At 46.1% G+C, this 61855-nt stretch overlaps 1 protein-coding gene and 1 long non-coding RNA gene across 2 annotated transcripts; one reads left to right on the forward strand and one right to left on the reverse strand.

Moving 5' to 3' along the window:
- The first annotated feature begins 23417 nt into the window (after positions 1 to 23417).
- Positions 23418 to 60703, forward strand: EDDM13 (epididymal protein 13). Its single transcript, XM_033223597.1, has 7 exons — positions 23418 to 23502; positions 45570 to 45686; positions 46053 to 46079; positions 47125 to 47151; positions 52657 to 52784; positions 55528 to 55565; positions 59988 to 60703. Exons 1-7 carry the CDS (start codon positions 23418 to 23420, stop codon positions 60010 to 60012), a joined length of 447 nt encoding a protein of 148 aa, XP_033079488.1. The 3' UTR covers positions 60013 to 60703.
- Positions 31152 to 35026, reverse strand: LOC117091782. The gene is made up of 2 exons (XR_004440520.1): positions 34313 to 35026; positions 31152 to 31253 (listed from the first exon to the last, which is right to left on the reverse strand). It is a non-coding gene; the product is annotated as an uncharacterized LOC117091782 (long non-coding RNA).
- Positions 60704 to 61855: the final 1152 nt, after the last annotated feature.

Here is a 61855-nt window from a genome sequence, read left to right on the forward strand (position 1 = left end):
TGCACTGAGAAACTGTATCAGTCAGGGTCCAATCAAGAGAAAAAACTCACAGCAATTTGCACAAGCAGCATTTAATATAAAGCAGGGGCTGGCACACAATGGCCTGCTACCTAGTTTTTCAACAGCCCACAAGCTAGAAAGTAGCTTTTTTTTTTTCATCATAAAATTTGAATATACCATTCCAGCAGAGTACAAGAAAAAGATGCCAGATCATGTGAACCATCATATGAACCACCAAATATAGCTTCACACTAACAGGATTTCTGAAGAGGGCAGAGTGGGCTTTCCCAAGCTGGTCTGAACGTGGCTTGAGAGGGCAGAGAAAGCAGGTTGGTTTGGGGTTGGGGTTTTATGGTGCTTAGGGTATGGGCCACAGCCAGGGGTACTGCACAGGGTTTGAACTCCCCACTGGCACTAGAAGAGGGAGTACCCAGGTTTTCTTATCAACTTGTCCAGCTGTGGGGTGATAAGAAACAAACATCAAACACGGTCAAACTTTTAATAATCCCAAGGAAAGAGCAAGTCAACAGTGGAGGTATGAACCTCAGTGGAGGAGTCTGGGTGAGTCCTCTGGTTGGGCAAGGGTGGGACCATGATCACCAGGGAAATAGGAGGCAGCCCTCTGGGGTCCAGGAGCCAAGGCTGGTGGCTGGAGTATGGAGAGGCCTGTGGTGAGGCAGTCATAGGCAGGAGCTAGGGCCGTGAACAGGCCAGGGGGCTCCATTCCTGTAGGGCTGACAAGGCCATAACAGGAGCAAGAAGATGGTGGTGCAGTGGCGCCTCTTCCTCCTGGGATATCCCTCCCGCCCCCTCTAGTGGCAGAGCTTAGCACTGCGCTCGCTGCAAAGGAGCCAGGACAGCTCTGTCATTGCAGGGCCAGCACTGAACCTGTGGACTTAGAAGCTGGGAGCCAATTGACTGGTAACTGACACAGAAGCCCTGTTCCTTTCCCTGGCAGAGGTGTGAGCCTATAGGTTCAGTTACTGCGGAGGCTGAGGTGGGAGGATCACTTGAGCCTGGGAATTTGAGGCTGCAGTGAACTGTGATTGTGCCACTGCACTCCAGCTTAGGTGACAGAGCAAGATCCTGTCAAAAAAAAAAAAAAAAAGCCTCTGGATGGTCAGGAGAGGACAGAGGAAGGGAGAGCAACAGAAGGTGGGCGGGATGGGGGGTTGGGGGGAGAGAAAAAAAGATGGAAAGAGAAATTTGTGGACCCCAAGAATACAGCTCACCTAGAAAGGTTGGAACACCTGAAATGGAAATAGTGGCTTGGTACTTTCTTGTCCACAGGATCATAGAACCTGTCAAAGAATCCCATGCACCAAATAAAGCATGCACATAACAGGAAAATTCCAGAAAGCTGAACACCTGGGTGGCAGTCTGTGCACCCCCCTGAAGGAACGTGAACAAGTGGCTCCCATCGGTGTGTTGGCAAGACACACGCTGGTTGGAGGTGAGGGTTGTGATATTAACAAGGACTGAGTGAACAGTTTTGAATGCTGGGATGTCAACAGAATGAGGACGCGTGGGGAGAAGTTATCCTGTGTTATAGACACTAAATACATTTTTTTCTCTTACAATAAGAAGTTGAAGATCTGCGTGGATGAGAACTGGAGAAAGTAGGGATGCAGTGTCGCTTTTGTCAATTCAGGTTTTGCATGGGGCAAGGTGGCTGTGTCTAAGCCGGTGCCACTAGCATCATACGCATCCAGCTTATGTTAAAAATGTAAGGTTAGAATGATTTTTTTTTTTTTTTTTTTTTTTTGAGACGGAGTCTTGCTCTGCCACCCAGGCTGGAGTGCAGTGGCCGGATCTCAGCTCACTGCAAGCTCCGCCTCCCGGGTTTACGCCATTCTCCTGCCTCAGCCTCCCGAGTAGCTGGGACTACAGGCGCCCGCCTCGTCGCCCGGCTAGTTTTTTGTATTTTTAAGTAGAGACAGGGTTTCACCGTATTAGCCAGGATGGTCTCGATCTCCTGACCTCGTGATCCGCCCGTCTTGGCCTCCCAAAGTGCTGGGATTACAGGCTTGAGCCACCGCGCCCGGCCGGTTAGAATGATTTTGCAGTTAATTTGTATAGTTATGACAGATGTCCAGCGGATGGCAGAAAAGATCTTGTTCTAACAGATACAGCTAGGTGGTTCTGCTTCTGTCTGACATTAAACATAACCAAAGCGTCAAACAACAAAAAAAGGTTATTCTAACTGATATACCAGTGAATAAGCATCTTTTTTTTTTTTTTTTTTAAAATAAGGCTTCCTCTCCTGTTAGTGTGAAGCTAAATTTGGTGGTTCCTATGATGGTTCACATGATCTGGCATCTTTTTCTTGTACTCTGCTGGAATGGTATATTCAAATTTTATAATGAAATATTTTATTGTTATACAAATCATTGTTGTTAGTCCCAAAGTATTACATAAAGATAAACTGTGGTCGCTATATATAATTATATTCTAATTAGTGTATAGCCTATTTTATTTATGACACAATTTTAGGAGACCAATGTTTTCATCAACTTACCTATTAGTTGTAACAAAGTCTAGGATAAACTGCTAACATTATATTATTTTTTCTGGTGTCAAACGAGGTCTTTGTAGCACGTGTCACAATGTCCTTCCTTTGGAAAGGGGAATAACATTCCATTGTACAGACGGACCATATTTTGTTTATCTATTCCTTCTTCAATGAACGCCTGGGTAGCTCCTACGTTTGAGCTATTGTGAATAACATTGCAATGAACACAGGAGTGTGAGTTCCTGCTTCTAATTTTTTTAGGTACCTACGCAGAAGTGGCATTCCTAGATTATATCGTAATTCTATGTTTAATTTTTTGGGAGGCTGCCATGCTGTTTTCCTTGTGTATTAACAGCGCACAAGGGTTCCAGTTTCCCCACATCCTTGCCAAAATTTATTTTCTGTTTTTTGATAGCGATAGTGTGTTTTTGATTTACATTTCCCTAATTATTAGTGATGTGGAGTGCCTTTTCCTGTGACTGTTGGCCATGTGTAGACCTTCTTCGGAGAAATGTCTAAGTTCTTTGCCCATTTTAAAACCATGTTGTTAGTGTTTTGTCATTGAGTTAGGCATTCTTTTTTTTTTTTTTTTTGAGACTGAGTCTCACTCTGTCGCCGGGGCTGGAGTGCAGTGGCCCGATCTCAGCTCACTGCAAGCTCCGCCTCCCGGGTTCACGCCATTCTCCTGCCTCAGCCTCCCCAGTAGCTGGGACTACAGGCGTCCGCCACCTCGCCCGGCTAGTTTTTTGTATTTTTTAGTGGAGACGGGGTTTCACCATGTTAGCCAGGATGGTCTCGATCACCTGATCTCGTGATCCGCCCGTCTCGGCCTCCCAAAGTGCTAGGATTACAGGCTTGGGCCACCGCGCCCAGCCAAGTTAGGCATTCTTAATATACTCTGGCTATGAACCCCTTTTCAGATATGTGAAGCGCAAATACGGTATCCTATTCCATTGGTTGCTTTCACTCTGTTGATTGTGACCTTTGATGCAACTGTGAGTTTTAGAACATATATTTCCTTATTACAATGTTATGTAGGTATAATTGCGGTACAATAAATGGCACATGTTATCAGTTTGTGATTTATCGTGTGCTGATATCTATGTGGACCTGTGAAACCAGCTGTCACAGTGAACATAACAAGTCCCATCCATCCCAAACGTTTCCACGTGGGTCCGTGCAACCCACCCCTTCCTCACGTCCCGGCGGGCACTGATCTGCTTTCAGCTGCTATAGGTTAGTTTGCATTGTTCAGAATGTTAAATAAATCTCATTGTGCACTCTGTGCGTCCTCTCTTAGTGTGGTTTCTTTCACTGGGAATTCCAATTTGGAGATTCACCCCTAGTATCGTCTGCTTCAAGAATTCATTTGTTTTCTTGTTGAGGATTATTCAGTTGGATAAATCTGACACACCGTTTATCTCTTTATCTGTTAATGGACACGAGCTGTAAAATGTGACTTTTTATTATGTGCAATATCTTCCTGTATATGTGGGTGTGTTTTCAGAATTTTTTTTCCTGTTTTATTGATCTACTTATGTCTCCTTGCTCAAGTAAAACATTGTTTCAATCACTGCAGTTTTAAAGCATTTTTCTCCTCACTGTTTTTCTTTTTATTTCAGTTTTTTTTTTTTTTTTGGTGTGTGTGCACTTTCTTTTCTGAACTTTAGAAGCTACTTAACAAATTCTATTCAAATACCCCATTAAAAGTTCCAGTGGAATATATCTTTTCTCTTTCTTTTATTTTTACCAAATACCCAGATTTTGAGATGAACTATATTTTGTAACACTTTTTCTTTACAACCATATCTCCAGGAATGTATTTTTTACTTTTTCTTCACGATTGTATTGCACAGTACTTAGCATATGTTACATGCCCCTTAAGTATTTGCTGAGTGAGTGAATACATGCGTGGTGTATTCATAGAATGGAAGAGTATACGGCCATGGAGAAAGAATACAGTAGATCTTCATTTGCTGCTCTGGAAAAATGCCCACAACTAATTGATAATGAAGTAACAGAAAAACCAGGTTACCTAACCATAAGCATGACGTGGTCCCATTTGCAAATCAGGTACACGTGATGCAGGTGTGTGAGTGCACCACGCGTGAGTGCAGGTGTGTGCGTGCAGGCACGTGAGTGCAGGCGTGTGAGCATCGGCGTGCCTGTCCATGCAAGCATGTAAAAATCGACACCAGGCTGCAGAGAAGGTTACAGTGAGGAGAAGAGAATTGGGGGAGAGGAATCTTCAGGGAGACTTAAGCTTTCTGCATTTTTAAAGCTGCTCCCATTGGAAACAGGAAAGGAACTTCCATTTTAGTTAGGAAAGCTTTTGAATAATATTTGGATAGTCCAAAAAATACACAAAGTGATATCTAATCTCCAATTCCAAGAACGTCAATATTGAGCAAAGCGTGGACAGTAGCCGGCTGAGCGCCCAAGGCGGGGAGTGGGGAGGGAAGTTATGGATTTGCCTGTGGTGGGAAGACTTTGCCCAGTTGGCCACAGGATTAGAAAGTCTGCCGCCCACTGCTGCCAACGAGCAAACAGAAAAACAGAAAACAAAAAACCAAACCTGCCTCAGTGCCCAAGGCCGACTCTGTGCCGCAGCCCAGAGCAGCTCTCCACCTGCCATTTCCCTGTTTCACTCCCTCCAACGGGTCCACGTTGATTAATTCCCAAACCCCCCTCGCCTGTGACCCAAGGCGGTTTTCCCCTGTGGCTTTTTTTTTTCTCCCTGAAAGAAGCTATTTTTCTTGCCAGCCCTGAGATGGGTTGAATAAATTGATCGTAACTACACAGCCTGCCTGGATGGATGAAAAACACGGCGTCATCTACTCTCAGGGTCTCTAGGAGGGTTGTTAGGGTGGTTTTAATGAGTCCCAAAGCACCTGGCTCTATTTCTGCCCGTTGAGCTGCTAAATTGGCATCAAAAAGTTAACTCGGAGGAGGCAGAAGACATGATTTGTTAATTGCTGGGAATTGAACAACGAGATCACTTGGACACAGGAAAGGGAGCATCACACAACGGGACCTGTCGTGGGGTGGGGAGGGGGGAGGGATAGCATTAGGAGATATACCCAATGTAAATGACGAGTTGATGGGTGCAGCACACCAACATGGCACATGTATACATATGTAACAAACTTGCACGTTGTGCACATGTACCCTAGAACTTAAAGTATATATATATATACACACACACACATATATATAAAGTAATTATTGTTTCTGATCCTGAAGATAACATACATGCCTGTAGTGAATACATTTGGAAATTGCATTCCCATGAAACTTTTAATGAGATATTTGAATAGAACTTGTTAAGCAGCTGGTAAAGTTCAGAAGAGAAAATGCACACACACTAAAAAACTAGAAACACAATACAAAGAACAGTCAGGAGGAAATGCTTTACAATACAGAGAAAAGGACAATGGAGAATATATGTCATCCATAATCCCACCACCTAGAGATGATTTTATATTTTTTGGTTTTTTTGTTTGAGACAGGGTCTTACTCTGTTGCCCAGGCTGGAGTGCAGTGGTGCCATCACAGCTCACTACAACCTTGACCTCCTGGGCTCAAGCAGTCCTCCCGTCTGAGCTTCCTGAGAAGCTGGGATTATAGGTGCACACTACATGCGGCTAATTTTTTGTGGTTTTTGTAGAGATGGAGTTTTGTCATGTTGCCCAGGCTGGTCTTGAACTCCTGAGCTCAAGTGATCCTCTCACCTTAGCCTCCCAACCAAAGTGCTGGGATTACAGGTGTGAGTCACTGTGCTCAGCCTGTATTTTTAATATGTAGTGCACGTCCTTATATTTTTCAGGTGTGTGCATGTATACATATATACATACACGCATTATATATGTATGCGCACATATGCACAGACACGTAATTTAAGATGCAGAAAAACTGGGGGAGACGCTGAGGAGATTTAAACACGGGTGTGGCATGATCCAGATTTCATATCATTCTGGCAGTTAGTGTGGAGACAGATACAGGGGCAGCCTCTAGTGGCAGGGACCAGTGGGCAGGTCACCTAGGGCTTGATCCCAAACATCCAGGCATGTGACGATTGTGTCCTGAGTTCAGGCAAGGGCTGTTGATGAAGCAGAGGAAATGTTTGGGAAGCACTGGAAAAATCAGGAGGCACCTGTTTTGCGATGGATTATCTGTTGCAGATAGTGGTGAAAAAAAAAAGCAAACAGGTGGTTTTGGGGCCTCCCCAAAAGGGGAATCCAAGATGAGGATCTGGTGGGAAGGGGAAATTAAATGTTCGTTTAACTTAACATGCAGAACGTCCAGAGGTATATTTGCCGTCAGGGGAATACCTGGATAAAGGTTCTGGAATAGACACCTGACTTGGCCATCGCTTCTAGAGGGGTTAGATAGCCCTTCAAAAGAGAGAGTGTGGACAGAAGAGCCGCATGTCAGGCTTAGGTCCGAGACGGGTGAGTTTGCAGGAGGAGTGATGGCAGGAGAGTGGGGAACCAGGGGCATCCCGAGTTTGGACAGAGGCAATGTGAACGGACACAAAAGGAGAGATTCGAGTGAGATTTAGACATTAGAATCCCTGGAACCGGGTGACTATCAGGGCTGGGAGGAGAACAAAGGGAGGCAGGTGGAGATGAACCCAAGGGTTGATCTTCACGTTCCCAAGAGATGTCACGGGAGGATACCGAACATTTGTCCCTGGGATATGGACTGCAGCATCCCTGCAGTACTAAACAGATCACTGGCATGTGGGAGCGAGATGCCCACCATTGTTACCTGGTTGAAGAGCTGGTCTCCTTTCACACCTGGCTCCTGCCTCCCACCACTTCCCAATCTTCTTAGACACGGGTGCAGGGAGACTCTACAAGCTTTTCACACCTGGCTCCTGCCTCCCACCGCTGCCCAATCTTCTTAGACACAGGCGCAGGGAGCCTCTACAAGACTCACACCTGGTTCCTGCCTCCCACCACTGCCCAATCTTCTTAGACACAGGCGCAGAGAGACTCTGCAAGACTCACACCTGCCTCCTGCCTCCCACCACTTCCCGATCTTAGACACGGGCGCAGGGAGACTCTACAAGACTCACACCTGGTTCCTGCTTCTCACCACTGCCAAATCTTCTTAGACACGGGCACAGGGAGAGTCTACAAGACTCACATCTGGTTCCTGCCTCCCACCACTTCCCAATCTTCTTAGACACGGGCACAGGGAGAGTCTACAAGACTTTCACACCTGGCTCCTGCCTCTCACCACTTCCCAATCTTCTTAGACACCGGCGCAGGGAGACTCCAAGACTCACACCTGCCTCCTGCCTCCCACCACTGCGCAATCTTCTTAGACACAGGCGCAGGGAGACTCTACAAGCTTTTCACACCTGGCTCCTGCCTCCCACCACTGCCTGATCTTCTTAGACACAGGCGCAGGGAGACTCTGCAAGCCTTTTGCAGGTTTCCAGAACTCAGCTCCCACCTGCCTCTTGGTGCTATCCCAGGGTAGTGAGGGGGTGTGGTTTCAGCACAATCAACCTTATCTTTTCTGCGAGCCTTTTCCGGGCCACCAATAGAGTCTTCCATAAACACTGAGCACTGACTACATACTAGGTCTTGTGTGGGCAAAAGGGACACCGAGAGGAAATGGAGTCTTTGTCCTTGAAGGTCTCGCTTTCCAGTGTGGGGGTGACAGAGACGCCCTCCAGTGTGGGGGTGACAGAGATGCCCTCCAGTTTGGGGGTGACAGACATGCCTTCCAGTGTGGGGGTGACATGTTTTCCAGTGTGGGGTGACAGACAGGCCTTCCAGTGTGGGGGGGTGACACACACACAAACACACTTGCTGTGGTTTCTGAAGACGATCACACAGTCTCCCACCTGATCTGTTCAAACGTGTCACATCCTCATTAAGGGGTGGAGTTGGATTTCTGTCCCCTTGCATCTGGGCAGGGCTGTGACTCGCTTGTCTCCAACAGAAAGTGGCAGAAGGGACATTGCGTGACTCCTGAGGCTACGTCAGAAAAGACGATACAACCCACCCCTTATTTGCACGAAGGCCTCAGTTCCCCTCAGCTGTCCCATTGTCCAGAGGCTGCCATGTTGTGAGGGCGCCCCACCTAGCCCACGACACATGGAGAGGGCCTGAGACAGCATGAAAAGAGAGAGGTGGTGGGTGGGCTCCAGCTGCTTCAGTCACCTGCAGATCCAGCTCTAGTCAGCACAGAAGAGACCCTGAGCCATAACCACCCAGCTGAGCCCACCACCAATTTCCTGACCCACAGAGACACTAAAAGCACTACTGTTGTTCTGAGTTTCTGACTCACTGAGTTTTGTTGTGATGTGTCATACAGCCACAAATAACTGGAACTGCATTGTGTCTTCCCACTCTGTACTTATTTTATTATTTTTTTTTAAATAGAGATGAGGTCTTACCATGGTACCCAGGCTGGTCTGAGCAACATGGTAGAACCGTGAACTTCTAAGGTCAAGCAATCCACCAGCCTCGGCCTCCCGAAGTGCTGGGATTATCGGTGTGAGCCACCGCACCCGGCCCCACCCTGTAATTCTGATCTTACCCTCTTCTTACCTGGACCCTCGTATGATTTCCCTGGGATCTCAGTCTCTAGAATTCAATCAGCCTTTTCTTTGGGATTTGGTTCCTGTTCATGCCTCTGATTTGCCTTTTCTGTCCTCTCTGCCCCTTTTGTTTGTGAGAGGCACTTGTGAAATCTATGGAGGTATGCTTGTGGCATGTGTACTCAAACTTCTAGTGGCAGAAAACTCATGTGTCTGAGTAGCTAAAAATGGATTTTAAGGGAGGACTTCTGTGCGTGCCAAGCAGCTTATCTGAATGTAAATGAAAAAGTTGGCCAGGCACGGTGGCCCACGCCTGTCATCCCAGCACTTTGGGAGGCCAAGGCAGGTGAACTGCTTGAGCTCGGGAGTTTAAGACTAGCCTGGGCAATGTAACAAAACCCCATCTCTACAAAAAATATAAAAATGAGCCAGGCATCTGGTACATGACTGTGGTCCCAGCTACTCAGGAGGCTGAAGTGGAAGGCTAGCTGAAGCCAGGGAAGTCAAGGCTGCAAGTGAGCTGCGATCGCACCCTTGCACGCCAGCCTGGGTGACAGAGCGAGACCTTGTTTTAAAAAAATAAAAATTAAAAAATTGTTAAATGCTGTAAAAAATGTTTTTAAAAAGAAAAAAGTTAATAAAAATAACAATGAAACAATATCGACAAGGAGAACACCACTAACTTCAGGTTTGAGCCTCTGCTCTCAACCAGCAAAACTTTTCTAAGTTCTGTAATATCCACCAGCCACGGACATATTAGAGATAATTTTAGGCAATATATATATTTTGTTTTAGTAATTACATATATTTTTAAATCTTTGGAATTTCTTCTTTTTTTCCCCTCTGGTGTTGAAACTAATATAATTACATATTTTAATGTGCAGTAAAATATCAGTAGGACAAAAATCTGCAATTTTATTGTATGTAGGTATTGCTTAGGATAAAGCTACAGTGATCATCTAAGTAAACAATTTAATATGTTTGAGGAAAATCAATCAATAAAAAGTAATACTAATAATACACATGGAATTGACAAAAAACTATGAGGTAGTACTTTCTTGAGAGAAGCTTGGGAAGCCCTGAGCTAGGAGATATTTTTCTTTTAATTTATAAACATTTGGAGAGCACTCTTCTTTTGTAAAAATTACCTCACTTAAACTCCACAACCAACTCCAAGAAACTGTTACACTCATTTTATAGAAATGGAAAATGTGGCCGGGCACGGTGGCTCACGTCTGTAATCCCAGCACTTTGAGAGGCTGAGGTGGGTGGATTACCTGAGGTCAGGAGTTCAAGACCAGCCTGGCCAATATGGTAAAACCCCATCTCTACTAAAAATACAAAAATTAGCCAGCTGTGGTGGCGGGCACCTGTAGTCCCAGCTACTCAGGAGGCTGAGGCAGGAGAATTGCTTGAACTCGGGAGGCAGAGGTTGCAGTGAGCTGAGATTGTGCCACTGCACTCCAGCCTGGGTGACAGAGCAAGACTCTGTCTCAAAAAAAAAAAAAAAGAAAATGTAGGGAGCTTAAGTGACAGAGACAGGAATGAAGTTCAAAGCCTGGCTGATGGCCAAGTTGATGTTGTCTACAGTATATGGTACTGATCTCCCCCTGGTAGCTCAGGGGCTGTGACATTCCTAGAACAGGCATCTAATCTGCCTCCATCAATCATGGAGGACTTCCTGAAGGAAGTGACATCACAGCTGGGACCTTCCCTTAGCTCAGGCACATCCTTCTCCTAAGAATGGCCCCCACTGGTGAATGAAACCTAATTTTCTTTAGAGACAACCCTGTTATCTGTCCAGTATTCCCCAGAAGAGGCTGGATAAAGCACAGACAAGCTGACTGACTTCAAAGTGTCTTTCAGGACTGGATCAGATCCATGAGCAAATTCAGAGAGAGAAAGAAGAGAGAGAGAGAGAGAGAGAGAAAATCAAAATAAAACTGAAAAGTGTCAGGGGGAGAAAAAGAGATTATTTCTTCAGACTAATATCCTGTTTGGAAACACCAAAAAACTGGTATTATTGAAAATTTCATATGTACAATAAAGAGTTTAAATAACAATTCAAGTCTTAAAGTTTGGCTATCACAATTTTTCTTTATTTTTGTTTGTTATTGAGGTGTAACTTACATATAGTGAAGTGTACAATTCTTAAGGTTACAGTTTAATAAATTTTTACATAAGGATAGACGGATAGATTCACATAACTATGACCCAGATAAGGAGACAGAATATTTCCAGTAACTCAGAAGTCTCCCTCTTGCCCCTCCAATCTGTGCCTACCTACAAGTAACCACTTTTCTAACTTTTTTTTTTTTTTTTTGGAGATGGAGTCTCACTCTGTTGCCCAGGCTGGAGTGCAATCTCAGCTCTCTGCAACCTGTGCCTCCCTCCTGGGTTCAAGTGGTTCTCCTGACTCAGCCTCCTGAGTAGCTGGGGTTACCGGCACCTGCCACCATGATCAGCTAATTTTTGTATTTTTTAGTAGAGACAGGGTTTCACCATGTTGGCCAGGTTGGTCTTGAACTCCTGACCTCAAGTGATCCATCCGCCTCAGCCTCCCAAAGTGCTAGGATTACAGGCATGAGCCACCGTGCCCGGCCCACTTGTCTAACTTCTATCACCATAGATTAATTTTGCCTATTTTAGAGTTTCATAAAAGCGGTATGTTACAGTATGCAGTCTCGTTTCTAATTTTTTTTTCTTTTTTTTGAGATGGAGTTTTGCTCTTGTTGCCCAGGCTGGAGTGCAACGGCATGATCTTGGCTCACTGCAACCTCCGCCTCCTGGGTTCAAGCAATTCTCCTGCCTCAGCCTCCCAGCCTCTCAAGTAACTGGGATTACAGGCGCCCACCACCATGTCTGGCTAATTTTTTTTTGTATCTTTAGTAGAGACGGGGTTTCACCATTTTGGCCAGGCTGGTCTCGAACTCCTGATCTCAGGTAATTCACCCGCCTCGGCCTCCCGAAATGCTGAGATTACAGGCATGAGCCACTGCACCCAGCCCGATTTTCATTCAACATTATATTGATAAAAGTCATCCTTGTTGTTGTATGTATTGACAGTTCATCCTTTTTATTGCTGTGCAATATTATTTATCCGTTCCTTGATTTATTTATCCATTCTATTGTTGACTTACACTTGGATTATTTCCAATGTTTATCTATATGCACAATTATGCTATAAGTCTTTTTGCATATGTCTTTTGGTAGAAACAATATTTAAAAAAAATAAATCTAGTAGATTATAAATTCTTTTTTTTTTTTTTTTGAGACGAGTCTTGCTCTGTCACCCAGCCTGGAGTGCAGTGGCCGGATCTCAGCTCACTGCAAGCTCTGCCTCCTGGGTTTACGCCATTCTCCTGCCTCAGCCTCCCGAGTAGCTGGGACTACAGGCGCCCGCCACCTCGCCCGGCTAGTTTTTTGTATTTTTTAGTAGAGACGGGGTTTCACCGTGTTAGCCAGGATGGTCTCGATCTCCTGACCTCGCGATCCGCCCGTCTCGGCCTCCCAAAGTGCTGGGATTACAGGCTTGAGCCACCGCGCCCGGCCGATTATAAATTCTTTACTGATGTGCAAGGTAGGAGTATGTATTACTAAACACAGAGAAACTTGGTAGAGACTCCTCACATGCCCATCTGATTGATGCCTTGGGACTAGTCAGTGATCCTTTTCCCTTCTTAGGGCCAGGCATACCTCCAATGACTTGATAACAGCTTCAACCCTTCTTCCAAGAAGAATGCCCACACACTCAACATTTAGCATAGCGCCGCTGGAATGTGGTGATACCTAAGGCTGTTCCAGCTTTGGCCTTCATGAGACGGTGAGCTAGGTGAAGTGCATTTTAAGGGTAAGCGCTGACCTCCTGCTTATGAGCGATAGCCCTTCATTGGGCCACGAACATGTTATGTGCCCTCTGGAGCAAAGAATATTTCACTTTTCCGAAAGCCAGAGCTTTGGGATCCCAGATCTAGTAAGAATCATCTTATTCATCTTCCTTTCATCTCCAAGCCAGAAGGAGGCTCGCTGAATTCACAGGGATGGGGTTCCAATAAGGGCATGAAGGAACCCTGCATCTGTGCGCTCAGGACCTACCAGTCCCAAGTGGCTTTATTTGAGAGATAAAATGTTCTGAGAGCTTCAGCAGTGACTTAACCCAGAAAAATTGCAACTCTAGACCCTGGAAGTTCTAAACGAGGCAACCAGAACATCTTCCCATGTCCTTTGGAAGAAACTCTTAACACTTTCCTCTTTCTACTTCTACCTAAAGCATCTGAAAGAAGGGAGGCGACAGAGAATGATGCATTTAAACAAAGACCAGGAATTGCTAAGATCACCATTTTTAAATAAGTATAGATTTCACAAGAACCTCTGAGATGATAATGCATAATAAAATGTAATAATAATTATAATAGTATTATTACGCTTCTATGAGCCATATAAATATTATGTGCTACACACATCGCTAAGTGTTTTACAACCTTCACCTCATTTATTTCCCCCTAAAAGCCTATGATTTTATGTAAGAGGAAAATGAAGCTCCAAGAAAAACTTTTTTTTTTGGAGATGGAGTCTCATTCTGTCACCCACGCTGGAGGGCAATGGCACGATCTCGACTCACTGCAATCTCCGCCTCCCAGGTTCAAGCAGTTCTCCTGCCTCAGTCTTTTGAGTAGCTGGGATTGCAGGCACCTGCCACCAGGCCCAGATATTTTTTGTATTTTTAGTAGAGATGGGGTTTCACCACGTTGGCCAGGGTAGTCTCAAACTCCTGACCTCAAGTGATCTGCCTGCCTTGGCCTGCCAAAGTGCTGGGATTGCAGGCGAGAGACGCCATGCCCAGCCCAAGAAAGACTTTTTGGACAATATTTCAAGGCAAGTGAATAGCAGGGTTGGGATTTCGACTTAGATCTGACTCTCAAGTTCATGCTCATTCCACTGTAGAAGATGACTTGTTTGTTCAGGTCTTCCTATTAACTGAGACCTTCCACCTCCCAGGAATGATGCAGTACATTCCAAGAAAGACGTGGTATGGAAGTGACACCAGATCTGAATCCTGAAGTCAAAGTTTCATTTAGTAGAAAAACAAGGGAAGATGAGGACATGTTGGGAGACTGGACTAAAGAAGGACGAAGAGTCTGTATCAGGGGTTGGCAAACTAGAGTTCGCCATTTGTTTTTATGAATAAAGTTTTATTGAGACATAGCTAGCTCCCCTTGTTTATTTATTGTCTCTGGTGGCTTTCTCACTACAATGGCAAGGTTGAGTAACTGCAACAGGGACCATATGGCTAACAAAGACAAAAATAGTTACCATCTTGCTCCGGACAGTAAGTTTTCCTATCCTTGATCTAGGTCACACTAAAGCTTTTACTTATAAATGCTATCCTAGGGCCGGGCATGGTGGCTCATGCCTGTAGTCCCAGCACTTTGGGAGGCTGAGGCGGGCGGATCACTTGAGGTCAAGAGTTCAAGGCCAGCCTGGCCGACATGGTGAAACCCCATCTTTACTAAAAATACAAAAAAATTAGCCAGGTGTGGTGGTGGGCGCCTGTAATCCCAGCTACTCGGGAGGCTGAGGCAGGTGAATCACTTGAACCTGGGAGGCAGAGGTCGCAGTGCGCAGAGATCGCACCACTGCACTCCAGCCCCGGTGACAGAGTGAGACTCCCATCTCAAAAATAAATAAATAAATTAAACAAATGCTTATCCTGTATGTGGTGTTGAGCTGTGGAAGGATTAGGAGTAGGGGAGACATACAGGTTTATTTCAGAATTACAAAAAAATCATTCTCAGATCCATCCCAGCACAGGGCACTCCCACAATAAAGGCATCAACAACAACAAAATCCCAAACCATCTTCACTTCTCAATCTTTTACCTTGAATACCATTTCAACAGATATTAACTGAGCATCTAGCATGCACCTACACTCTATGTAAGTGGTTAAAGCAGTAAGCAAGCAGTAAGGCTTGAAACTTAAAGCTGGTGGAAAGTAGACCGAGGAAGCGAGCATTCGCTTTGAGAGATACAAAGCAAGGAAGACTATATACAGAAGGACAGCAGCCAGAGGTTGCCTCAGAACACAAACAGAGCTGAACTTCTTGAATCAAGTGGGTTTTTTTGGGGCTTCCAGGGGCAGGAATGGACTTTGGCTAGCCTAAAAGAGAAATCACTGGAAGGAACTGGCAAAGGGGTGGAGTTCAGAGGATTCAAGTAAAGGCTGGAGAGTGGGTTTGGGACAGAGTGAAGCCTGGGAAACCAAGAGATTTCTGTATCATGAGCCACTCAACACTGTCACCTGAAAAGCATTCCATCTGCTTCTTCCACTCTTGTTTTCCTCAATTCAAGATTTAAAGTGCCAGGTAAGCAGTCTAATTAGGTTGGCTGAGGACATAGGTTGGTTGGCTTTAGTGTAAAAACAAGGATCTGGTGCAAGGAGCTTTGAGGGACCCTGCTTGCCTTTCATTATGAGAAAATGGGCACGTGCATTAACTATCCCACCAGGACCACACACAGTGGAGCAGAGGTAATTCTTCCAAAGGAAATCAGGATATAGAGACTTAGCAGCTAAACAAGTTCACAAATGTCAATCATACCTGTATAGATTCAAATCCTACCTCTTCCAATTATTGGCTTTGTTGACTTTGGGCGAAGTTATCTCATTTGCAAAGAGAAATTATAATACTACCCAACTCTTAAAATGATGAGTTAATAGATACGAAGGGCTTAGGGCCGGAAGCAGTAGCTCAAGCCTGTAATCCCAGCACTTTGGGAGGCCGAGATGGGTGGATCACGAGGTCAGGAGATTGAGACCATCCTGGCTAACATGGTGAAACCCTGTCTCTACTAAAAAATACAAAAAAAAAAAAAAAAAAAAAACTAGCCAGGCATGGTGGCGGGCGCCTGTAGTCCCAGCTACTCGGGAGGCTGAGGCAGGAGAATGGCATAAACCTGGGAGGCAGAGCTTGCAGTGAGCTGAGATCCGGCCACTGCACTCCAGCCTAGGTGACAGAGTGAGACTCCGTCTCAAAAAAAAATTAAAAAAAAAAAAAAGATATGAAGGGCTTAGAACCACGTCTGGCACATCATAAGCACCTGATGAAGCTTACCTGCTGAGAGTATTATGATTATTACTGCCTGCTTGCTAAAAATAGCACCAAGTGGTAGAGCCATGGTGAGATCTAGGCCTTCATTCCAAAGCTCCCACTCTTTCTGCCAAACCAAGCTGCCTTTGCAGATCCAACCTCAGTTAAATGAGATGATAATCTGTGTGAAGTTGTTGGGGCAGGTGTCCAAAGAGGATGCTCAATTTGTGCCCAAGATTTTCTTCCTCTCTCCCCAAAGAAGTGAGTAGACTTTGCTTTCTGCTTGGGAGATGCCTTTCTTTCTTTCTTTCTTTTTTTGTTTGTTTTTGAGACAGAGTCTCACTCTGTCACTGAGGCTGGAGAGCAGGAGCGCGATCTTGGCTCATGGCAACCTCCGCCTCCCTGGTTCAAGCAAGTCTCCTGCCTCAGCCTCCCGAGTAGCCAGGACTACAGGCGCCTACCACCACGCCCGACTAATTTTTTGTAATTTTAGTAGAGACGGGGTTTTACCGTGTTAGCCAGGATGGTCTCGATTTCCTGACCTCGTGATCCGCCCATCTCGGCCTCCCAAAGTGCTGGGATTACAGGCGTGAGCCACTGCGCCCAGCTGGAGATGCCCATATTTAATAGAGGACCAAGTGGGTGTAAGAGGGCCCAGGGAAAACAGACAAAGAGGAACGTTCCTGGTTTGTGCTTACTACCATTCTCATGGAGGAGCTCTCTCAGGTTTGTTGACAATCTGTCCCCTGCCTACCTCTCCAACCTCTCCTCCCTCCACGTTCCCATGAGCTTATCCTGCTCCATCCACAATGATCTTCTGTCTGCCTGTCAAATTCCTTCTGCTTTTGTCTGCCTCAGGGTCTCTGCACAGGCTGTCCCCTCTGTCTAAGCTACTCTTACCCCAGATCCTCATTCAGATCTAAACTCAAGTGTGACCATCTCAGTGAGGTCTCTCCTGACAGCCCGAGCTATGGCAGCATCTCAACCCCACCACTCTCTAACACATGGCCCTATTTTAGTTTCTTTGCAGCAATGACCAGTACATGAAATTATATAGGTGTTTGTCAATATTGTTGCTTGTCTTCCTATATCAGACTATAAACCTCACAGGGTCAGAGAAAGCGTATCCCCAACACCAAGACTGCTTGGTTCATAGAGGGTGCTTTTTTTTTTTTTTTTTTTTTTTGTTGAGACGGAGTCTTGCTCTGTCACCCAGGCTGGAGTGCAGTGGCCGGATCTCAGCTCACTGCAAGCTCCGCCTCCTGGGTTTATGCCATTCTCCTGCCTCAGCCTCCCAAGTAGCTGGGACTACAGGCACCCGCCACCTCGCCCGGCTAGTTTTTTGCACTTTTTTAGTAGAGACGGGGTTTCACCGTGTTAGCCAGGATGGTCTCCATCTCCTGACCTCGTGATCCGCCCGTCTCGGCCTCCCAAAGTGCTGGGATGACAGGCTTGAGCCACCGCGCCCGGCCCATAGAGGGTGCTTTTACGTATACGGCTCTGTCAGAAGTCTCATGGCAACCCTGTTAGGTACATAGTCTGATAAGGCTGAAAGGGAGCTTAGTATCATGATTTAGAGCAGTGCTGTCCAGTATGGTAACCACCAGCACATGGAGCTATGTCGATTTACATGCATTATAATTAAATAAAATTAAAACTTCATTGCCTTAGTTGCATTAGCGTCACCTCAAGTGCTCAGCGCCACATGTGGCTAGTGGCTACCATTCTGGGTAGCACGGATATAGTACATTCCTATCACTGCAGAAAGTTCTATTCGACAGGGCTGGTTTACAGCATGCACTGCAGATTCAAATACTTAGCTTAGAATCCCGATCCTGCCCATTACTAGTGGTGTGATTTTGAGCTGACCTTATGCTTTTAGATCTCACTTTTTTCATCTATAAAATGAAGCTAGTAACAGTTGCCATCTCATAGCGTTGTACGAGTTATTACAAGCAAAGGCCCTTGGAAGAGCATCTGGGATGTAGTCAATGCTAGGAAAAGTATCAGCTGTTGCTGTCACACCTCCATTTTTACTCCTTGAGAAATTGAGGTCCGAAGAAAAGAAATCCTTGTCCTAGTGCACAGAGCCCGGAGGTGGAGGGAGCTGAGCTTTGATCCCACACCTTTATGATTTCAGAGCCTGGCTAAATCTGATGACACTTTTCAGGTCCCTCCTGGGAAAATCCCTTACACTTCTGACTCATTGCTCCCTTATCTGTTCAGTGGGGGACAGAAGACTCCAAGGGGTCCTCAATCCAGGATAGACATGAAAGAGCTGACTGGACAGCCAGCCAGAGCCCAGGACATGGGTTGCCTATTCTAGGGCCTAGCCAGTGGCTTGGGACTCCTTGGAGGTTGGGAAGCCAGGCTGCGTAGGACACAGAAGCATTGGCGTGGCTGAGCAGGTCATGCCAGCTGCAGCTGACACCCCTTGTGTGGGCGCTGCCTTGTGGGTGTAATGGCCACTGCGGCAGGGACAGAATGCTCATCCCTCCCACCTGATCAAGCTCTGGAGTTGCCTCAGGAACTGCACAGAGGGGTTGATCTATTTCCATTAATTTCTTGGTAGAAGCCTCAGATGCTGCTGCTGCTGCTGGTTTAGTTTTTAAATGTAGTTACTTTTAATATGCGCAGTCCCTATGCTTGTACTGTTTTGTTTTGTTTTGGTAACATGGGATTTTTTAATTGCTATTTTTAGAGCTTTTAACACATTTTTCTACATTTAAAAATCTTTTAATTGAGGTAAAATTCCTATGATGTAAAATTAACCATTTTAAGTGTACAATTCAGCGGCCTTTAGTGCATTCTCAAAATTGTTCAATGGTTACCCATATCTAGTTCTAGAACATTTTCCTTACTCCTTACTCCTCACTCCATCTTAGTAAGCAGCCATTCCTCTTTCCCTCCCCATTCCTAGTCCCCGGCAACCACTATCTACTTTCTGTCTCTAAGGGTTTACCTATTCTGGATATTACATATCAATGGAATCATAGACTAGGTGGTCTTTTATGTCTGGCTGCTTTTACTTAGCATAACGTTTTCAAGGTTCACCCATGTTCTAGCATGTATCAGTACTTGATTTCTTTTTACAGTTGAATAATATCCTATTATATGGCTATACCACACTTCACCTATTCATCTGTTGATGGACATTCCAATCATTTCCATATTTTGACTCCAGTGGATACTGTTGCTGTGAACATTCATGTGTAAATATTTGTTTAATTACCTGTTTTGAATTCTTTTGGGTATATTACCTAGGAGCGGACTTTCAGGGTTATATGGTAGCCTATATTTAACTTTTTGAGAAACTGCCAAACTATTTTCCTTTTTTTTTTTTTTTTTTGAGACGAAGTCTTGCTCTGTCGCCCAGGCTGGAGTGCAGTGGCCGGATCTCAGCTCACTGCAAGCTCCGCCTCCCGGGTTTACGCCATTCTCCTGCCTCAGCCTCCCGAGTAGCTGGGACTACAGGCGCCCACCACCTTGCCCGGCTAGTTTTTTGTATTTTTTAGTCGAGACGGGGTTTCACCGTGTTAGCCAGGATGGTCTCGATCTCCTGACCCCGTGATCCGCCCATCTCGGCCTCCCAAAGTGCTGGGATTACAGGCTTGAGCCACCGCGCCCGGCCCAGCCAAACTATTTTCCACAGTGGCTATACCAATTTACATTTCTACTAGCAATGGATAAGAGCTCTAATTGCTCCACATCTTCTCAATATACCTTAAAAAATTCACAATGATACGGCATAATAATATAATAATTAATAAATGTTGCTATCATTAATAGGAGGAAACCGAGGCTCAGGGATATACTCAATTGAGCAAGTTCATGCATCTGTGTGGCAGGCAGAACAACTGTCCCTGAAGATACCCACACCTAACTTCTGGAACCTGGGAGTGTGTTACTCTCAGACGTGATAAAAATAAGATTGTTAATCAGCTGACCTTGTGGGGAGATGATCCTGGATTACTGGGGCAGGTCCAACGTAATCACAAAGGATGTTGTAAGTGAAAGAGGGAGGGAAATGGGTAACAGAGGGAGACGGAATGATGAAAGCAGGGAATCAGAGCAATGTACGGTGAGAAAGGCTTGACCGGCCATCGCTGGCCTGAAAATGGGAGAAGGCTGGAGAGAGATTTGAAGATGCCGTGATGTTGGTTTGGAAGATAAAAGAAGCTGACCAGGCGTCAGGAATGCGGGCAGCCTGTGGAAGCTGCAGAAGGCAAGGAAACAAATTCCTCCTAGAGCCTGCAGAAAGAATGTAGCTTTACCAACGCTTTGCGCTCAGTCACCCCACTTCAGACTTCTGAATGCCAGAGCTGTATGATAATAAATTTATGTCGTTTTAAGTCACAAAATTTATGGTAATTCATTATGGTAGCAAGAAGAAACTCATGCTGGCTGTCGTGTGGTGGGGCAGGGGACTGGCATCACACTGGACTGACTCAGTGTCTGTGATTCTAACTGACTGACTGACTGTGACTATGAAGACCAGGTTTTTTGCCGTCTCCAGGTCCAGCACCACTTCCCGCTCCACATAGACATAAGTGGATCTCACAAACATCATGCTGGGCAAAAAAAAAAAAAAAAAAAAAAAAAAAAAGATCCCAGCACTATGGGAGGCCGAGGTGGGCGGATCACGAGGACAGGATTCGAGACCAGCCTGGCCAACATGGTGAAACCCCGTCTCTACTAAAAATACAAAAATTAGCCGGGTGTGGTGGTGCATACCTGTAATCCCAGCTACTCGGGAGGCTGAGGCAGGAGAATCGTTTGAACTCGGGAGGTGGAGGGTTGCAGTGAGTTGAAATCGTGCCATTGCACTCCAGCCTGGGCAACAGGGTGAGACCCCTCTCAATACATACATAAATAAATGGCAAGTTGTGCAAGAAAGATTCAGTGAAACACCAGTTAGAATAAACGTAAAAACACAAAAAATGGTATTATACAGGTGTATTGGAGCCAGCTTATCATGAGGGTCAATTGTTACGTTTTCAGTTTTCTACATTTAAAACATTTTTAGATTGAGGTAAAATTCCTCAATTTAGCTGTTTGCCTAACATAGCCCAATACTCAAAACTAAATTGTATAAACTTGAACATAAATAAGTTATAATAAAAACAAAGTAATGAGCACTAAAAGCTCATCACTTCCTACTTGTGGCTCCCAAAACATGGTGGCAGTGGTGGTTGGTGTGCAGTGGGTGGGGCAGGTGCTACTGTGTAATGGATAGGGACCAGAGATGTTGCTAAACATCCCACAAAGCGTAAGACAGCCCCCACCACAAAAACGATCTGGTCCTAAATGTCAGCTGTGCCAACACTGAGACATCCTGATCTTTCCCAAAGCATGAATTCCTCATGAGTGAGGCCAGTATCTGACTCATCTCTGTCCCCAAATCACAGTCTGGCAGAGAGGATATTGCTAAAGAATATTAATGATGCTCTGCATCCCAGGCATTTGTTGCATTTAAACCCTAGTGTTATGAGTTAGGGACTATGATTATATTTGATAAAGGAAAGAAACAGCTGTGCTGGTAATGAGGCCGCTAAGGAAGGATGGAAAATCGAAACGTAGGACTAATCAGAAAAATCCAAATATGCTCCCCCAACCAATCACAATAGCCTCTAGTTAGCCACTGCCAGCTTCCTTATGTCAACGGCCTCCAATCAGGCACTCTTGAAGCCGTCCCTTTCTCTCACTATAAGCTTTCCCACTACCCTGCCTGCCTTTGAGTCTGTGGCAAACACAAATGGTGTCAGTTGACTCCCTTATTCTAGCAAGCTCTGAATTAATAGCCTTTGCTTGTTTTCATTGGGTGGTCTTTATTTCCACACAGCACAGGATGTGAAAAGCCTTCTGCATGTTACACGCCTTGTTTCTTCTCCTCGTTATAACAAATCCTGTGGTGTCACGTTTTCCCAATGATGAGTTGCCAGGACCACGTGCTCACAAAGGAGGGGAGCTCTGGAATATGGCAAACGGCCAACAAGAACTCTCCCCTCCAGCCTACTCTGAAGGATCGCTGAGGTGTCCCCTGATGTACATGAGATGGTCCAGCTTGTACTAGGGACTGAAACATAGATGGTACAGAGATCGCAGCAGGACAGAGACCCCGGCAAGAGTGGTCATCCCTCCACACCTAGAACTCTTTCCTTCCAGGAGACCACACACAATTCTCCATTTCTATCAGGCTTGACGGAAGTACCATAGAAGGCTTCAGAGCTGAGATAGACCAGCAGTCTCTACACTCTACCTTTATTCTAGAAGTCCAGAAGGATTCTGGATCAAGTTCATATCCCTGCCAACAGCCAAAGCTCTTGACTGTCCAAGCAATTTCTAAGAATTACCAGTGGAAACAGTTCCCTGTGGCTGTTATGAAAAATTATTACAAACTTAACGGCTACAACAATACAAATTGACTATCATACAGCCGTGATATGATAGTACCCCATGAGATTAGAAATACCATGATTCCAATTTTATAGATGAAGAAAATGAAGCACACGGTGGTTAAGTAACTTGCTTAGGGTACATAAGCTAGTAAGTGCTAGAGATAAGTATAAATGTAGACATCTTTGGAAAGGAATGTACACAAAAACGTAAAAACAATACTTATGTCTGAGTAGAAATACGATAGATGTTGTTCGCTTGCTTTGTTGTTTTTCTGAAATTTACAGTATGTCTAGGACTGGGGTCCACAAACTTTTTCTATAAAGAGCCAGACAGTAAATATTTTAGGCTTTTCAGCCCAGATGGTCTCTGTCACAACTACAAAACTCAGCCTTGTAGCCTGAAAGCAGCCGTAGACAATATATAGTGAAATGGCATGGTTGTGTTCCAATAACACTTTATTCGTGGACACTGGAATTCACATTCTATGTAATTTTCATGTCATGAAATATTTTCTTTTGTCTTTCCCCTCCAACCATTAAAAAATGTAACAACTACTCTTAGCTCATAGACCCTACAAAAACAGGAAGAAGGCAGATCTGGCCAGCAGATCATAGGATGACAAGCATCACACTCAGTACGAATCTGTTCTAAAATATTGCTTTAAGATGAAAAAGCAGATACAGTTCTTTGGTCAGCAGTTGGTGGCGTGGGCACAGGTCTGGAGACCTGCCAGCCTCCAGGGAGCCTAGAGGGCAGGTGTGGGCAGTTCGTTTTGTCCCTGGAGCCCGGGAAGACGGTGGGTGACCAGACAGTCTTGTCTATCCTGAGAGGAGAACATTCAGCCCAAATCCTAGCCCCGCTATGCACAGATCAGAGCCATTTCTGAAAATGTCGCTGCTGATTCTGCTTTTCCTGGGATTGGCAGAAGCCTGTATTCCTCGTGAAGGTAATGCTTCCAGCCACGCCTTGTGTCCCCTGTGTACTTTCTTACAACTGGGGAGGTTCTTGTGGGCTGGATTCAGAGAGAAGCTCCTGAAGTCTAACGGACTTCTTGCTTCCCATTTAGACATTCACATTTCCCTTGATGGACACGGTGGGGTGAATGAGTCTAGGTTGCTAGCCCCGGCCCTTGGAGATACGCTTGTGTCTGCATCCTGGTTTCTATCGCTGATTCTTTGTGCCTTTGGGGAGACATTGCTTCTGCAAGCCTTGCTGTCCTCATCTGACCAACAGGGCTCACAAGAATCCCCAGTTCATGGGACAGTTGTATGTCACTGATGAGCTTATGTTGTGCAGTGCCTGGAAGTCAACATTACTGTAGTTAGATAATTCTAGTGAGACTCCAGACCTTTGCAACGTAAAGACACCAAAGAGTATACTGGGAAGAGGACTTGGGTCTTGCCACAACTCTGAGTTCCCGTTTCCTCATTTGATCCACAAATGTTAATTCCTGGTTCTTTCCACGGGCTTGATGCTGGGAATACAGTGATGAAAAAGACAGAAATAGTTCTGTCTTCATGGAATTCTCATGCTAAACAAATACATTCTAGTGTGAGGATTCGGAGATGGCCTCTCTAGAAGAGTCACATTTGAGGTAAGGAATAGGAGATGGCCAGCTGAAGAGTCAGGAGGGACTATTCCAGGCAGAGACCTGAATATGCAAAGGTCCTGGGGCAGAAGGCGCGGAGTCCCTTCCTCAGAGAGAGGCCGGTGTGTCAGGAACTTGGTAGACAGAAGGAGGGGCATGGCGGTGGGACTGTTACAAGTAAGAAGAGAGAGGAGGCAGGAAACAGAATAGACAGAGGCAGGTGGGTCACAGGAAGAATTCTGGAGGGTATCCTAAGTGAAAAGGGAGCTGTTAAAGGGTTTTCAGCAAAGGAGCATCATATTTAGGAGTGTGTGTGTATGTGTATGTGTCTGTGTGTGTGTGTGTTTAAACAATCTGTCTTTCCCCTCAGGAAAGCATGGATTAGGTGGGAATCAGAGTAGGGGCAAACACACAAGTTAGAACAAGTTGGTCATCAGGGTGAAGATGGGGATATGCAGAAGGTTATGAGACACTGAGGAAAGAGCTCATAGGATTGAGTGATGGGTCAGATGCTGATGGCTGGGGAAAGAGAAGTGTGCAGAAAGGTTCTTTTTATACATACATGTATTTGCAACTGGGTAGTTGAGGCTGCCCTTAACTGAGATGAGAAAACTCTGTAAAGGCCGGGCACGGTGGCTCACACCTGTAATCCCAGCACTTTGGGAAGCCAAGGCGGCTGGATTATTTGAGATCAGAAGCTCAAGACCAGCCTGGCCAACATGGCGAAACCCTATCTCCGTTAAAAATACAAAAATTAGCCGGGCATGGTAGTGGAGGCCTGTAATCCCAGCTACTCAGGAAGCTGAGGCAGGAGAATCGCTTGAACTCAGGAGGTGGAGGTTGCAGTGAGCTGAGATCCTGCCATTGTACTCCAGCCTGGGCAACAGAGCAAGACTCTGTATGTTTCAAAAAGAAAAAAGAAGAAGAAGAAGAAAAAAGTAGAGGAACATGTTTTTTAAAAAATTTATTTTGAAGTTATAGAAAAGTCACAAAAATTGAGTTTCTGAATATTCTTTGCCCAGTTACCTCCGCTATTAACATCTTACCTAACCATAGCACAAGGATCAGAAGCAAGACCCAACACCAGAACAAAACTGTTGAAGAAATTACAGACTTCATTCAAATTTTACTAATTTTTCTACTAATAGAAAAACTATTCTATTTGAGGATCCAATCCAGGATTCCACCTTACATTTTACATTTAAAAAAAATGTTTTTTTGGCCTAAAATCTAGTTCGTGCTCAACCATGCTGCATTTCGTTATCCCATCTCCTTTAGTCTTGTGATTTGTCCTTAGAACAAATGTGACTGAACCTCCTCAATCTTTCTTTGTCTTTTCATGACCCTGAAACATTTGAAGAGCTCTGATCAGTTGTTTTGCAGAATGTCTCTCAATTTGGGTTCGTCTGAAGCTTTCTCATGACTGGATTGAGACTATGCCTTTGGGGCAGGAATACGGCAGAAGTGGCCTCATACCCTTCCCAGAGAACTATATCAGGGATCCCGTGGTGTTGATGTGCCTTATTACCCACGGTGTTAACTTTAGTCACTCGGCTGAGGTGATGTCTGCCAGGTTTCTCCACTGTTAAGTTACTATTTTCCCCCTTTGTAATTAATAAATATGCTGGGGGAGAAACGTTGAGGCTATGCAAATACCGTTTCTCCACCAGTGTTTGCCCATTAATTTTAGCCTCCATCTGTGGCTCTTGCTTGCAGAAATGACTGCTACGGTGTTTCTCCAATGGTGATTTTCTATTCCCCTTATTCCTTCTACATATATTCAATGGGATTTCTCTGTAAGGAAAAGCTGACTTTTCTTCCCTGTTTATTTATTCAAGTACTGTATTAATTTATATCAGTGTGAACTCAGAGAGACTGATCGTATTGGGTGGGTGCAGTGGCTCAAGCCTTTAATCCCAGCACTTTGGGAGGCCAAGGTAAGAGGATCACTTGAGGCCAGGAGTTTGAGACCAGCCTGGGCAACATAGTGAGACTCATCTCTACAAAAAATAGTAAGAATAACAAGTATTGCATCAGCAGATTATTTTTTGATGGATAGGAGTGTGATGACCACAGATTCTTTTTTGAACAGGCTAAGCCTGAAGTACCTGTAAGACGTTTGGGACATCCATAGATAGCAAGTTCTGTGAGAACAGAGTTTGGGATGTCTAGTGTACTCTTATACCAGAATTTCTCTTTCCAATCAGCCTTACAAACACCTACGGAACAGGAGCTGAATCTGATTTATCTTTGTCTCCAGCACTAAACATAGGCCAATGCCCAGAGCATGTACCATGTACACGCTGATTGGATGGATGATGAATGAATGGATGTATCGATGGATGGATGGGCTGATAGATGGGCCCGAGTAGCTTTATTGAGAGCAGTGAGTGGGTCAGCTGGTCTCCAGGAACACTTCTATCTCTGGTCTTCTTGGTTATTGCACTGATCTGAGTCTAACGCCGATTTCTCTCTCTGCTCCCTGCTCCCTGATCCTGTTGTGAACTGGCCGGTTGATGCTTTTGTCTCCAGTTGCAACTAAAGAAAAAAGTAAGAACTGTGGAACCCCCAAGTCTGTATTTTCATAGCTACCTCCCCTAAAATTCTTCTGGATCTTGCGACCTCCCTGGCAATTCTGGGGAAGGGTGGGACTTGGATCTGGTGCACAGACTTGCCGTGGGGTCTGGGCATGACTCGGAAAAGCAAACCACCTTTCTGTTGTTGTCTACAGTGATGCTCACAACTAAAAGAGCAGCCCTCCTTCATTCCTTTGTCTGGGGAAGAGAGGCTCACTGGGAAAATGAAGAGCATTTATCAGGGAAGAGAGATGTCAGGCAGATCTCCATTAGAATAACACCTTGACTTATGTTTAACGCCAGCTGGTGGTTTGGAAACTTCATGGTCCTAGGGCCTCTGAACACGCTAAAAAAATTACTGAGGATCTAAAGAGCTTTTTTTTTTTTTTTTCCCCAGTGAAGGTTTTATTTATTTATTTTTGAGACGAGCCTCGTTCTGTCACCCAGGCTGGAGTGCAACGGCGCGATCTGGGTTCACTGCAACCTCCACCTCCCGGGTTCAAGTGATTCTCCTCCCTCAGCCTCCCGAGTAGCTGGGACTACAGGCTGCGTGCCACCATGCCCAGCTAATTTTGTATTTTTAGTAGAGACAGGGTTTCACCATGTTGGTCAGGCTGGTCTCAAACTCCTGACCTCAGGTGATCCACCCGCCTTTGCCTCCCAAAGTGCTGGGATTACAGGCGTGAGCCACCGTGCCTGGCCAAAGGTGTCAATAAAATATCTTTATTGATATTTACCTTATTATAAATCAAGGATTTTTAACTTAAAATATTTATATTTACAAATATTATAAATATTTACAAAAAATATTTATATTCACAAATAAGCACATAAAAAGATGCTCAAGCTTATTAGCCATTAGGAAAATGGAAGGCAAAGCCACAATGAGGTGCCACTTCACACTAACTAGGGTAGAGAAATGAGATCCCTCATATGCTGCTGCTGGGAATGTGAAATGATACAGCTGCTTTGGAAAACCGCCTGGGTGTTCCTCAAAATGTTAAACGCTGAGTTACTCGGCAATTCCACTCTAGGTATGTGCCCAAGATAAATGAAACGTAAGTCCACACAAAAACCTGTGCACAAATGTTCACAGCAGCACTATTCCTAAGAGTCAGCAAAGTGGAGGTAATCCTGGCGTGCATCAATTAATGAACGGAGAAACAGAATGTGGTCTATGCATACAACGGAATAGTATTCACCCACAAAAAGAAACAAAGTTCTGATGCATTCAACAACGTGTGTGGGCCTTGAAAACATTATTCTCAGTGAAAGACGCCAGTGATAAAAGATCACATATGACCTCATTCCGTTTACTGCATATGAAATATTCAGGATAGGCAAAGCCATAGAGACACAATCGACGTTAGTGACTTCCAGGGGGTGAGGGGTGGGGGAATTTATGGACAATGACTAAGGGGTTCAGGGTTTATTTTGGGGTGATTAGAGGCTCTAAAATTGGTGTAGTGATGGTTGCACGAGTCTGAGTATCACACAAACCATTGAAATGGGTGAATTGCACGGTATGCGAATTATATCTCAGTAAAGCTATTATTAAAATATCTATTACTGCATTTAAAAATAAGGATAATACACTCAGAAGGAAGGAGGATGGCAGCGAGGTAAGGGATGAAAACTACCTATTGGGTACAACGTACATTATACAGGTGCTGGGCACTAAAATCCTAGACTTCACCACTACACAACTCTTCCATGTCATCAAAAACCACTTGTACCCCTAAAGCTACTGAAATTAAAAATATTTTAAAAATAAGGATAATAAATACACATATTGACATAAATATTTTAGTGAAATGGCTGTAGGCTGTTTCCCAACCAAAAAAGTTTAGTGAGAAGAAAGGTATTATTTTACATTTTTGTAAATCTCTTTGACATCTAGTTTAACAGAAAACAGCTGAATTCTCATTTCTGCTTCAGTCTGTCACAATGCGCTATTTTTTTTAGTTTTATGTATTTATTTATTTTGGAGACATAGTCTTGCTCTGTTGCCCAGGCTGGAGTGCAGTGGCATGGTCTTGGCTCACCACATCTGCCTCCCGGGTTCAAGCAATTATCTTGCCTCAGCCTCCCAAGTAGCTGGGATTACAGGTGCATGCCACCGTGCCTGGCTAATTTTTGTATATTTAGGAGAGACAAGGTTTCACCATGTTGGCCAGGCTGGTTTTGAACTCCTGACCTCAAGTGATCTACCCACCTCGGCCTCCCAAAATGCTGGGACTACAGGTGTGAGCCGCCCCGCCCAGCCACAATGTGCTATTTTGGTTGAAGCAAATGAAAATCTAATCTCACACAGATAAGGAGTTGGAAAAGGGAAGATCACGCAGACCAGTTTGAGGCAGAGTTCTCCAGAGAGACAGAACCATGAAGATATATATATAGATATAGATATATAGATATATTGATAGAGATACTTGAGAATGAATTTGTTAGGGGAATTAGCTCACTCTGTTGTGGGGTCTGCAAGCTGGAGAACCAGGAGAGCCAGTAGTGTGGCTCAGTCCAAGTCTGAGGGCTTCAGAACCAAGGAAGTTGATGGATGGTTCTAACTAACTCTTAGTCTGAGGCCAATGGCCTGCAAGCTCAGAGGACTGCTGGTTCAAGTCCTAGAATCCCAAAAGCTGGAGTACCTGGAGTTCTGACATCCAAGGCCAGGAGAAGGGCATCCCGGCTGCAGAAGGGAGAGCAAGAATTGACCCTTACTCCACCTCTTGGCTTCAGCTGGGCCTCCATCCAGTTGGATGGTGCTCACCCACCACGAGGGAGGGTGGATCTTCCCCACCTAGTCTTCCAACTCACACACCAATATCCTCCAGAAACAGCGTCACAGACACACGTGGGGCAGCCCAAACATTCTCATCAAACGTCAAACCACTCAGGCTTCCCTTTCAGCAGAAGATGGACGGACTCAGTGCCTACCAAAGCAATGAGAATACGTATGTCTTACTGCTATATGGGTACCTCAGTCAAGCTGACACCCCAAGTCAACCATCACATCCCCTGAAAGGGTCTCAGGGACCACCTCCCACCCCGCCAAGTGGTCTTTGGATGATACTTTGAGAATTTCTGCTCCAAGTCACATGGAAGGGAAAAAGATCTCTTTTTTTTCCACCCCTACTAGAACGCAAGACTGTAAGTTCCTAGAGGGCAGCGACTGTAGCTTACTCATCTGTTTATTCCTGTAGCCTAGCAAGATTCCTAGTGCTCAGTAGGACTAAATAAATGGAAAGAGGCTTGCAGAATGGAACGCACTGTGAAAACTTGTTAATATTATTATTTCAGATTGAAAGGACATAAAAGGAACCAATATTAATTAAGCATTTAGCGTGTACTGAGAATTTATAATATGTCATGCAATTTAATTTTCAAAAGAGTAAGCGTCCCATATAGGGTCTGAGATTTCCAAAGCTCTGGATCCTCACACTGGACCATCATCATGAGAATCACATGGGAAACTTGAAAAATATTTAATCCCCACACCAGACCCGGTGAGCTCAAAAGCCTGCAGAGAAGATTTGGGGTTTTTTATACCTAAAAAGCTAGCCTATGCTAGTTCCTTCCTGTCTTCAAAAGCTGAACCTTCTAAGCCTAAACAAATGCAAACATCTCATGATCCACAGTTTTTGTTTCAATTTAAAATATTATGCTGTTTTAATTAAAATGTTTTGGTTTATGTTACTATTTTATTAACATTTCAATGAACAATTAAAATAGTATTTACATAAACTTTAATTACATTTAAATTACTAATTAAATATTCAATTTAAAACACCATGTTATTTTCATTTAAAACAACATTTCCAGGGTTCAGAATTCAAGAAGTTCTCAAGGTTATACCAGAAAAAATTCCTTTCCAACCTTTTCACTCATTTCTCTTCCCCAGAAGAATCTGATATTAACTATTTCTTCCAGATCCTTCCAGAGATATTTTATTCAAGTAGAAACAAATGTGTATTTATATATTCAGTCTTGTTGTTTCTATTTTTACAAAAAAGACAGCGTATTATACACACTGTTCTGTATGCACCTTACTTTTTTCAGCTAATAATACTTCCTGAAGATGACTCTGTGTCATTTCATAAGGAGCATCCTCAACCTCCTATTTATACGTTTTTGGCTGAATAATATTTCTTGTATGGAAGTCCACAATTTGTTTGACCAGTCATATACTAATGGCCACTCAGGTTGTTTTCAGCAGTTTGCTCTTTTAAACAATGCTTTAAAGAAAAATTCAGCTTACATGAAATTAGACATATAGGATATCTATCAGTGTAGATCTATATATTTATATCTGTAGGATTATGCATGGAAATGTGTAGAATTATATCTACAAACAGATATATATTTACCATCCAGATATAACTACTGTCTTAGTCTGTTTTGGGCTGCCATAACAGAATACCTGAGACTGGATAATTTATAATGAATAGAAATTTATTGGCTCATGTTTCTGGAGACTAGGAAGTCCAAGATTGAGGGGTTGGCATCTTGTGAGAACCTTCTTGTTGTGTCATCCTATGATGGAAGGACAGAGAGAGAGAGAGAGAGACAGAAACAGAGACAGAGAGCTTAACGCTTCAAGCCCTTTTATAAACAGCATTAATCTATTCATGAAAGTTGAGCCCTTGTGACCTAAATACCTCCCAGTAGGCCCCACCTCTCAACACTGTTGCATTTGGGATTAAGTTTCCAACACATGCTATTTGGGAGACACTCAAACCTTTACACATACACATTTGACTCTTGAACAAAGTGAGAGTTAGGGACACCAACCTCCAGTGCAGTTGAAAATTCACATATCACTTTTGACTTCCCCAGAACTTAACTACAAATAGCCTACTTTTGACCAGAAGACTTACCAACCACATAAACAGTAGATTAACACATATTTTGTATGTTACATATATTACTATGCTGATTCTAGCATAGTATATATACTATGCTAGAGAAAAGAAAATGTTATTAAGAAAGAGAAAATATGTTTACCCTTCATTAAGGGGAAGTGGGTCACTATCAAGGTCTTCATCCTTGTCATCTTCACAATGAGTAGGCTGAGCAGAAGGAGGAAGGGGAGGGGTTGGTCTTTCTGTCTCGGGTGGCAGAGGCAGAAGAAAATCCACATCTAAGTGGATAAGTATAGGTGTAACCATATAGTTCAAACCTGTATTGTTCAAGGGTCCATGGTGTGTGTGCGTATGTACACATACACATTTATGTATTTATGTAAATACATATATGTAAGACCAATTTCTGAAACTGCAAAGTTAACGAAGTGTTTCCAACACTCGTGCCACTACAGTGCTACCGCTGTACTGATCTTTGTCAAATGGATGTGACAAACTACATAAAAATAGTGTTCCATATAAAGATCGCACTCCATATAACAACAGGCAAATAAATGTTCCATGAAGGACTAAAGAAATGTATGTAAAAATTAACAGAGATGGATTATGTTAATATTAATTCTACTCTCTTCCTTGCATTTTCCATGTTGATTCACCGGCTCCTGGCTCTGCTGCCCCTTCCAGTCAACTGTAAGTCATGTCTCTTTCTCCCTGCATAAATGGGGAGCCCTTCAACCTAGAGAAGGAAGCGAATGAAAGAGAGAGGCAAAACTGTTGACTATCACATTCAACCAGGGGCAGATTCAGAGGCCCTCAATTCAAACATGACCTCTTCACCCAGAACCTTCAGACTGCACGGGGTAGGAAGGGTGCAACTGGATGGACTTCGAGGAAGCCGACAAGCCTCTATCATCAGGTCTAAAACTGGGTGTGCTGTCAGAGAGAAAGAGAAAGAGAACACCTGTGTGGTGTTCTGGGAAATAGCTTTGATCTGATTTTCAGTAGGATCAATGACCTACCACAATCTATGAGCCTTTGCTCTAGAACGCACACCTGGGTTAGATTGTGCGTATTCATTGGTGGGTTTTAGATGAGAAAAATATGGTGCGGGGTGGGTAAGACGTCTTCCTTTCCCAGAATTAACATCCAGTCTCCGGCTGAGAACTGGAGACGACACTTGGTTATTATGGAGGCCCTCCTTATGCTAGAAATTTAGGTGGAGAAGGGAGAGTCTGGATTCCCCAGGCCACTGGTAATCCTGAAGTTTCTGACTTCAGGGTAAACATGCCTCCAAAGGGGTCCAATGCACTCAGAATGAATTGCAGCTCCCCATTCTGGCTCCCTCACCTATCTCAGGACCTATGGGGTGCAATGAGATCGCAAGGATGACTTAATTCCTTTCATATTTTCTCTGAACCTGCATCGGCAACATGGTTCCCACTGGCTGCCATCGGTCCTGCCCTTCCTGCTGCTTGCATGCCAACAGTGCTGAAAGGTAAGCTTCTCATTCCTCCTCTTTCCCTTTGGGTTCTGTTTGCCTTTGTCCAAAAGGGATCAATGCTGCTGAACTTCGACTTATGTTTTTTCTCTGGTCTGTTCACAGCTTAGCTTCTAATAGAGGAACTAGTGAAACCAAGTGTGGAATTCTCCTTTGATGAACAACAACAAACCCTTTTACTACTCTCCCTGCCAAAGTCAGTTGCCCAGAAATTGAACACTCTTTCATGGTCCAAGCTTCAGGAAGGTCCACACATGGCTCAAGGAAAGCTATTGGGTCTGAGAGCTCAATTCAGGTCTACCTGACATCGATAATAATATTTTTTTAGACACAATGACTGACACTTTTGCTTTCTGAGGTCAGGTAGTAAAAGCCACCATCATTGCTGCCTATTTAATAATTCCTAGAGATAGCAATCTGGAACAAGTTAGGTGGAATGAGACCATGGCTTTGTCATTGAGTTTGCAAGATTCAGGGGCAGAAGGCTAGGTCAGGAAGTGAGATGACGACTTGCAGAAAGGGTACAAGGCCCACATTAGGCAGCTTTGCATGTGGAGCCTAATTCTGCTCCTTCTTAGGTGGGGCAATCTTAGAGAAGCCACTTCACTTCTCTGTGCCTACTTTGCAAGGTTAAATGAAGTTATGGTTGCAAAATGAAGTTATGGTTTCAACTCAAGAAATCCAGACTTCACCACCTCTTTCTGATTCCACGTCCCTGCCCCCACCACACACACGTGCACACCCTTATGTATGAATCCAATACTATTAGCATCATCATTATGATTACTTACCTCGTATTACTATTTCTAACTTTACTAAATGTTGCTTTGAGCCAGGAGCTAGGCTCAGTACTCAATTTGCATTATCTTCCTTCTTTATTGACACAGCTCCGAACAGGAAATAATATCTCCATTTTAAAGAGCACAGAGAGTTCATTGATCATCCTGAGGCCACCCACTTAATAAAACGTATAGCCTGGATATCAACCATTCAATGCCCACATCAATATTCCCGACAACGTTAGGCATTAACTACCAGATGAATTTCAGTGATACCGAGAAAGGTGCTGTGAGCTCCATAAATACAGCACTTTCCACTAGCAAACCTAGCGGGATTCTTTGATAGGTAGGAAGCCTCGCCCCAGGTAACGTTCCCGTTTTGTAGATGAGGAAATGGAGACTTCTAGAAGGAGTCAGAGAGATCTGAGTTTGAGTTCCTGCTTTTTCACTCACCAGCCGCACAGGTCTCTGCAAATCACGTAATTCCTTGGAGGTTCACCTGTCCTCGCCAGCAACATGGGGACAATATCTGATCTCAGAGGGCTAGTGTGGGGTAAACAGAAGGACAGAGCTTGGCTCCTCTTTCTAGAGACAATAAAGGATCATCTTTTCTTCCGCTCCTAGCATGAATGAACAATGGTTCATGATTGTTGTCCCAACCTCTTTCCCTACTTTGGATGTTCTTCCCTGCATCAAATGCACTGGGGTCTTCAATAATCTCACAGCGTTGTCCCTAACTGCTCACCATGCATGACCCCTTGTGGATTCTACTTCCCAATCTGTTCCCAGTCCCCAGCATCTGACCTTGTTTTTGGTTTTCTGATTATGGCTTCATCTTTGTGATCTCTTGGGGACAACATTCTGGACCATGCACGTAACCTTGGCCACCACACTGACTCTTCCTGGATGGGCTACCATCAGGGATCGTAGGTAAATACTTTGCCACTTCCCAATGCCCTTGGACTGTGCAGTCTGGCAGGAAATTTTGAGCAAGGATTTCTGAGTATCTAGTCTGTGCCTGGACTCATGCTTGGGCGATGGGAGCCCAGAGGTGGATCTGATATGATCACTCTTTATAAACTCAGAGTCTGGTGGGAAACAGAGACAAGTAAACAGAACTTAGATTAGAGACGAGTGATGCTTGCTGTCTTTTTTTTTTTTTTTTTTTTTTTTGAGACAGAGTCTCACTCTGTCGCTCAGGCTGAAGTGCAGTGGTGCAATCTTGGGTGACTGCAGTGCCTCTGCCTCCTGGGTTCACGCCATTCTCCCACCTCAGCCTCCCGAGTAGCTGGGATTACTTACAGGCACCTGCCACCATGGCTGGCTAATTTTTGTATTTTTAGTAGAGATGGGGTTTTGCCATATTGGCCAGGATGGTCTTGAACTCCTGACCTCAGGTGATCCACCCACCTCAGCCCCCAAAGTGCTAGGATTACAGGCCTGAGCCACTGCGCCTGGCCTTGCTGTGACTGATAGGGGTAGGAACGGGGATTAAGTGGGAATACTGAGGCATCAGGACTGAGGTACTATAGCCACACTTCCTGAAGAAGAGAGTTTGTTACATCTGTTGAACTCGGGGAAATCCATTAATGAGAAATATTTCTTTCTGTTGCATTCGCACATCATACTCTACGTCTTCTTCCTCAGGTCTGATGAGCAGACTGTCACCGGACGGTAAGTGTCGGGATTCTATCTTTTGAAGCTGGTCTTTCTTTTCTCTTGTCTGCAAGGTCATGCAGGCTTATTGAGTCATTCACGCTTTTATGTAGAGTCTAAAGAACCCTTCAGGTATTATCCAAGCCCGTGTTTTGTTTGAGTTTGACGTAATGAAAATCTTTATTACTATATAAGGTTACAAGTAGAATTTTGCCTAATAATTATGACGCTGTGGCGTTTTTTAAGTTTTAGAAATAGCATATGCACATGGGAAAATAGTGAGGGAACATAACATGAGTGTCAAAATCATTCTCTTCACCACATTCCCAGCTCTGCTCTCTAGAAGCAAGCACCATGTCTAGTCTCACGTGTATTCTCCCAAGAAATAGACACACACATGTACGTACATCCTTAACTCTTCAAGTTAAAAGTATTATGTGTTTTAGTGATATAACTTTATCTCTTTCAACTACTTGAAAAATGCTTCATGTATACTCCCATAATTTAATGACCCTCTTGTTCATGGACATTTACTTTTTTCCTAATATATATGTTTTTAGTTTTTAGTTTCCTTTCACCCTGTTGACTGGGATTCCTAACATATTTTGATTCCAGTTTTGTTTTAATTTTTAAATTATTAGTATTAGTATTAGTATTGTAGTTTTAGTAGAGACGGGGTTTCACCGTGTCGGCCAGGCTGGTCTCGAACTCCTGACCTTGTGATCCGCCTGCCTCAGCCTCCCAAAGTGCTGGAATGACAGGCGTGAGCCACCGCGCCCGGCCCAGTTTTGTTTTATTTTGATGTTATTATAAACAGCGCTATAATGGAAATCCTTATCCAGTCATTGCTTTTTTTATTTTTGCAAATTCCTATCTGTTAAGTTCCTAAAAGGGAAACGGCTGGGTCAAAGGGTATCTGCCTTTTAAATCTGGACAGATGTTCAACTGTCCAGATTTACAGCCTGTAGGGCTGCTTGTTTCCCCACATCTTCAGCAGCATGGGATATTATCTAACTATTTATTTATTTATTTAGAGACGGAGTCTCGCTCTGCTGCCCAGGCTGGAGTGCAGCGGTGCAATCTCGGCTCACTGCAACCTCTGCCTCCTGGGTTCACGCGATTCTCCTACCTCAGCCTCCTGAGTAGCTGGGACTACAAGCAACTGCCACCACACCTGGTTAATTTTTGTATTATTAGTAAGGATGGGATTTCACCATGTTGGTCAGGCTGGTCTCCAACTCCTGACCTTGTGATCCACCTGCCTCGGCCTCCTAAAGTGCTGAGATTACAGGCGTGAGTCACCGCGTCTGGCCTTGACTTTTTATTTTTGATAATGTGGTGGCCAAAAAAAAATTGCCCCCCCATATATTTTTTCACAGTTGGACTGAACCCCAATAGGAGTTCTAGCTGCATCTATGCATTGCCAGAACCCCCACATCTATCATTCTTTACATGGACGCAAAGCTTTTTCCTTAAGTAAATAAACTTGAAAAGGACCCTTGAGGCCGCTTCAGTGGTCAGCCAGTGTTACTATGTGTCGTAAGGAGGAGACAACCGTGAAGATAAATATGGTGAAAACAAAACGTGATCAAATTATAACTAGACACTGTTTTTCTGCCAAGGCTCTTTGTGCGAAGGTTGTTCTCGCTGTTGGGTGGAAATAAAGACTAGCGGCCGGGCGCGGTGGCTCACGCCTGTCACCCCAGCACTTTGGGAGGCCGAGGCGGGCGGTGGGCGGATCACAAGGTCAGGAGATCGAGACCATCCTGGCTAACACGGTGAAACCCCGTCTCTACTAAAAATACAAAAAATTAGCTGGGCGAGGTGGTGGCGCCTGCAGTCCCAGCTACTAGGGAGGCTGAGGCAGGAGAATGGCGTGAACCTGGGAGGCGGAGCTTGCAGTGAGCTGAGATCGAACCACTGCACTCCAGCCTGGGCAACAGAGTGAGACTCTGTCTCAAAATAAATAAATAAATAAATAAATAATTTTAAAAATGTTAAAAAAAAAAAAAAAAGACTAGCAAGTGTTACAAGTTAAAGATGAGTTAGTGCCATTTTGAGAATTTCTCTCTGGTTCAAAGAGAATTGGAAGGAGAAAAACTTTCTCACCATATGGTACCCAAGGAGTTCAAGCTGAATTCCTGTGTCCACCTGAGATCTCCTCGGCATCACCAAGCACTCATCTCTCACTGCTAGAGATGCCCGGCAGAGCGGATGCTAGTGGGGCTTCCCAATACATCCCTATCTGGAATTTCCACCTGGCTCCACTATTTACCAGCACACGCCACCCAGGACAAGTCTGTTTTCTTCCCGGTACACCAGGATTTGCAGCACGCACTGCACAGTGTGGTTGTGGGATGATAACACGTCAGAAACACGCGGATATTAGGGAGCTGGTGAAAGTGGATTTGAGTCCCTCCCACCCCCACCACTCCATGGATTCTGGAGCCCAAAGTCTTCCTTGTGGTTTCTGTCACTCTTGTGATGACGGTTTCTGGGTTCTGTCCCTCTTAGGTGGCTGAACAACCATGCACTTTCTCTGCTTTCCCATCAACCTGGAGGTAGAACTCTCCTCCATGGGTTCCCCCAAGAAATGTGCTGTGGGAAAAATCTTACGGAAATCTATAACGACTGGGTTTTGATGAAGATGACAGTGTCAGGAACGGTCCAGCCTCAAGTGCATGGTTCCTCGCCTTACCAACTCTGCTCACCTCTCCTTTGCTTCTCTTCCCGCCTCTCCTCCCTCCCACATCGCCTGCGGAGCTGCACAGTCTCCTTTTAACAAGCTCAATAATTCAGTTCTCCCTCACTCCCGTCCCCCAAAATCCATCTAGTCCATAAGTATCAGCCCACTGTGCACCAGAAGCTTCCTCCTTGGAATGCAGCCGGACTTTATAAAATGCAAACTGTTCTTACTGCACATGCGAAGTGCATGCCACAAACCAGGCACCCATCGCATGTAGCCACTGACAGGGGTAATGGCGGCGGGGAGTCGAGGCGGATGTGGCGGGAGTCACAGACTCACGGGGCTGGAAATCATCTGAGTCACTAAACAGGTGGGGAAACTGAGGCCCAGAAGCAAGCAGAGCATCAGAGGCAAGGTGGCTTCTAACAGTAGATTCATTCAGCACCTTAAATCAGCCAGTGACTTTCCAAGTATCCCTTTGCCTGGATTCTTTTCCTCCTTATAACCCCTCTGAGAGGTGTAAATGCCACAAAAGCGACCAGCTCGTCCCAGGACACTTCCAATGTTAGCTCTGAAACTCTCGCATCCTGGGAACCCCTTCGGTTCTGGGCAAACCAGGAGGGTGGGTCTCTTATTTATGATTCCACTTTTCTGATGAGGAGACTGAGGCACGAGGAGATGGAGTGAGTTGCTGATGGTCACGAGGCTGGTGTGGCAGAGCCAAGAATGCAGCACGGGCCCAAATGGGTCCATGGTGTCTGCTGTTCTTAGGATGAAGGCTGAGGCCCTTTGGTTGACTCACAGGGCTCAGCGTCACTGAGCTCCAGATACTCTCCAGCCACGTCTCGTGCCATGATCCCCTACCATCATGCCCCTGAGGTGGGCTCCTTCAAGCCCCCTGCCGCTGCAGGCTCCATCCCGCCCAGGAAGACGCCCACATTGTTCCCCCTGTCTGCGACGCTTTCCTTCCTCCTCTTCCACATTTCTTCACCCAGCTAACCCTTGCTCATCTTCCAGGTCTCAGACACAACATCACTTCCCTCAAGACGCCTCCCCTGGTGTCCCCGCAAGGTCAGCAACCATCGCCCCCTTAGAGGTTCCCACGGAACCCAGCAGGTCTACCCAGAACACTCGTCCCACCCAAATCCCACTTTTGATGCCTTTGCTCCTGCTTCTCTCTGGCTAGTCTGAGCTCCCTGAGCATCTGGGTCTGGCCTACGTTGCTTTCCACTGCACCCTCCATACCTTGCGCGATGCCCAGCACACAGGAGATGCCTCATAAACATTTGTTAGAAGGCGTGACTGAGTGCTTGAGTCTGTGTCTTCACCCGTAAAATGAGTGAGTTGGGTTACCCCGTCTCCAGTAGCATTTCCACCTCTACCCTCCTCTGACTGGTCAGGGATGCTCAGTCTGGTTGCTGGTGTCTGGGACTCGTGTCTTAACGCTGATTTCTCTCTGCTCTGCCCCTCCACTGCAACCTGGGCTGCCTACATTCTCGCCTCCAGACAGGACAGAAGAAGAAAGTAAGTACTGTGACAGTTTTTATCTCTGAAATTAGATTCTCATAACCCCTGCTGGGCCTTCAAACTCCTTTAAGAAAATGCCGGGGGGCCGGGGGGCTGGGCGCAGTGGCTCACACCTGTAATCCCAGCACTTTGGGAGGCCGAGGTGGGCAGATCACGAGGTCAGGAGATTGAGACCATCCTGGCTAACATGGTGAAACCCCGTCTCTACTACAAATATAAAAAACTAGCCGGGCGAGGTGGCGGGCGCCTGTAGTCCCAGCTACTGGGGAGGCTGAGGCAGGAGAATGGCGAGCCGGGCGAGGTGGCGGGCGCCTGTAGTCCCAGCTACTGGGGAGGCTGAGGCAGGAGAATGGCGTGAACCCGGGAGGCGGAGCTTGCAGTGAGCCGAGATCCGGCCACTGCACTCCAGCCTGGGTGGCAGAGAGAGACTCCATCTCAAAAAAGAAAAAAAAAAAAGAAAAAAGAAAATGCCGGGGAAGGGTAGGTCCAGGCCGCAGTGTTTAGCCACTGGCCTGGCATCAGGAGCATCATCAGAACACATTCTGCCAAAGAATCTAAGCTATATTGTGCTGGTAAATGTCTAACAACTACCTCTGCAAGGGGAGAGTGGAAAAGGGGGCCCCGGTTTGTAGCGACGGCCACTTCCCACCGTGTAAATACTCTGACCATGCCTGACTTCAGGAGGCTAAGGGTCTGACAGCTGCATTGTACAATTCCTAAATTTTAGTAACTGTCTCTTGTAAGCTAGCTTCCCTTCTCTATTAAATATAAATATGTAAACAGTTTAAAATAGTTTTACAATTTTGAATGGAGGAATACTTGAATGTCCTGTACTGCTGATTCTATTCTCTTGCTCACTCTCCTCCATCCTGACTCCCTGAATGATGGTTCTGCTCCTTCCTCCAGTAAAAAGTAAGTTATTTTTCCTTTCCTATGGGTCACTTGGAAGTTTTCAGATGCTGGGAAGAAGAGACAACAAGGAAAAGAAGGGAATCTTTGGATAGTTCTTCTCAAGGCAGAACACTCTGCGCCCCCCTCTCTGACAGAGTTTCAGGGTGGGCTGCAAGCCCCAGATGGTGTGGAGAGCCGCGAGGGGGTCTGGGGTGCGGTGGGTCTGGGCTACATGCAGGACTAAGTATGTGAGCCCTTGGCATATCACATCCCCAAGCTCACAGGAGACAAGAAAGCATTGAGTTGCACGTATTTGTTGGGAGGGCCATTGAGAAGAGAACCGAAGAGGGGCACCTTGCTCCTTCCTCAGGCTCTCTCCCTCCTGACCCTCGGGGGGAGATGAGAGAGAACCCCGGAGACGCAAAGGGATGCTCTAGTTTCCTCCTAATCTCTGGAAGACGAATCCCCATGGAAACGGAATACCTGGGGCTTCTGTCCACCTGGATTAACGCGTCTCTAAAGGAGTAAAGTCTCAAAGGAGCATCTCGAGTCACCCATTCTGGGCCCCAGCCTATCCCACTGAATCTGGAAGACACTTTATTTCTCTTTTTTGGGAAGGTCTGTTCTGAGAACCACAGGGTGGGAGGAGCTAGGAAGGAGGCATCATTAACTCCTTTCTTTTCCTCTCCTCTCGGTGCTTCCACTGCTGCCCAACAATGCCCACTGGGTCTTCCGCTCCTGGCATCTCATCTCAACAGTACTGAAACGTAAGAGTCTTGTTTCACATTTGACCCCTTCTGTTTTGCTCCTGTTCTCATCTCTGCCAAGGGAGGTCCACTCTTAGCCATAGATCATCTCTCAGCTGTTGACCATCTGTTTTTTCTTTTTTTTAAACTCAAGGACTGGGAAAAAATAGCTAATATTACCATCACCTTCAAATAGATGAGGCGTCTCACGGCAACCAATCCCTCCTCAAATCAGGCATTCATGTAATGAATGCCATGATGCTGATGGTGACGACGGTGATGAAAATTTACAAAGAGTTTTCTAGGTGCCAGGGGCGAGGCACCAGAGCAGCACTTTTCAATGTGTTATGTGTAGTTACTCCCCGCAACTTCTTCACAAGGCAAGTGTTACTCATCTGCACCTGACTGAGGGACAAACGTTAGGTAATGAGGTCAAGGCTGGGCAGCCCAGCGGTGACGGCGGGTTATGGATCCTGGGTTGAGTGACTCAGCAGCTTAACCATGGTGCTGTGCTGCCTCCCACTGCTGTGTGGCTGAGACTCAGTTTCCCCAAGAACATCTCTGACCATTTCATCACGCTGCTCCCTGAAAAAGGCACAGTTTGCCGCATGTGGGTAACACACATTTTTAAAACAGTCTTGAAATAGTAGTAAAATACACAAAACATGAAATTTACTATTGTAATTTGTTTTCATTTTTTAGAGACAGGATCTCGCCCTGTTGTCCAGGCTGGAGTGCAGTGGTGCAGACCTCCTGGGCTCAAGCGATCCTTCTTCTTTAGCCTACTGAGGAGCTGGGACTACAGGTGTGTGTCACCACACCTAGCTAATTATTTTTGTTTTGTTTTTGTTTGTTTTTACTTTGTTTTACTTTTTTCTTTTTTTCCTTTTTTGTTTTGCTTTGTTGCCCAGGCTGGTCTTCAACTCCTGGCCTCAAGCAATCCTCCTACCTCAGCCTCCCAAACCATTGGGATTATAGGCATGAGCCACTGCACCCACCTTAACCACTTTGAAGTGTGCGATTTGGTGGCACTTGGTGCACTCACGATGGTGTGCAACCATCGCCACTGACTCCAGAACTTTATAATCACTGCCCCACCAAAATAAATACCCATTAAACAGTCACTCCCCATTCTCCTTCTGACCTCAGCCCTGGCAACCACCATTTCACTTTCTGTCCCTGCAAGTTTGAGGATTCTAGGTACCTCACTGAAGTGGACTCGTACACGGTGTGGTCTTTGGTGTCTGGTTTCATCACTCAGCACAGTGTCCTCAAGGTTCAGCCACATGGTGGCCTGTGACAGTGCTCCATTCCTTTTCACGGCTGAGTAATACTCCATTGCATGGATAGACTGCATTTTTTAATCCAGTCATCCACTCATAGACTTTTGGGTTGATTCTACCTTTTGGCTGAGGACACACTCTTTTGGTCCATATTCAAAGCCATCTGAACCCCAGTGCTGAGACACCATCCTGTCCATGCCCCGCACCCACCACCAAACCCCACTTCTACGCAGCTTGAGCCTCAATGAAACCCAAGACATCCTGATACGAAGAAACAAATTGAAAAATGGTACCCTGCAGCTCACGAGCACATTCTGGGTACCAGGCATGGTTGAAAGTGCTTGACTCACGATAGTCCCCAAGTCATCGTCCTTGTTTTACAACTGAGAACACTGTGGTAAGACAGGGAGAGTTGCTTGCTCATGGTCACACAGTCAGTCAGGTGCAGAGAATAACATAAGCCCAGACTGGATCCCCAAACGGTGCTATTAAACAATGCAAACTCGAAAGTGTTGAAAACGGCTCAGACTAACGAGGTCCCTGCCTCATCCCTACACTGGAAGTATTATCATTATAATTGTACGGTGTATATATTGTAAGGAACATAAAATTATGCTAAGAAAGGGAAAGAGGAACTGGCAGAGAGTGTGCACTGTGGGCGCCGGTCCTGACGGCACCACCTCCTAGTTCTGTGGGCTTTGGACCCTCAGTCCGAGAGGCTCAGCCCCCCGGTCTGTACAATGCACCTAATAGTTCCAGCCTCATACGGTTGTGAGGAGTAAACAGGATCGTGCACTTGGCAGGATGATTCCCAACTGGGGAGATTTTGCCCCTCAGGGGACACCTGGCAATGCCTAGAGATATTTTTGGTTGTCAGGACTCAGGGAGGTGGTGGGGAGGCTAATGGTATCTAATGGGGGAAGTCTCAAGATGTTGCTAAACATCCTACAATGCATAGGACACCCCACCCCACAACAAACAAACTACCCAGCCCCAAATGTCACTCGTCTGGAGGTTGAGAAACGCCCGCTGAATAGAATGTCTGGCACGGGATAAGAGCTCAGCAAGGGGCTGTGAGGACCACCTCATTTACGTTTGTTCTGAACACTCCCGTGTCTGCAGGAGGCCCCTCTGCCCTGCTCCTTTTGCCCCTTTTCCCGGGTTCTTCTCCAGCCTCCGTCCTCATGCTGCACTGACAGCACCTCGCAGACTGAAGGCAGACCCAGCCCTGCTCCAGGAACAAGCAAAACCCAAACCCAGCAAGAAAATCCCAAACGCCTGCCTAAGGGCCCACCTGGTGCCAAGCTCTGTGCTGGGCGATTCTCGTGGGTTCTTTCTCTCAGACCCTCACATTAATCCAGGATGCAAGTGGTTCAGTGGAGACAGCCTGAGTTTTAAGGCAAACGGGCCTGGGTGGGAACTCTACTCCCATCATCTATAATGTGGGTGTAACTTACCCAAACTCCCTTAGATTCTATCTTCCTACCTGATTGATGGAGATAAGATTTTTTGCTTGAGAATTCAATGATATAAATCAGGGATCAATCAGCATCTTTTTTTCTTTTTTCTTTAAAGCACCAAATACTAAATATCTTAGGCTTTGAGAGCCAGGTGGTCTCTGCTGCCACTCACTTACTCAATGCTGCCTTTGTGGCCTGAAAGTGTGTCCACTGTGTGGACAACACACAGTGAACGGGCATGGCTGTGTTCCAATAAAACTTTATTTACAAAAGCAGTAGACAGCACCATTGTGAATGGGCATGGCTCTGTTCCAATAAAACTTTATCTACAAAAGCAGGTGTCAGGATGTCCACCCACCAATGAATGGGTAAATAAAATGTGTCTATTCATACAACGGAATGTCATTCAGCCACAGAGGAAGTGCTGACACAGGATACAACATAAATGAGCCTTGAAAACACAGTGCTCAGTGAAAGAAGCTCCACGCAAAGCACACAGGGTGTGACTCCATCCCTACGAGATGTCCACAGCAGGCAAGTCCACAGACAGGGAAAGCAGTTTAGCGGTTGCCTAGGGCCACAGGAGAGCGGGGGATGTGCCCAGAGGGATGGGGAGTGACTGCTCAGGGGCACTGGGTTTGGAGGCAGTGGCCAACGGGGACATGGTTTCTTTTTTGGGCGATGAAAATTGTTCTAAAATTGATTGTGGTGATGGACGCACAGCTTTGTGAATGGACTAAGAAATACTGTCTTGTACACTTGATGGGTGAATCGTAAGTTATGTAAATTATATGAATATACCAGTCAAGTTGTTATTTAAAAAAAGGTTCAGAAAACAACAACGGGTGGCGGGTGGCGCGATGGAATGTGCCACCCTCGGATAAGTATGTAGGTGCCCACGTCAGAGCGACACAAAATGTACGGAAAACAGGCCGGGCGCGGCGGCTCACGCCTGTCATCCCAGCCTTTGGGAGGCCGAGCGGGCGGATCACCTGAGGTCAGGAGTTCTAGACCAGCCTGGCCAACATGGTGAAACCTCCGTCTCTACTAAAAATACAAAAATTAGCTGGGTGTGGTTGCGGGCACCTGTGGTCCCAGCTACTCAGGAGGCTGAGGCAGGAGAATCGCCTGAACCCCGGAGGCAGAGGTTGCAGTGAGCTGAGATTGTGCCACTGCACTCCAGCCTGGGCGTCGGAGCGAGACTCCGTCTGAAAAACAAAAAAACAAAAACCAAAAACAAATGGAAGAGCTGGGAATGGCAGGGCGGCTTCCTTCCCAGCCTCACCTTGCTGCTGTGCAAATCCTGCAAGTCACCACACGCCCCTCCAACCCACACCATGCAGCCTCTGACTGTCCGCCCTGTTCACTGCTCCGTGTCCTGACTACTCAGCACGACCCACCCAGGGCTCCGCTCTCCTGTGTTCCCATCGCTCTGTCTTCTGATGTTGTGATCTTTCCTTACATGTGGCCTCCTCTTCCATGGCTCCTTGGAACTCCATGCTCTGGGCCTGTCTGCTCCCCTGACCTGTCTTGCCTTCTGGACCCCACCTCCTTCTGGATGGACATCAGAGATCCTAGGTAACACCTCACTCCATGCTTGCCCGGGACTCTGGGGGAAGCTGGTGTGGGAAGAATGCTTTTCAGGGCTGGGCAGGGTGGTGGAAAGCTGAAAGATAGATCTGATGAGCTCATAGCCTCACATCAACTCACAGTCTAAGGGAGGTGGGGAGATGGACAAGGAACAGGCAGTGAAATTACAACAGGAATCCGTGTGGCACGGGAGGGAGGTGGCAGTGGGGACAGTGTGAAGGGGACCATGCAGGCAATCCAGCAGGGCTTCTCGGAGGAGGAGCGGCTTGGGGCGAGCCTGCTGCACCTGCTGGTCTGGAAGTGTTTATCACGCTGTCCCTTTTGACTCACGTTGTATGCCCCTATCTTTCTTAGGCTTGCTGAGCCTCCAAGTACTGCATGGTAAGTCTGGTGACTGTGCTATTTTATGTTCACTCCTGTGCACAGAGATATAGAAGTACTGGCTTTTTCTATGGTGGCGGCAGGGGGAGAGGGGACTTAAATATCATCAGACCTTACACTCTTCATCCCCATCATCATCTGCATCATAAATGTTTAATTTGTTTTTATTTGTCCAACAGATATTAACCGATGTTAGCTCTCCTGTACAAAATCGTATTCTAGGTGTTAGAGATGCAGCAGACGATAAAACAGATAGACGTCTGTGACCAAGTGGAATGTGTATTCCAATCAGAGGAGAAAAACAAAGAGCAGTAGTTACAGGTCTGCTGGATGCTATTATGTCCTATGGAGACAACAGAGTAGTGGAGATGGAAACGCAGTGCGGGAAAGTTAAGTTTTTTGGCCAGGCGTGGTGGCTCATGCCTGTAATCCCAGCACTTTGGGAAGCCGAGGTGGGTGGATCACCTGAGGTCAGAAGTTCGAGACCAGCCTGGCCAACATGGTGAAACTCCGTCTCTACTAAAATACAAACAATTATTTTGAAACGAATTTTGTAAAAATAGAAAAAAATAGCTGGGCATGGTGGTGTGCACCTGTAATCCCAGTTACTCGGGAGCCGAGATCGTGCCATTGTACTCCGGCCTGGGAGACAAGACCAAAATTCTGTCTCAGAAAAAAAAAAAAAAAAAGTTTTTAAAGGGCGATCAGGGAACATGACATTTGAGCAAAGGCTTGAAGAAGAAGAGCAGGTGAGCCAGAGATAACTGGAGGAAAGGCATTCCAGGAAGAGAGAACAGTATATGCAAAGGCCCTGAGGCATGAGAGGCCCTGGGATCCAGGGACACAAGGAGACTAACTTTATTCTCTTCTCTCCTCATTCGAGGCACCTGGAAGCGCTATTTAGAGTTTGGTCTCCATCCACTTCATAATTCACCTGATGATTTCTTTTCTTTTCTTTTCTTTTCTCCTCCTCTTTCTCTTCCTCCTTCCCTCCCTTTCTTCCTTTCCTCTTCCTCCTTTTTCTCCTCCTCCTCTTCATTTTTAGAAGAAACAAGTGAGTGCAAGGATGAAGGTAAGTGCACGGGGCCGTGCGGTTCCTCATCTATAGGACAATGTGTCCCTTCCGTCTGGGCTGTGATAAAAGCCTTAGAAGAGAAGATTTCAGGTAATCAAGGCCAGGGGCTTTGGTACCTGAGAGGCTGCCTTCCTGAAGGGCATCCAAAGTCTGCCAGTCACCTGCCCCTTTTACGCTGCCCATGGGCATCAAGGAGACTCAACATACTGAGATGTGAGTGGGAGATATTTTTATCCCAGCTGCTGCTTCTGTGGACTGTGAGTCCTCTCTTCCCCCACCTGGAAATTACCAGGTTAAGTCCTGGGTGACAGGACTGAGGGCCGGAAAACCAAGGGAAGGAAAACCAGAAAATAGCAGCAAGCCACTAAGTGATCCAGATGGTGGAGATGAGCGCTTTAAAATAGGTAGAGCCGGGCAGGGTGGCAGCACCTGTGGTCCCAGCTACCTGGGAGGCTGAGGCGGGAGGATTATTTGAGCTGGGGAGGTGGAGGCTGCAGTGAGCCGTGATTGTGCCACTGCATCCAGCCTGGGTAACTGAGCAAGTCTCAAAAAAAAAAAAAAAAAAAATGCCAGAACAACACTAATCCTCTAGCATTACTGATAAGAAAAAATAGAGGAGAAACAACCTGCCAATATTTGGAAGGAAGAAGAGAGCATCACAGCAGATCTTGCAGGTAACAAAATTACAATAAGGTGATCATTGGAGAAAGTTTATGCCAATAAAATTGAAAGTTTAGATAAAATGGACAAAATCCCCAGAAAACACAAACACAAATTACCAAAAACAAATGATATAAAAAATCTGGGCTGGGCGTGGTGGCTCACGCCTGTAATCCCGGCACTTTGGGAGGCTGAGGCAGGCAGATCATGAGGTCAGGAGATCGAGACCATCCTGCCCAACACGGTGAAACCCTGTCTGGTGAAGTCCTATCTCTACTAAAAATACAAAAAAATGAGCCAGGCCTGGTGGCGGGCGCCTGTAGTCCCAGTTACTCGGGAGGCTGAGGCAGGAGAATCACTTGAACCTGGACAGCAGAGGTTTCAGGGAGCCGAGATCGTGCCACTGCACTCCAGACTGGCAACAGAGCAAGACTCCATCTCAAAAAAAAAAAAAACAAAAATCTGAATAATCCTCTATCTATTAAAGAAATGCCATGTGTAATTAAATAGCCTTACCACACACACAAAAGTCTTCCAGGATCAAGATAGCTTTAATAGTGAATTAAAAGGAAGAAATCACACTGATTTTACAGGAAATCTTCCAGAAAATTAAAAACAGTCATTTACCAACTCGTTTTTAGGACAGAATAACCTTCATCAAAGATCTGACAAATATGAAAAAGGAAAATTTCAGGCCAGTCTTTCCCATAAATATAGATGCAAAATCTTAGAGTAAATATTAGCAAATCCAATTTGGCAATATATTATATATTATATATATTATATTATATTAATATTATATTATATTATATTAATATATTATATTATTATATTATATTAATATATTATATATTATTATATATTAAAGAATCATGATCAAATTCACTTCATTCCAACAATGCAACAATGGTTTAATAGGTAAAAACCAATATATGGCATTCCCATTCCCACCTTTATTAACATAAAGGAAAACAAGCACGTTATCATTTCAGTAGATACAAAAAAAGAATATGGTAAGATTTTACAGCTTACATGATGTGTATTGAGGCAGGGTCTAGCTTTGTGGCCCAGGCTGGAGTGCAGTGGTATGATCACGGCTCACTACAACCCTAAACTCCTGGGCTCAAGTGATCCTCTCCTCTACAGTCTCTGAGTAGCTGGGACCACAGGCACGTGATACCACACCCAGCTTATTTATTAAATTTTTTTGTAGAGTTGGGGTCTCCCTGTATTGCCCAGGCTGGTCTCAAATTCCTGGGCCCAAGTGAGCCTCCTGCCTCAGATTCCCAAAGTGCTGGAATTACAGACGTAAGCCACCATGCCCGGCCTTATTCATGATTTAAAAAAAAAAAAAAAAAAAAATCTCAGCTAGCTAGGAGTAGAAGGGAACATCTTAAAATAATAAGGAATAGCCACCAAAAACTTACAAGGAACAACCTGTTTAAGGCAAAATACAGTTGTCCTTCAGTATCCTCAGGGGTTGGGTCCAGGACCTCCCCGCAGACAGCAAAATTCCTTGATGCTCAAGTCCGTGATATAAAATAGCAGAGTGCTTGCATTTAACCTAGGCTCAGCCTCCTGCACACTTTAGATCATCTCTAGATTACTTGTAATACAATGTAAATGCTCCTTAAATAGTTATTATACTGTTATATTTTTGTATTGTTTTCAGTGTTGTATTGCTTTTTTTTTTTTTGAGAAGGACTCTCACTCTGTCGCCCAGGCTGGAGTGCAGTGGTGCGATCTCGGCTCAGTGCAAGCTCCGCCTCCCGGGTTCACGTCATTCTCCTGCCTCAGCCTTCTGAGTAGCTGGGACTACAGGCGCCCGCCACCACGCCCGGCTAATTTTTGTATTTTTAGTAGAGATGGGGTTTCACCATGTTAGCCAGGATGACCTTGATCTCCTGACCTCGTGATCTGCCCGCCTTGGCCTCCCAAAGTGCTGGGATTACAGGCGTGAGCCACCGCGCCCGGCCTGTTGTATTGCTATTTTTATTGGGATTTTAAAAAGTAGTTTTGACCAGTTGTTGGCTGGGTCCTCAGATGTGGAGTCCAGTGATACAGAGGGCTGAGGGTGTAGAACACGTTCCCTCTGAGATCATAGATGAGACATTCTTGCTATCGCCACTTGCATTTCACACCGGACTGAATGTTCTAGGCAGTGCAAGTCCTAGCCAGGCAAGAGAAAGGAAACAACAGACCAGAGGATTGCGAAGAAAGAAAGATGAGCCTCATTTTTGATAGATGTGATTGTGTACCTTTGATTGGGAGGGTATATCTGAGAGGCTTGGGATATGCTGGTGTCAGTGAAATATAATTAAAAACAAAATATCCTCCAAACCCAGAGATCTTCTCCACCGAGGTAGAAGAGAAAGAAAATAGTTTCATTAGCGGGTAAGCATTAAACCAGAACGTGATATGCGAAGAGACTGCAAAGACCGAAAAAAAAATCACCCTTTTATGTAGTCAAGCAGATACAACTTATTATACACCTGCTCTCAAGATACACAACAGCCAGTGCTCAAGTGAGAGGACTTGATAACTCTATTTGCTCTACATGGTTCACCCTAAATTCACTTGGTTATTGGGAGAGCCACCTGTGCTTGTTCATTGGCTTAATCCAAGGGAAAAAACTTTTTATTTATTTTTTAAACTATTATTATTATTTTTGAGATGGAGTCTCGCTCTGTCGCCCAGGCTGGAGTGCAGTGGCGCGATCTCGGCTCACTGCAAGCTCCGCCTCCCGGGTTCACACCAATCTCCTGCCTCAGCCTCCCGAGTAGCTGGGACTACAGGCGCCGCCACCTCGCCCGGCTAGTTTTTTTTGTATTTTTAGTACAGACGGGGTTTCACCGTGTTAGCCAGGACGATCTCGATCTCCTGGCCTCGTGATCTGCCTGCGTTGGCCTCCCAAAGTGCTGGGATTACAGGCATGAGCCACTGTGCCCAGCTAAACTTCTAAAATCTTTATCACAGGAGGTCGATTTGCTACTTGGAGTGAGGTGCCCACCAAAGTTAGGCTCCATTCCCTCCCAACAGGAAGCTGGGGAGAACTGGGTGCTATCTTCCTTGATGTTTACATTTCCAAGGGATGGTTTCCAGGTCCTTAAAAACACCTTCCTGGGTCATAATGCTGGCCGCAGGCTTCCTTAGCTTTGAAAAAGATTAGCATAAACGTTGAAGAGAGAGAGACTTGCGAAGGCAAAAGTTTTCTAAAGTAAATGCTCTAAGCAAAGGGGACAAGGAGGAATCACTTCCTGAATTTTCTTTCTTTTTTTTTTTTGAGACGGAGTCTCGCTCTGTCGCCCAGGCTGGAGTGCAGTGGCCGGATCTCAGCTCACTGCAAGCTCCGCCTCCCGGGTTTACGCCATTCTCCTGCCTCAGCCTCCCGAGTAGCTGGGACTACAGGCGCCACCACCTCGCCCGGCTAATTTTTTGTATTTTTAGTAGAGACGGGGTTTCACCATGTTAGCCAGGATGGTCTCAATCTCCTGACCTCGTGATCTGCCCGTCTCGGCCTCCCAAAGTGCTGGGATTACAGGCGTGAGCCACCGCGCCCGGCCCGCTTCCTGAATTTTCGACAGGAAGAATTTTTTTCTTTCGATTTGTATTTGCCTGTACACTGGTAATTATTTTTTGATTGGAAACCTGTTTAGACAGACAGGTTTACCTGTTAAAAAAAAAAAAAAACTGAGATGTTCTGAATGTAATACTTTTAAAATAAAAATACAAGGGAAAAATGTTACACAGGCGAAAGAAACTCGTGCACCACATGAGGTTTGAAATGAGAAAGCGACGCGGTCAGATCTGGTGCTAGAAAGATCCTGCTGGCACTCGTGTGGGAGACGGATGAGAAAGAGAAAGGATGGCATCGGGGGCAGAGGCAGCCATCAGGAGCAGAGCCTGAAGCCTGGGGATGGGGGAGAGGTGGTGGTTTTGTTACTGGAAAGGGTTCCCGATCAAGACTCCCAGAGAGGGGGTTCTTGAACCTCGTGCAAGGAAGAATTTGAGGCAAGTCCATAAAGTGAAAGCACGTTTATTAAGAAAGTAAAGGAATAAAAGAATGGCGACTGCATAGGCAGAGCAGCAGCAAGGGCTGCTGGACCCAGTCTACTTACAGTTATTTCCTGATTGTATGATAAACAAGGGGTGGATTATTTATGAGTTTTCCAGGGAAGGAGTGGAGACTTCCTGGAGCTGAGGGTGCCTCCCTTTTTTAGGCCATGTAGGGGAACTTCCTGATGTTGCCATGACATCTGTAAACTGTCACGGTGCTGGTGGACATGTCTCTTAGCTTGCTACTGCATTATAATTAGTACATAATGAGCAGTGAGCACCCCCAGAGGTCACTCGAATCGCCGTCTTGGTTTCGGTGGGTTTTGGCAGCTTCTTTACCGCAACCTGTTTTTATCAGCAGGGTCTTTGTGACCTGTATCTTGTGCCAACCTCCTATTGTCATCCTGTGACTGAGAGTGCCTTAACCTCCTGGGAATGCAGCCCAGTAGGGCTCAGCCTCATTTTACCCAGCCCCTATTCAAGATGGAGTCACTCTGGTTCAAACCCCTGACAGTTGGGTGAGAAATCTGGGCAAGACAGGGTCAGATTTGGTGACGTCTTGGATGTGAGGTGTGAGAGCCAAAAGGCACTCCTGACTGCCTGGGATATGGTGGTAACCAAGAAGCGGGAAGGTGGCAGTGACGGTGGGTGTGGACCAAAATGTCAATTCAGGAGGTAGGCAGAGATGTGAGTTTGGAAATCAGAATGGAGAGACAGCAGTGGCAGGAAGCTCTAGGGCAGGAAGGGACGGCCATCAGCATCAATCATCTCCATGGTTCTCTCCAGTTAAACCCTTCTCAGGCACCACCCCATCCAGGAAACCACTGCCCAAGAGGAAGAACACGTGGAACTTCCTGAAATGCGCCTACATGGTGACAACCTACCTCTTCGTACCCTACAACAAAGGGGACTGGGTAAGAAGAAGGCAGCGCGGAGGGGAGGAGGGTGAGGAGGGGAAGGAAAGAGGGAAGTGGGGGCACAGAGGAAGCAAAGGAGGGAGCCTCAGAGATGCCAAGCAGGAAGTGGTGGGAGACCCCTTCTGTAAAACTCTCTCCTTCCCATTCTTCCTCCCTCCCTCCATCTCTCATTTCATTATTCCTTCCTCTCTCCTTCATCCCTCTTCTTTCTTCCTCCCTCTCTCCCCTTCCTTCCTCCTTCTCTTTCCTCTCTTTTTTCTTCCCTCCCTTACTTCCTCCATCTCTCTCCTCCCTTCCTATTCTTTCTTCCTTCTCCCTTCATCCCTCCCTTTCTCGCTTCCTTTTTTCTTCCATCTGCTGCCTCCCTTCCTTCTTCCTTCCCATCTTTCTTCCCTCTCTGCCCTTCTTTCCTTCCTCCCTCCCTCCCTTTTCTTTCTCCCTCCTTCCCCCTCCCATCCTTTTCTTCCTCCCTCTCTCCCCTTCCTTCCTCCCTCCCTCCCCCCTTCCCTTTCTTCCTCCCCCCTTCCTTCCTCCCTCCCCCTCTTCCTTTTATTCCTCCCCCTTCCTTTTCTTCCTCTCCCCCCTCCTTTTCTTCCTCCCCCTCTTCCTTTTCTTCCTCTCCCCCTTCCTTTTCTTCCTCCCCCTCTTCCTTTTCTTCCTCTCCCCCTTCCTTTTCTTCCTCCTCCTCTTCCTTCCTCCCCCCTCCCCCCTTCCCTTTCTTTCCTCCCTTCTTTCCTTCCTCCCTCCCTCATTCTCTCTCCCTCCTTCTCTTTCCTTCTTCCCTCCCTCCCACCTCTAGACTGGGATACACGCTACTCCCTTCTGCACTAACACAGTCCCAGGGGCTCCTCTGAAATACTGTCACTCATTCTGCCTCTCTCTGTTGCTGTCTCTCGCGTTTTCTAAGGGACGTTCATAAGGACCAAGCTGGTTGCTGGGGACTCTGATGGTTGAGCTACCTTCAAGAAGGTCCTAATTTTGTAAGGGAGGCAGGCGCCCACCGAGAGAACCAGATCACGAGAGGTAGCACTTCACGAGCAGGTGCTAGTGCAGGAGGCAGCGGCGCTTACCTTAGCCTAGGGGAAGTGTGGGCTCCTGGAAGGCTTTCTGCAGGAGGCGACACCTCCACTGTGGGTTAAGGACAGGACGGAATTAGCCAATTGAGGAGGGGAAGCAGGGGAAGCATTCCAGAGGGAACACCATGTGCCAGACTCAGAGAGGTGAACATAAGGCAGAGTGCAAGATACTACAGGCCAGGCCAGGCATGGCGGCTCACGCCTGTCACTGCAGCACGTTGGGAGGCCGAGGCAGCTGGATCACTTGAGGCCAGGAGTTCAAGACCAGCCTGGTCAACATGGCGAACCCCATCTCTACTAAAAATACAAAAAGTAGCCGGGCATGGTGGTGCGTGCCTGTAGTCCCAGCTACTCGGGAGGCTGAGGCAGGAGAATCACTTGAACCCAGGAGGCCGAAATTGCACCAGCCTGGGTGACAGAGTGAGACTCTGAGTCAAAAAATTAAATAGGAAAAAAAAGAAGGATAAGTCATCCTTCATTCATTGATTCAGTCAGTCTTCAAATATTCATGTGTGTACAAGACCCATCCTAGATGCTGGGGACTCAGAGGAGAACAGAACCCATAAGGTCCTTGAGTCGCTGAGGCTCCCATGATTGGGACCGCAGGAGGACTGCAGAGAAACAAGCAACCAGCTCCAAAAAACATAAACTAAATCAGGGTGATATCACAGAGTGAGCAGGGCCACGGGCAGCCTTCCCCAGGCAGGTGACGTCTGGACATAGAGATGAGACAGTGGAAGGATCCTGCCTTCAGAGGAGCTTGGGGGTAACCATTGCGAGCAAAGCAGGCCCAGCAGACCCCCAGGCAGGGACACACTGAGTGCCTTCAAGGAACCAAAGGAACATCTATGTGACCTGAGAGGAACAGGGCGGTCCAGGTCATGTAAGGTTCTCATAGACCAGACGAGAAGGAAGCTTGTGTTCTAATCTGGTGGACAGCCATCAGCGAGATCCCTTCTGAGTTACGAAAGGATCCTTCTTGGTGCTGCCTGTGGAGGGTGGATCGGAATCAGGGAGAGAGTGGGAGCAGACAGACAGAGAGGAGGCCGGACCAGCCAGGGCAGGAGACGTGGCGGTGCTGGTGGAGATGAGAACCGTGCCGCAGTTCTACAGGAATTGCTTATGCGCTGGGTGTGAGGAATACGGAAAATGGAGAGAACAGGGCGATGAGCCTGAGACAGAGACTTGAGTTATGCTAGTGGTTCTGAAACGGGGGTGACGTTGCCACCCAGGGGACACTCAGCAGTGTCTGGACCACAGGATTGGTTGTGACAGCTGGAGGAGGGAGCTCGACTGACATCTAGTGGGCAGAGGCCAGGATGGCCACTCAACATGCCGCACGGCCCAGGACAGCACACCATGACAGAAATAACCCAGGTCAAAACATCAGAAGCCTGAGGCTGAGAAACCCCAGCTTAGGGGACTGTGCTGCTTATGGGGATGAGGAGGACTGGCTGGAAGATGGGGAGGAAGGTGGGAGTGGTGAGAGGTGGGCTGAATAGTGAATAAGACCACAGGATGTCACAACCAGAGGGAAAGAGCAGACGGGGAGGACAGGAAAGAAGGGAGAGGGGGATGGGGAGAAAGGGAGGGAAGGAAGGAATTCACTCGCCTCACCCCAGCTGTTTCTTTCTCTGTTCCCGGTTCACTTGTTCCTCCCCAAGTGTTACTGCCACTACTGTAACTTGGGACTGGACATCAGGTAGGCTACGGTAGGGAACTGGGCTTTTCCCACCGCTGGGGTGGGGCTGGGGGAGGTTTATCCCAACTGCCTGGCATTTGAGGTAAGGAACAGAGGTGGATTAGGAAGCTGCAATCATAGACACCCAGAAATGCACGAGAAGTCCCAAGTTCATCACCCTTAATTGCAAGCCACTGCCTGACACGGGCACGGAAACACATTGTAAACGACAGGGACATGCCGGGCAGGAGGAACTCCTTTATATATTCGCTCTATCATTTTTTTCACAGGTCTTAGGACTTGTGGCCCAACACACAACATAAAATTAACCATTAGTGACTTTCAGTGCACTCACAATATTTTGCGGCCATCACCACTAATCTGTTTCCCGAATCTTCTCATCATCCTCAAAGGGAATCCTGCACCAATGACACCGTCTCTTCCCCCAGCTCCTGGCAACCACTAGTCTACTCTGTCTCTGAGAACTCCCCTATTCTGGTCATTTCATACCCATGGAATCATACACTACGTGGCCCTTTGTGTCCGGCTTTATTCATTTGGCATAATATTTCCAAGGTTCATCATGGTATACCTTGTATCAGGACTGTCTTCGTTTCTGCTGGGTAATACTCCACTGCATGGATATAGCACGCTCTGTTTATCCATCATCGGGTAAAGTGCACTGGGTTGCTCCCACCTTTTGACTGTTGTGAGTCGCGGTGCTATGAATTTTTATAAACAAGTTTTGTTAGAATATCTGTTTTAAAATCTTTCGGGGTACATGCCTAGGAGTGGAATTGCTAGGTCATATGATAATTCTGTGTTTACGACGACTCACTGATGCATCCTGGATGCAGTGGTGAACAGGGGAGACAAGATTCCTGTGCTCACAAGAAAACAATTAGATGATTACAGGTAATACTTAGAGCTACAGAGGAAGAGCTCAGGATATGATGAAAAAGAGAACTAAAGAACCTTGCCCTGGATAGTTGGGTGATGAAGGAAAGCCTCTTTGGGAAAGTGACATTGAATCAAAGGCCTGTAGAACAAGGGGTTGTCAGATACACAGAGAACTCGTGAAAGAGGCTCTAGGTGAAGGAACTGGCTTGTACAAAGGTCCTGGGGTGGAAAGTGACCAAGATGTGCCTGGAGTCAGAAAGAATAATGGCAGCAGGAGAAGGGGGAGGGAGTGGGAAGGCACTGTGGGAGGAGTGTGGATGGCGTGCTCAGCAGACCACGTCAGACCTGGAAGATTAGAGTAAGCATTTTAGACTCAACCCTAAGAGCCATGGGAAGCCACGGAAAGGCTGTCAGTGGGAAAGAGACACGTCCCAGCGACATCAAGTGCAGAGGCCAGTTAAGAGGCTACTCAGTTTCCATGAGATGATGGTAGCCTGGTCAAGGCTAGGGTCCAGGGTAGAAATAGAAAGTACTAAAGCCAGATGGGAGATTTCTCTTCCTTGATAGCTACAAAGAGGCTCCTCCCTGGCCTCTCCCACATCGCCTGCTTTTCATCCTCTCCCTGGCATCCCCAGTGCCTTTTACATTAAAAAATGTCAATTTGGGCCGGGCGCGGTGGCTCAACCTGTAATCCCAGCACTTTGGGAGGCCAAGACAGGCAGATCACGAGGTCGGGAGATTGAGACCATCCTGGCTAACACGGTGAAACCACATCTCTACTAAAAATACAAAAAAACTAGCCAGGCAAGGTGGCGGGCGCCTGCAGTCCCAGCTACTCGGGAGGGTGAGGCAGGAGAATGGCGTAAACCCGGCACATGGAGTTTGCAGTGAGCTGAGATCCGGCCACTGCACTCCAGCCTGGGCGATAGAGCGAGACTCCGTCTCCAAAAAAAAAAATATCAAATCGATCATGTGATAAACCTGCACCCCCTGCTGCACTCCTGCTTTAATCCACCAGTGGAAACTCATCAACTATGACGAGTGTCTTTCAAACTTTAAAAGAAAAAAACCCAAAACACTTTCCTACTGAAATCTTACATGGAATTCCAATATATAAAAAATTCTAAGTTGCTTTTCATTACCAGAAGTACTTTTCCTAAGGTTAACTGTGTGACATTTACTTATTATGAAATGAGGTGATGAGATTTGGAAGCACAGGGTACAGAAGGCCTTTGCTGTCTTACGTTACTCTCTATTACCCTGTATCTTGCAGTGTTTCCTTTTAATTGTTCATATGGAGAAAAATCTGAATGCACAGAGATAAGTCACTGCAAATAGTAACAGTTGTCTAACAGTTGGCCTTGTGAACTCTATATGCCCTTCAGGTAATAAAAAAATCTTTCCAAGGTCTGTATGTAAAACATGCAACAGGTTGGTGAGGCTCTCCAGTGAATAAAAACTTCAGTCCATGTGCTCTATTTTGGGTACACACCCATTCTAAAAAATAGTTTCATTTTTGAAATGAAAAAGCAAACCTTTGTAGAATTCCTAAAAGATCCCAAGTTTTCAGGGAACCTGGCAGGAAGCCTCTGCCCCATTGATCAAGTTCAGCTCCCTGGCATGGTACCCGAGGGTTCTCAGGCTCCAAGCTTCTCCTGCTTCTCTAAACTTTTCTCCACTTCTCTTTATCCCCCCACCCACATTCCATCCCCTGTCCATATTAAACCATGTCTTTTTTTTTTTTTTTTTTTTGAGTTAGAGGCTCACTCTGTCGCCCAGGCTGGAGCACAGTGGCCCAATCTCAGCTCACTGCAGCCTCTGCCTCCCGGGTTCAAACGATTCTCCTGCCTCAACCTCCCTAGTAGCTGGGATTACAGGCATGCACCACCACGCCTGGCTAATTTTTGTATTTTTAGTAGAGATGGGGTTTCACCATGTTGGCCAGGCTGGTCTTGAACTCCTGACCTCAGGTGGTCCGCCCACCTCGGCCTCCCAAAGTGCTGGGATGACAGGCGTGAGCCACCGCGCCCACCTCATATTAATCCATATCTGATTCCCCTGAAAACATCACATTTTTTTCCTGCTCCATTATGCCATTGCACACATTGATTCCTTGATCTTTGTCGACCTAGAAAAGTCCTCTTCAGTCCTCAAGATTCACCTAAGCAATGCTTTGGTTCAGGAACCAAGAGCAATCTTTCAGATTCCACTGGGGAGGACTGCTGAAGGAAAAGAATGGTGTTGAATGGTTTCTCAGGCTCTCCTCAACCACACATGAAAGCACTGGTCAAACCACATAGTTATTTTCATATAAATGTGTGCTTTCAACCCATTAGGCAAGAGGTTGGCAAACTTTCTCTGGGAAGGGCCAGATAGTGAAGTGTTGGCTTTTCAGGCCGGATGGTCTGTTGCAACTACTCTGCTCTGCTGTTGGAGCTCAAAGCAATCATAGAGAATACACCGATGGCTGTGACTGTGTCCAACGACCGATGAATGGATAAACAAAACGTGGTGCATTCATACAATGGATTATTATTCAGCCCTAAAACAGGAGTGAGATCCTGGCACATGTAACATGGCTGAACCTTGAAAACACGGTGCTGAGTGAAAGAAGCAGACACACTAGACTACACAGTAGATGAGGCCATGTATATGAAACAGACAGATTTGGCAAATTCAAAGAGACAGAAGGCCAATTACTAGTTGCCAGAGGCTGAGGGGAAAAAGGAATAAGGGGAATGGCTGCTTAATGCATTTCTTTTTTGGGTTGATGAAAATGTTCCACTCTTAGAAGTGACAATTGCACAATATTGTGAATGTAACGAAAGCCCCTAAATTGTGCACTTTCAAAATGGTTAAAATGGTGAATTTTATGTTATGCATTATGGTTGCATGTTACCTCAATTACAAAAAGAAACTATGAAAAGGGATGCAGGCTGCAGTTGGCCCTGCCGAACGGAGTTTGAGGGCCCCTGCTCACAGAGACTGTGAGCCCCTCTGGGAGTAAAAAGTACCCCTGATCCATCCCTGGAACTCCAGTGCCCGGAAGCAAACCTTAAGGTTCTCTTCCTGCAACCCTGCCGGACTCCAGTGCGCCAGGCTGGGGGTGCAGGGCAGCCAGGCCTGGGCGGCCCCTGCTCCTGTGGGGCGCGCCCTCTAGTGGCGAGGTAGGGGTGCGACACAAGCTCAGGCCTGGCGCTGGCGGACAGTGAGGAACTGGAGGGGGCGGCTGCTTCCCGCTGGCTGGTTTCTAAAGAGCCCTGCTCTGAGGAGGAGACACTTGCCCTGGTGACAGGGCCGAGCTAGGGTCCATGAGATCTGAGGGAAGCATGTTCCAGCTGCTGGAACAGCCTGGTGGGCATAGGGACAAAGTTAGTGGAACCTAGTGAGTGCAGAGAATGGGCTAAGCTGGAGGGAGGAGGTGGGCTTGAGGCAGGTCACAAAGAGCCCTGTGGGGTGGAGGGACAGGGCACCAGGCAAGGAGTATGAGAATGCGTGAGGACGAAAATCAGTGCACAAATACATTCCTCTCTCCTTTCTTAGGGATGATCCCTGCTGTTCTTTCTAGTGAGCCCGCTCCATCTCAGCTCAGCCTTCACAAGGCCTCCATCTCCCAGGCATTCTCACCTCTGAAGAAAGCTCTCTGTCCCCTGGACTGCCTGTGTGGAGGGTAATGAACTGGGTCCTTTAAGGAATGGCACCTGGGTGCCCAGAGGCATGGCCAGAAGGTGTCTGTGGGGGCCATGCCTTGGGAGGATGCACCCAGAGCGGCTGAGAGGGCATCTACAGGGGTTTCCCCTAAAATCTCTCCTCCAGACCGTTCTCGGACTGTCTCCACTACTTCCATAATAAAATGTATACTTGTTGAAATGGCTGAAAAGTTTGGGTTATTCCATTCCCCCACACTGAGAACTAACAGGTATGCTGGTGGTTTACCAAGAGTCATAAACTCTATCAGTTAACTGTGCACTTTACAGGTGAAAAAACTACAGCTCGGAGGGACTGATGGCTCTCCCAACATCACACTAAGCTACAGAGCTGAGATTTGATCCAGTTTGACTCATTCCAAAGTCCGTATTCTTTTGTGTAAAGATTTGGGGCTCCCCGCTCCGTCCCGAGGAAATACAGGTGTGAGGATGTGGCTGTTCCAGGAGGAAGCCGTGTCCAGCTCTCCAGCCTGCATGTTTCCTGCCTACCCTGGAGGCGGTTCCATGTCCTGGTTGAGAGCTTGGGCTCTGGAGAAAGGTTTCTTGAGTTCAAATCCCAGCTCCACCCTTAATGAATATGCAGCCTTGGGGAGGGTATTGTCTCTTAATGCCTTATTTTATCATCAAATGGGGATAGTAACAGTAGGGTAGAAGTTTTCTTACCATCATGATCAGAACCATCATTGGTTGGTTCATCAAATAAGTTGGTTCCAACAGGAAATTAAAAATACTTTTACCATTTTGTTTTAAAATTTAAAATTGTACACTCATTTGCCAATGTTTGGATATAAGACCGGGGGGTGGGGTGGGGGTGGTGTTCTATTGGACCTACAATTTCCACTTTGTACCTTAAAAGGGCAGTGGAGACACAGGCACGCTTGCAAAGCTAGTTAAGCAAAATCCTCGCTGCATTAAAAAAAAAAGAAAAAGATCATCCCTATAGCCATCTTGCCCATTCCAACTTGATGTATTTTTTGTTGTTGCTCTTATTAACAATCGGCCTTTATCACATCTTTCCCACTGAATTATTGTTTTGGTGGAAACAATTCTTTGCCGACGCACTCGTATTTTCCTCATTTATGTTAAATGTAATTGCATTCTGTCATTGAAATAAAACCCATTAGAATGAAAAGGTTTAGAATAAATGCAACTCAACTAGCTCTTGGTAGTCACATAACTGAACCAATAGAGAAGAAGGAAGGCATGTTAGAAAGCACTGCACTAGCCAGGGGCATTCAGTGAGCCTGAAGCATCAGTTGGTGTATTTCACAGACGGATGGAAACTTCTTTTACCCCAGGGATCATTTTAAAGTGGAGTTTAAGAAACAGTCTACTGAGGCCGGGCGCGGTGGCTCAAGCCTGTAATCCCAGCACTTTGGGAGGCCGAGACGGGCGGATCACAAGGTCAGGAGATCGAGTCCATCCTGGCTAACACGGTGAAACCCCGTCTCTACTAAAAAATACAAAAAACTAGCCGGGCGAGTTGGCGGGCGCCTGTAGTCCCAGCTACTCGGGAGGCTGAGGCAGGAGAATGGCGAGAACTCGGGAGGCGGAGCTTGCAGTGAGCTGAGATCCGGCCACTGCACTGCAGCCTGGGCGACAGAGCAAGACTCCGTCTCAAAAAAAAAAAAAAAGAAAATATATTTAAAAAAAAAGAAACAGTCTACTGAGCTTGCCTCATAGAGGTAAACTTTAAATGACATA

The sequence above is a fragment of the Trachypithecus francoisi genome, unplaced genomic scaffold (assembly GCF_009764315.1).
Source record: "Trachypithecus francoisi isolate TF-2019V2 unplaced genomic scaffold, Tfra_2.0 Lachesis_group12, whole genome shotgun sequence".
In the NCBI taxonomy this organism is placed as follows: Eukaryota; Metazoa; Chordata; class Mammalia; order Primates; family Cercopithecidae; genus Trachypithecus; species Trachypithecus francoisi.

What these genes read in the sequence shown, in the direction of transcription:
- EDDM13 (XM_033223597.1), top strand. Translation starts at nt 23,418, where the DNA reads ATGCACAGATCAGAGCCATTTCTGAAAATGTCGCTGCTGATTCTGCTT. An exon ending in GAGCCTCCAAGTACTGCATG is followed by an intron (nt 46,080 to 47,124) that starts GTAAGTCTGGTG and finishes CTTCATTTTTAG; the next exon opens with AAGAAACAAGTGAGTGCAAG. An exon ending in AAGTGAGTGCAAGGATGAAG is followed by an intron (nt 47,152 to 52,656) that starts GTAAGTGCACGG and finishes GGTTCTCTCCAG; the next exon opens with TTAAACCCTTCTCAGGCACC.